This window comes from Ambystoma mexicanum, chromosome 10, assembly GCF_040938575.1.
Source record: "Ambystoma mexicanum isolate Mex_15411 chromosome 10, UKY_AmexF1_1, whole genome shotgun sequence".
In the NCBI taxonomy this organism is placed as follows: Eukaryota; Metazoa; Chordata; class Amphibia; order Caudata; family Ambystomatidae; genus Ambystoma; species Ambystoma mexicanum.
In genome coordinates, this window is record NC_090932.1 from 1,281,837,881 (window position 1) to 1,281,909,969 (window position 72,089).

Consider the following 72,089-nt stretch of genomic DNA (forward strand, 5'->3'; position numbering starts at 1 on the left):
TCCTTCCTTCTGTTTGGATACACTATCACTTTTAGTCAGTTTGAAGATTAGATGTGTATGCATAGACACTACATCAGATTAGATGTGCATGCATAGACACTACATCCTTCCTTCTGTTTGGATACACTATCACTTTTAGTCAGTTTGAAGATTAGATGTGCATGCATAGACACTACACCCTTCCTTCTGTTTGGATACACTATCACTTTTAGTCAGTTTGAAGATTAGATGTGTATGCATAGGCACTACATCAGATTAGATGTGCATGCATAGACACTACATCCTTCCTTCTGTTTGGATACACTATCACTTTTAGTCAGTTTGAAGATTAGATGTGCATGCATATACACTACATCCTTCCTTCTCTTTGGATATACTATCACTTTTAGTCAGTTTGAAGATTAGATGTGCATGCATAGACACTACATCCTTCCTTCTGTTTGGATACACTATCACTTTTAGTCAGTTTGAAGATTAGATGTGTATGCATAGGCACTACATGCTTCCTTCTGTTTGGATACACTATCACCGTTAGTCAGTTTGAAGATTAGATGTGTATGCATAGACATTAAATCAGATTAGATGTGCATGCATAGACACTACATCCTTCCTTCTGTTTGGATACACCATCCCTTTTAGTCAGTTTGAAGATTAGATGTGTATGCATAGACACTACATCAGATTAGATGTGCATGCATAGACACTACATCCTTCCTTCTGTTTGGATACACTATCACTTTTGGTCATTTTGAAGATTGGATGTGTATGCATAGACACTACATCAGATTAGATGTGTATGCATAGGCACTACATCCTACACTATCACTTTTAGTCATTTTGAAGATTAAATCTGTATGCATAGACACTACATCAGATTAGATGTGCATGCATAGACACTACATCCTTCCTTCTGTTTGGATACACTATCACTTTTAGTCAGTTTGAAGATTAGATGTGTATGCATAGACACTACATCAGATTAGATGTGTATGCATAGGCACTACATCCTACACTATCACTTTTAGTCATTTTGAAGATTAGATCTGTATGCATAGACACTACATCAGATTAGATGTGCATGCATAGACACTACATCCTTCCTTCTGTTTGGATACACCATCACTTTTAGTCAGTTTGAAGATTAGATGTGTATGCATAGGCACTTCATCAGATTAGATGTGCATGCATAGACACTACATCCTTCCTTCTGTTTGGATACACTATCACCTTTAGTCAGTTTGAAGATTAGATGTGCATGCATAGACACTACATCCTTCCTTCTGTTTGGATACACTATCACTTTTAGTCAGTTTGAAGATTAGATGTGTATGCATAGACACTACATCAGATTAGATGTGCATGCATAGACACTACATCCTTCCTTCTGTTTGGATACACTATCACTTTTAGTCAGTTTGAAGATTAGATGTGCATGCATAGACACTACATCCTTCCTTCTGTTTGGATACACTATCACTTTTAGTCAGTTTGAAGATTAGATGTGTATGCATAGGCACTACATCAGATTAGATGTGCATGCATAGACACTACATCCTTCCTTCTGTTTGGATACACTATCACTTTTAGTCAGTTTGAAGATTAGATGTGCATGCATATACACTACATCCTTCCTTCTGTTTGGATATACTATCACTTTTAGTCAGTTTGAAGATTAGATGTGCATGCATAGACACTACATCCTTCCTTCTGTTTGGATACACTATCACTTTTAGTCAGTTTGAAGATTAGATGTGTATGCATAGGCACTACATGCTTCCTTCTGTTTGGATACACTATCACCGTTAGTCAGTTTGAAGATTAGATGTGTATGCATAGACATTAAATCAGATTAGATGTGCATGCATAGACACTACATCCTTCCTTCTGTTTGGATACACTATCACTTTTAGTCAGTTTGAAGATTAGACGTGTATGCATAGGCACTTCATCAGATTAGATGTGCATGCATAGACACTACATCCTTCCTTCTGTTTGGATACACTATCACCTTTAGTCAGTTTGAAGATTAGATGTGCATGCATAGACACTACATCCTTCCTTCTGTTTGGAAACACTATCACTTTTAGTCAGTTTGAAGATTAGATGTGTATGCATAGACACTACATCAGATTAGATGTGCATGCATAGACACTACATCCTTCCTTCTGTTTGGATACACTATCACTTTTAGTCAGTTTGAAGATTAGATGTGCATGCATAGACACTACATCCTTCCTTCTGTTTGGATACACTATCACTTTTAGTCAGTTTGAAGATTAGATGTGTATGCATAGGCACTACATCAGATTAGATGTGCATGCATAGACACTACATCCTTCCTTCTGTTTGGATACACTATCACTTTTAGTCAGTTTGAAGATTAGATGTGCATGCATATACACTACATCCTTCCTTCTGTTTGGATATACTATCACTTTTAGTCAGTTTGAAGATTAGATGTGCATGCATAGACACTACATCCTTCCTTCTGTTTGGATACACTATCACTTTTAGTCAGTTTGAAGATTAGATGTGTATGCATAGGCACTACATGCTTCCTTCTGTTTGGATACACTATCACCGTTAGTCAGTTTGAAGATTAGATGTGTATGCATAGACATTAAATCAGATTAGATGTGCATGCATAGACACTACATCCTTCCTTCTGTTTGGATACACTATCACTTTTAGTCAGTTTGAATATTAGACGTGTATGCATAGGCACTACATCAGATTAGATGTGCATGCATAGACACTACATCCTTCCTTCTGTTTGGATACACTATCACTTTTAGTCAGTTTGAAGATTAGATGTGCATGCATAAACACTACATGCTTCCTTCTGTTTGGATACACTATCACTTTTAGTCAGTTTGAAGTTTAGATGTGTATGCATAGACACTAAATCAGATTAGATATGCATGCATAGACACTACATCCTTCCTTCTGTTTGGATACACTATCACTTTTAGTCAGTTTGAAGATTAGATGTGTATGCATAGGCACTACATCAGATTAGATGTGCATGCATAGACACTACATCCTTCCTTCTGTTTGGATACACTATCACCTTTAGTCAGTTTGAAGATTAGACGTGTATGCATAGGCACTACATCAGATTAGATGTGCATGCATAGACACTACATGCTTCCTTCTGTTTGGATACACTATCACCTTTAGTCAGTTTGAAGATTAGATGTGTATGCATAGACACTACATCCTTCCTTCTGTTTGGATACACTATCACTTTTAGTCAGTTTGAAGATTAGATGTGTATGCATAGGCACTACATCAGATTAGATGTGCATGCATAGACACTACATCCTTCCTTCTGTTTGGATACACTATCACCTTTAGTCAGTTTGAAGATTAGACGTGTATGCATAGGCACTACATCAGATTAGATGTGCATGCATAGACACTACATGCTTCCTTCTGTTTGGATACACTATCACCTTTAGTCAGTTTGAAGATTAGATGTGTATGCATAGGCACTACATCAGATTAGATGTGCATGCATAGACACTACATCCTTCCTTCTGTTTGGATACACTATCACTTTTAGTCAGTTTGAAGATTAGATGTGTATGCATAGGCACTACATCAGATTAGATGTGCATGCATAGACACTACATCCTTCCTTCTGTTTGGATACACTATCACCTTTAGTCAGTTTGAAGATTAGACGTGTATGCATAGGCACTACATCAGATTAGATGTGCATGCATAGACACTACATGCTTCCTTCTGTTTGGATACACTATCACCTTTAGTCAGTTTGAAGATTAGATGTGTATGCATAGGCACTACATCAGATTAGATGTGCATGCATAGACACTACATCCTTCCTTCTGTTTGGATACACTATCACTTTTAGTCAGTTTGAAGATTAGATGTGCATGCATAGACACTACATGCTTCCTTCTGTTTGGATACACTATCACCTTTAGTCAGTTTGAAGATTAGATGTGCATGCATAGACACTACATGCTTCCTTCTGTTTGGATACACTATCACTTTTAGTCAGTTTGAAGATTAGATGTGTATGCATCGGCACTACATCAGATTAGATGTGCATGCATAGACACTACATCCTTCCTTCTGTTTGGATACACTATCACTTTTAGTCAGTTTGAAGATTAGATGTGCATGCATAGACACTACATCCTTCCTTCTGTTTGGATACACTATCACCTTTAGTCAGTTTGAAGATTAGATGTGCATGCATAGACACTACATGCTTCCTTCTGTTTGGATACACTATCACCTTTAGTCAGTTTGAAGATTAGATGTGCATGCATAGACACTACATGCTTCCTTCTGTTTGGATACACTATCACTTTTAGTCAGTTTGAAGATTAGATGTGTATGCATCGGCACTACATCAGATTAGATGTGCATGCATAGACACTACATCCTTCCTTCTGTTTGGATACACTATCACTTTTAGTCAGTTTGAAGATTAGATGTGTATGCATAGGCACTACATCAGATTAGCTGTGCATGCATAGACACTACATCCTTCCTTCTGTTTGGATACACTATCACTTTTAGTCAGTTTGAAGATTATATGTGCATGCATAGACACTACATCCTTCCTTCTGTTTGGATACACTATCACCTTTAGTCAGTTTGAAGATTAGATGTGTATGCATAGGCACTACATCAGATTAGATGTGCATACATAGACACTACATGCTTCCTTCTGTTTGGATACACTATCACTTTTAGTCAGTTTGAAGATTAGATGTGTATGCATAGGCACTACATCAGATTAGATGTGCATGCATAGACACTACATGCTTCCTTCTGTTTGGATACACTATCACTTTTAGTCAGTTTGAAGATTAGATGTGCATGCATAAACACTACATCCTTCCTTCTGTTTGGATACACTATCACTTTTAGCCAGTTTGAAGATTAGATATGTATGCATAGGCACTACATCAGATTAGATGTGCATGCATAGACACTACATCCTTCCTTCTGTTTGGATACACTATCACTTTTAGTCAGTTTGAAGATTAGATGTGCATGCATAAACACTACATCCTTCCTTCTGTTTGGATACACTATCACTTTTAGCCAGTTTGAAGATTAGATATGTATGCATAGGCACTACATCAGATTAGATGTGCATGCATAGACACTACATGCTTCCTTCTGTTTGGATACACTATCACTTTTAGTCAGTTTGAAGATTAGATGTGTATGCATAGGCACTACATCAGATTAGATGTGCATGCATAGACACTACATCCTTCCTTCTGTTTGAATACACTATCACTTTTAGTCAGTTTGAAGATTAGATGAGCATGCATAGACACTACATGCTTCCTTCTATTTGGATACACTATCACTTTTAGTCAGTTTGAAGATTAGATGTTTATGCATAGGCACTACATCAGATTAGATGTGCATGCATAGACACTACATCCTTCCTTCTGTTTGGATACACTATCACTTTTAGTCAGTTTGAAGATTAGATGTGCATGCATAGACACTACATGCTTCCTTCTGTTTGGATACACTATCACTTTTAGTCAGTTTGAAGATTAGATGTGTATGCATAGGCACTACATCAGATTAGATGTGCATGCATAGACACTACATGCTTCCTTCTATTTGGATACACTATCACTTTTAGTCAGTTTGAAGATTAGATGTGTATGCATAGGCACTACATCAGATTAGATGTGCATGCATAGACACTACATCCTTCCTTCTGTTTGGATACACTATCACTTTTAGTCAGTTTGAAGATTCTCTTTGGATACACTATTTGATGAACAGAGAGGGAATTTGGGCTACTGCAGGAAGGCTAAAAGCTGTTTTTCTTCTAATGCATGCTTAAAGTCCAAGCATGTCATGAAAGCTCTCTGCTACTGCATAATTTAAAATTCAGCTGAAAGCGTCAGGGATCAGAAATAGAATTCAGGGAGGCTGAGCCTCAGCCCTTGCCCATGCAGGAAGGAAAGCCTAGGTCAAATAAATTATTCTTTGCAGAAAGCATCTGAAGGTGACCCGCCCCACCCCACCCGACCCCGCCCCCTCTCGACGTCGATGGATTCAGTTCCTTCTTGCTATGGTAATCCTCTGCCTGCTCGTAGTCACTCTGCGCCGAGCCAATCCCCGAAGCCAGTTTCTGTCACAAGAGGTATCCTGTGCAGTGGGCTCGCAGGAGGCGGTATCCCCTACAAAGTGGGAGAATGATGCAATAGCGTGACCATTGTAGAGTGGGCATCCTGAGCTGTGTGCGGGCTGAAGGGGGGTTCATTAGCAGTATGCAGGCTGGATTGGACCCCTCCTGGGCAGGAAGGGGCATCCTGAGCTGTGCCCGGGTTGGAGGGGGCATCCTGAGCTGTGTGCGGGCTGCAGGGGGCATTCCGAGCTGTGCCTGGCTGGAGGGGGCACCCTAAATTGTGCCTGGGCTGGAGGGGGCCTCCTGAGCTGTGTCCGGGCTGGAGGGGGCCTCTCCTGAGCTGTGTGCGGGCTGGAGAGGGCATCCAGAGCAGTGTGCTGGCTGGAGGGGGCATCCTGACCTGTGTCTGGGCTGGAGGGGGCATCCCGAGCTGTGTGTGAGCCAGAGGCGTAGCCAGGATTGTCTAACAAGTGGGGCCTCAAACTAATATAGTTGGACCCACCGCAGTTACATTAAAATCTGTAAATACCCACAAAGTGCTGCTGAGTGGGCATCGACAGATTTTGGGTGGGCCTTGCCCGCTCAGGCACTACCGTGTCAATGCTTCTGGTGTGGAGGGGGCATCCTAGACTGTGTGCCAGCTGTAGGCGGTATTCTGAGCTGTGTGCGGGCTGGAGGGGGCATTTCGACCTGCGTCTGGGCTGGAGGGGGCACATCCTGAGCTGTCTGCAGGCTGGAGGGCGTATCCTGAGCTGTGTGCGGGCTGGAGGGGCATCATGAGCTGTGTGCGGCCTGGAGGGGGCATTCTGGGCTGTGTGTTGGCTGGAGGGGGGCACTTCCTGAGAAGTGTGCAGGCTGGAGATGGGGTCATCAGGAGCAGTATGCAGGCTGAGGTGGGCCTCCGAAGCAGGGTACAGGCTGAAGGGGGGGTATCCCGAGCAGTGTGCAGACTGGAGGGGGTATTCCGAGCAGTGAGCAGGATGAAGGAGGGCATCAGCAGAGGACTGGCAACATTTGGCCTGGGGGCAAGTGTTCCTTTCTGGCCCATAGTGCAATGGACTAAGTCTATATTGCAGCAGCCCCAATTTGCAGAACAAGTAATCTCAATACCACCCCCCACCCCACACATTCTCAAGTAAATATAGTAGACATTATTGGCATTACTTTCCTTTTGTGCAACATATTTTTCAGTTAGATGTGTGGTTTCTTAGAGACCCGGACCATTGAAAATGTTCCCACTTACCAAACATAGGGCCTCATTACAAGTCCGGAGGTAACCCTGCCGGTGCCACCGACAGGTTGCTGCCGGACTTGCAGGATTTACCGGTGCCTGGCTGGGCGGTAACACCAGGGGCAACCCCGGAGTTCCGGGAAGTCAGGCGCTGGTAAATTGTAAATCCCCCATTTCCATTTGAGTCCCATGGGAATGGGGACCACGGAAGCACTGGCACCGTTAATAGCGGTGCTTCCGTGAAACTCTGCGGATGGGTGCCGTTCTACCCGCCAGATCTGACCCTGGGGGGTGGGACGGCACCCGCCCGCAGAGTCGTACTGGTAGGCTTACCAGCACCGTTTTTTCCAGACCGGCACAGTTGTAATGAGGCCCGTAGTAAACTTATTTCAACAGGATAAAATAATTGGTGGAATTGCAAAGCCGGGATTTTAGCCCAGTTTTCAATGTGTTACTTTGTAATTTGACTGCAGGCTACATCTCCTCCCATCCCATCTCATCTTTAGTTTTAGAAAAATGTAAAGATGTGGCAAAGCTAGAGAATTCATTGGTAGAGCAGAGACATGGCGCAAAACCCATATCTGCTCCCTGTGTAATCCCCCTCCCCTCACAAGAGAAGACTCTCATTTGTCATCCTGACTCCTCGCTAGTATGTTTAGCATAAATTGTTAGGATTGTTTATAGAGTAACACTATTGAGCATAAATCCATATGAGTGCGGGTTTCTATACAGCTGGTTAAGGAAAATAAAGCACAGTGATGAAAAGTGATTTGCTCAGCATCACCTAATGTATGAAGTGTGGGAGGTGGGAATTTGAGCCCCATCTTCCTGCTTCGACAGTTTCCCATTCAGAAAGCAGGGGAAACTTCATCTTCTCAAATTCCATTTTCAATATTAGAAAATAAATACTTTCTGCAAACTTGTTATTCATGGGCTAAACTAGTAAGCTGTTCAATAGATCTGGTTTTCAAAGCACCAGTGTATTTAAAGGGGGAAGCCTGTTAATTTTGTCCTGAGGTAAATACATCTGAAAAACAGACTAGGATTATAATTATAATGAAAACCTACTATAATGTTAATCTTGGTCTTTACATTTGTGTGTACTTTCAAAGCACCAAGTCACATGATAAAGCAACCTGAAAAATATAAGAGAAGTAGTAATTGAAACACATGTTCGTGAAGCAAGTCTGCATCACTTAGTCAGAAAAATGAAAGGAGATCAAACTAGTCCCACAATCGGGTGCAGTGGCATGCAGGTCAGGTATAGATCTCAGCAACAGTCGACCTGCTGAACTACCATTCCAGATGTGTACCACCATCCCATTTACGCTGCATTGTATTGTATTGTATTGTATTTGTAAAGCACAACATTTGCCCAGAGGCATCTTGGTGCTCTCTGTAGGACAGTGAAAGCAATAGCCTAAAAGAGAAGCATTTTAAGAGATTTGCGGGACGCACAGTGAACAGGGGTAGCTCTAAGTGATAGAGGGAGAGAATTCCAGAGAACTGCAGTGGCCACTGAAAAGGATTGGCCGCCAATACGGCTATACCTAACCAGAGGAACAGTCAGCAGACAAGCGTTAGCTGACCGCAAAGCTCAGCTCGGGATGTAGGGCAGGAATGTATCCCTAAAGTAGTCTGCCCCCTGCCATAGAAATCCCAGTGGACCAAACAGAGCGCCTTGAACTGAATATGTTTAGTCACCGGTAACCAGTGAAGTTTACGGAGGACAGGAGAAATATGGCAACCGTGTGGGGTGGAAGTTGCCAGCGGAGCTGCAGCGTTCTGAAGAACTTGCACGCGATGGAATACATAAGCAGGCTTGCTTAAATACAGGGAAATACAATAGTCCAACGAGGATGTAACCAAATCAAAGATAACAAAGTGAAAGAGGTGAGCCGGGTTGAAAGGAGTGACCGTTGCAGCAGCCTTAGCTAGAAGTGGCTCAGTTGACGGACAGAGCTTACCTCTGGCTCCATAGACAAGGCAGACGTGAGTTTAACCCCCAGGTCCTTGACTGTGGAGACAGGCTGAGGAAAAGGGCCCAGAAAGGCAGGCCAGAAGGCAGGCATCCAGAGAGAGGCAGCTGCAAGGGGTCCCACCACTAAGACCTCAGTCTTATCACTGTTCAGTTTAAGCCAATTATCAAGCATCTACTCCCCCACGGCCTCCAGACAGGCATGAAATCTGGCAGCTGACTCTGGGTTGGACAGATCCAGTCGAACCACGATTTGTGTCTCGTCAGCATATGAATGGCAGAGGAAGCCATGGGAGACTATCGACTTGGTCAGAGGCTGAACCTAGATGTTGAATATGACCAGAGAAATGGCGGACCCTTGGGGAACAGCACAAGTGAAAGCAATAGCTGTGGAAAAGAAAGGAGGAAGAGAGAGAATTTAGTAATGATCGGCAAGAAAAGAAGAGAACAAGGACAGAATGGTGCCCGAGAGGCCTGCCCCTGCCAGTTGACCCATCGATTGTGATTGATGGTATTAAAGGCGGCTTACATGTCCAGCAAAATCAGAGCACTGATGCCGCCCTGGTCACGAGTCCATGACAGAGACTAGGACACTCTCAGTCCCGCGGCCTGGACGGAAACTAGACAGTGAGGGGTGATAAAAAAGAAGATTCCTCAAGGAATGTGGTAGGGAGAGGGCAGACCAAATATTCAAGAAGTTTCATTAGGAAAGGAAGGAGAGAGATAGGCCGAAAACTGCAAGGAACCAGTAGATCCAGCGAAGGTTTCTTTAGAAGCGGGATAACCCTGGCCAACTTCAGAGGAGCAGGGATCACTCCAGTCGAAAGAGACGTCTTAACTGCTTCCAACAGCAGATGTACAAGATGGGGAAAGATGTCCTTAATAAGGGATAGGATCAAGAGGGGAGGACGACCTATGACTACTCACTGCTGTGGTGACCCCAGAAGCAGAAAAAGTATGGAACACAGACCACGATGCTGTATAAGAAGCTTCAGACAACCTTGGATCAGCACCAGAATGTGAATGAGTAGCCACAATGTGAGACCGAATAGAGCATGTCCATGAAAAATGAGTACAGGGAATTACAGAGGGCCTGAGATGTGGGAACCTCAGCCAGTGAGGTGATCGAAAGATTACGAACCACCTTAAACAATTCTCTGGGATGATTCACAGAGGTTGCAATTAGGGACGCAAAATATATATGTTTGCCGTTGATGATAGCAGGTGATACTTGGAGGCAGCCAGGGAATAAGCAAGCTTGTCCATTGGCACATAGGACCGCCTCCACTTCCGCTCCATCTGCCTGCTTTTCAGGCAAAGAGCCTGCAGCTCATCCGTAAACCAATGATGGGAGGGGCGTGAGGACACCCTAGATTTTTTATGAGGGGTCGAGTCTGTCAGCGGCTTTGACCAGAGTAGCCGTGAGTGAACACATGTCTACGGGAGACTGCACTGGGTGATGGGCATGTATAAGAGAAACCATGTCCATTTTGGAAACTGAATGCCACCCGTGCCGCAGGATAAAGGGCAAACTGTGTTCCAAGTAAAGGGGACCACAAAGTGATCTGACCACAGGACTCGAAAAGCTGGGAAGACAGCGACCCTGTACCTGATGTGAAGATGAGGTCTAAAGGTAGTACCTAAAGAGTGGGTCTGCTCAATGACCAGCTGATCGAGGGAGAGCTCTTTCATAGAAGTTAGGATGTTTTGAACCTTTGAGTTCTCTATCTTATTCACTTCAAGATTAAATCACCCAGCATGATGAGATGCGAATGCCTCAGCTGCAAATCAGCTGACAAATCAAGGTAGGCATCCAGGAATAGGGAGTCCCGAGCCGTAGGTCGGTAGACCACCCATAAGTGGACACAAAGTTTAGAAGGGAGATAAAACGTACCACCATAGCCTCCATGTTAACATGGCGATTAATATCATGAAGAGAGCCATTATAACAGGCCTTAAAAATAATGGCAATGCCCCTCCCCCTTTTGGGGGAGGGCTGGTCAACATGCAGTATACTGTACTCAAGCGGTAGTAGATGCCCAAGAACCGAGCCTGCTCTATCATCAAGCCACATTTCAGTGATGCACGCAAAGTCGTTTTCAAACCCTATTTTCCCAACCCATCATTGTCCAGTGTACTTCCCTTGCACCGCATTCTCAATGCCCCCTGTTTCTAACAATTAACTTTCAGACCTCCATTCCCCTTTTGCTCTATCCTTTAACAATTAATTCAATCCCCTTCCCTTGACTTGCATGCACCTCCTTCCCTTGCCGACATTACCCAGTCACCAATTGCTTGGCAATTACACCCTTTAAGTGCCCATCACACCAAGCCTTGTCCATCACCACTTTCTGTTGCCCTTGCTTACATTTAGACAGTAGACCACCTTGATTTACCAGTTGGTCTCTGCTAAACACAACAGAAGTCATGGACGTGGTCTTGCTGGTATTTGTGGCTATGGGGTTTGCACTTGGATAATGCAGAGCAAATGACATGGAGGGGAAGTGGCTTTTTTTTGCTCCCAAGTTGCACTTTCTTGGAAAGCTGGCTACATATTTCAAGTCACAGAAGCAAAGAGAACTGCAAGGGGAATATGCCTGGTGATGGAGAGGGAGCAAGAGCGGCCTATTATATTTATATGTGTTTTCAAATAAGGTGGAGTGTGTGTCTGTGTTTCAGTTTCTTGACAGGGTTCATGTGTTTTAGTGTATTTGCGATAGTGTAAATTATAGGTGAAGGATGTATCTGTGTTCAAGTGACTTTGAATCTGTATATCTGAATTTTGTGTTGATTCGTATGTGTGTCTATTGTTGGTCACATAAGAGAAGAGTGTTTTAGACAAGACAATGAAAAACGATCACAGGGGTAATGCAGAGTTGGGTTGTAACAGTAAAATAGTCAGTATTTGGCAAATACCATTGACTTTATCATCTACCCAATTCAGGGTTTGATCAAATACTATTGGTGGTATTCCATGGCAGTACCAGTGGTGGTATTTTAGGCAGTCTTTTTGCAGAAAATCCACCTGTTTAAAAAATCCAAAGTGGCCCCACATTTCTTTAAATCTATCGTTTACTGTACAGAACGGAAGCACAGGTACTTTCCTCTAATAGAGTGAAAAAAGGTTTTACAAATGGCCATGTTGAGGGGGCTAAAAGATGAGCATCCCTGATTGCCTCCTCCTATCACCTTACCCATATAATGCATACAATGGCCAGAATTGACCTTTTGTGCATAAATAAAATTAACAGTAGTGATATGAGCCACTACTGTATGTAATCGATTTCTCCCTTCACATTGATGCTGAAAATGGCTGAAAGAAATGTTTTAATTTTTTTTTTACATTACCGCCATCAAAGGTGGTATTAGTGAAATACCACCTCTGCTGGTGATACCTTTTAAGTAGGGTGAATTTCCAGAACTACCACAGTCGGAACTGGTAACTTTCTTCAGCAGTATTAAAAAATAATTCCAAATCTGAATGACCCTTTAGTTTGTTTCTTCTAATAATGAATACCTGAATATTACGTCTTTTTTCTATGTGTGTTTTTAGACTGCGTCCAAAAGTAAGTACCACAAACAGTCCAACAGCAGTTTCTATAACCACTATATAAGTAACATCTATGGGTGCTATTTGTGAGGCATTCCCACACAGGGGATTGTGCTTGCCTGGGCTTTTTGATTTTTTTTGATAAATGAAAATGAATGATGGGAGATCAACCTCCAAGGACTGTGTGAGGCCATTCCGGACACAGTCCATCTGCTTCCCACACAAAACGCATAGTCACATGTACTCTGGGAAGACACAGCCTACAGGCGCCGTCTTCCCCTGTCATATTCAGCTGGAACGTGACAGCCCCGGGTACATCAAAACATCTCGAGGAGGGGGAAGGCACACCTTCCTCCAGCAAGGGCAGCCTAATTTAAATATCAAAGGCACCATGGATCTCCTTCCTTTTACCCTCCGGCTGGTGGCAGTGCATACTAATGAGAGATAATTGAAGCCAACCTGAAGGGGCGTGATTGCCGGGAAGAGCCAACAGGAATGCAGGACTAACAGCCCTTTGGTATGCAATGTGTCAACCTGAAGCTAGTTCCCACCCCTCTGTATGAAAGGCAGTGAAATGCGTGTCTGGGCCCACTATTTACCGTAGGCAAACCCCAGCAGAGCTGATCCCTTTCAGCGGGGAGAAGTATGTGGCTTGGGGGAGACAGGAAGTCTGCTCCCAGCACAAACCTCAATGGAACCCTGCGCTTTAATGAAGAGTCACAGAGGGCTCAGTTAATCAGAGAGACACTTTGGTCTACAACAGACAGGGAGATGGGGGCGTGGCCTGGAACTATGGAGTAAGGACGTGTTGAACCGGAGCTCCTGTCCTGATCCTCTCAATGATCCTTTAGCCTGAGACACTGGCTGAATAACGCAAAACCACTTGATCCTACGGCCCGGTGAGACGATTCAATAACCACCTGGAGAAAAAACAGGGAGAATTGGAGCTGATAAACGGTGCAGAGAGGCCGGGAATCGTAATCCCCCTGTCCCGGCAAGATGGCGGACAGCCTCGAGGGAAGATAGTGCCGGAGGGGGAAGGGCGCAACCTCGTGCTGATCTGTGGTGCACAACTAATGAACGCAAGCCCAAATCCCTCCGACCGACACTGCGCCATCGATAAGCAGCTTCTTGGTGTTGGCAAGGATCGACAATACGAAACTGAAAACATACCGATCAAAATTGCTGCAGGGGCTTGAGCGGAGCAGCACACGTGAAACGGGACAGACTGGAGAGCAGCTTCCAGTGGCCTGGTGCGGAGCTGCGTAAGACCGGGGAAAGCAGATCGCTCCACCCGGAGAGCGAGAAAGGTAAAAGCTACACCTGTGAACAGCGCAGCCTAGTAAAGGACCTGACCACTGGCCCTGCACACCTGAATGCCCACAATATAGTAAGCACAATACACACTACTGGTTGCCACCATACAAAACAGCACGCTGCAGCCACGCCGTAAGTGCTTGATAAGTGGGTCCATGTTAGTGCGACTGCAATGCACATAATGGTGGCACCGTAAACCGACTGAATACAGGCTGAAGGGTAGCATAGCCTGTGGGCGCGTCTCGCCAGAAGCAACAAGGAACACAAGAGTAAGACTTGGCAAGGAGACGAAACCTAAATCAATCAAGAAGGATCCGGGCCTCTGGAGTGTCGGCGGTGCCGTGTTGTCCCGAACTCTACATAAAGCACACCATACACGTGTTAGGGGTCTGCAGCGCGGTCAGCCGTGCAGAGAAAAGGCAGCATCTGGCCCATACTCACTTGCCAATGCCACAGAAACCTAATAAGTGGCACGCTGTGTGCTATACCCCATACTGACTCGAATCTACTGAATGTCTTAAATCTGTCAGACCAGTGACCTGGCGGGGTAAGTGGGGCCCGGGGTCTGGTTACCACAAACCTCTGCGACACGTTGGCCGGAGGCTGTGCACCTGTTCCCCCCTACAATTAACGGAATATTAGTGAGGCTGTAACTGGACACTGATTGCGTGCCACCCGTGGTATGAGTAGCACAGTGTGGGTGGTGCTTTACACAGGAGCAATGCCTATCTGGGGGCGCTGAGGCTCACTGGCCACACTGAAAACTCACTGAGGGTGCTTCAAAGGCCTGCTAGACCCAACGCGGTGGGGGACCCCCCAACAACGACTGACCCGCACAAGAGGTACAGAAGCAGTGAACCAGCATACAACGACCCAAAATAAAAACCCAGACCTATACATAACCCCTGCAGGCGACCATATATCATCACACGGCCTAGGGGGCGACCGAGGTGCACAGCGACCTCTAGGCGCTTTGGTCACTACAGAACGGTATGTTCCCATCCAAAAACAAGAACAAATCGGCGATAATGCCCATCCAAAAACAAGAACAAATCGGTGATAATGGAGGCGTTCGGTGCAGCTAAACACAAAGAACAGAGGCAGCACACCAGTGGGGCCTGCTCTGATCAAACTGCCCCGGAATCCCCCAATAGAGATAGCCACGTCCTGGAGGCCATCGCGGGCCTGCGCTCCTTTATAGATACTAAAATAGAAAGAGTTAAATCATACATGCTGCTGATCGTTCAAGATATGCGCAATCTCTCTGAATGTGTGTCCACTGCAGAAACAGAACAAAAGGAAACATTGGCTGCATTGAAGGATATACAGGTCAAGGTGCAGGAACTTGAAAGAAGAAACAGAATACTTGAGGACAGAGCAGAGGACACTGAAGGTTGATCTAGACGCAACAGTGTGTGCCTACTAGGAATTCGTGAAGGGATGGAGGGGTCCAACCCCACAAACTTTATAGAAACCCTACTGCAACAAGAAGTAGGAGCTGCTAGGCTCTCACTGGGGTTTGCTAAGGAGAGAGCCCATAGGACTCTACAAAAGAGATCGCTGCCTGGCTCACACCCTCGACCAAAAATAGCAAGGATCCTGAACTTCCAAGATAGGGAGATTATCTTGCGACACTCAAGGGGAGGGGGTGAAATAACAAGGGACAATGCTAAAATTACAATATACCCAGATTACACCCCGACGGTACAAAAGGCGAGGAACTCCTTTGCCCCTATCAAGGCCAGACTGCGGCAGCTGAACCACAAGTACATGCTGATGTACCCATCAAGGCTTAACGTGCTATACAAAGGATGTGCTATCTTCCTAGAGACCCCTGCAGTGGCCACTATGTGGCTAGAACACAATAACATGGTGTTAGGGGAGGAACTGGGAACGGAGTCGGACAAGACGAGTTAGAAATTCTAAACTCAGGGAAAATGATGCCTGGAAACTCACCAAAAGGCATGTTTCTATACCTATCTGCACTTGCCGTGCACTGGACACAACACACCAAATGGACAGGGGCCCTGAAGGGTCACAGAACCGAAAACAATGGGCGCCTCCTTGTGAAAAGACTAGTGCCGGATGTTTTCTGGCACACCACTACCTGCACTGGATGTCGCGGAGGGGTCAAGAGGGTGCAGGAGCACCTGAGCGGTGCCCGACTTGTGCAGCTGCTGGGTGCAGTTGGAAATGTTTGTTTTGTTGTTGGTTACAATGTTTCATAGTCATCACAATGCTACATGTATTAATGAGATGGACTAGAAGAGGTAGGGGCGAATCTAGAAAGTGGAGGGAGCAAGGATTGATTGCGCTGAGACAGAGGGGGGGCACTGGGAGGAAAGAAACTAAATAATGATGGCAACTGACATAAAAGTGTTGACGTGGAATGTTTGTAGAATGGGTACCTATATGCGTAGGAATAGGATCAAGTCCTTCCAAAACAGGAAAAGAGTCTCCATAGCATTGTTGCAAGAGACTCACCTTATGGCAGAAGACAATGCTAAAATGGAGAAACACTGTGGGGGGACAGGGTTTTGGAGAAGGATACTCTAAATATGCATGGTGTGTGGACACTTTTATAGACGCATCTGTGCCTTTCCGCCTGCTCTCGAAAGAAGCCGACGAAGAGGGGCGATACTTAATAATTAGGGGTAGCATTGAACAGCAGGAGTCTGTATAGTGAACTCCTATCTCCCTAACCATGGGACCCTGGCATATTTGAATGGGCTCAGCAAGAAACTGGCCCCCTATCGCGATTGCTTTTTCATTGGGGGGGGTTAAATTGTGTACATGATTGCAATCTGGATAGATCCATCCCGCCACAAAGGGTATGGGGAACGTATTATATCGCCACTCAGATTGGTCATACAGAATCTAGATTTATCAGAGGTGTATAGAGAACTGCACCCAGGAAGTAGAGAATTCTCCTATTACTCACCCCCTCATGGGCTATATACAAAAATAGACTATCTTCTGGTGGATAGAGTACACCTTCCCCACATAGAATCCGCAGCTTACTTGGGTAGGTCGATATTGGATCACTCGCAGCTGCAACTAGTCTTGTCAATGAAGGGTCCCAGATCCCCCATCCCACTGTGGCGGATGCCGGCCGATGCTCTGTCAGACAGCGCTTTCCGGGAGGAACTCCGCAACAAACTGACAGAGTTTATAGACATCAATGTGGGAAGCGTAGACAGATGGAGCACCATTTGGGATACGTTGAAGGTGGTAGTGAGAAGGGAAACCATTGCAAGCGTGGGAGGTATCAGACGGTCACTCAGAAGAGAACTAGAGACAAGTGAGGAAAGGATAAAGCAACTAGAAGCCCACGCCCAGAGGTCAAGGGAAGGCAGGAGGAACTGGCAACGATCAGAGGTAGCTGCTAGGGAGCTTGGGGCAGACTATCAAAATTTGACTACATCGAGAAAACTACTAGAGCACACTCTGAAGGAGACAAGCCAGGCAGGCTCCTGTCGTGGCTATGCAAAAGGAAAAACCCAAGACACATAACTACAGCACTCAAAGACGAGTGGGCGAGGTGCATACGAAGCAACTGTCTATAAATGACATTTTCCCGAAATTCTACTCCCATCTATACTGCCACGACAAGCGAGTGCCACAACAAGATATATTGGACACACTAGAGGAGATAGGGTTGCCCAAGCTGGATAACACGCACCGAAAAATGCTAGACAGCGAACTTACTGCTGAGGACATAAGTGAAGCAATCAAGTCGTTGGCTACCAGTAAGACCCCTGGAAGCGATGGGTTGTTCCCTGAATTTTACAAAACGCACTCCACAGAGCTAACCCCAATCCTACATGAGGTATTTAAGGAGGCACTTGAGAACAAAGTGCTCCCGAACACCATGAGAGAGACACTGGTGGTCCCAATTCCCAAACCTGGTAAACCCACAGATGAGTGTGATTCCTACAGGCCCTTGTGAATGCTGAATTACGATGTAAAAATCCTGAAGACTATACTGGCTAATCGCCTCTCTAAGGTGATAGGGAATTTAATACATGGGGACCAATGCGGGTTTGTCCCAAACCGCAATAATACATGGAGGTCAAGCCAACGGAAAGGTAAAGGAGTTCACTCAAAGGACATCATTCAACCATGTAGACAAGGTAAAGACCCCCCTAACTGCCCCACAGATCATCATACATAAAACAAACAATTGATTTATAACAATATATTTATTAGTTGCAAATAAAGTCTTAAAAAAGTATTAAATTGTCTAAAGCTCTAGTACAATATACAGAAATATATTTAACAATTAGCTAAAAAGGTGCATACTGTTTAAAGTGCTAGTATCAAATAATGACTGCTGTAATAGGTCACCAGGCAATCAATTGCATGAAACCTAAGAGTTAATCTGGGCATGCCGTGGGTGGAGCCCCAAGCGAGTGAAGGGAATCACTCAAGTGGGGGACCCCCAGTCGCTATGAGCAGACTAAATATATAAACAATGAAATGATTATCAAAAAACACAGTCCAAATAATATTAAATCCAGAAAACCGAACAGAGAAAGTTTCATTTCAGTAATCAAATCAGGAACACAAAACAAAAACTAGAGAAAGAAATATATCGAATTCCAAAATAAACAGTCAAGCACACACACTAAAATCTAACTATGGGATGCTGTGCATCAACTACTAAGGTGTCATGGAAAAAGAAAAAACAAATAATAAATCTGAATGACATGGCACCGTTATAAAATAGTAGTTTCGATGGAAGTAACACATCTAACAAGACATGCAGGTGATGTCCATCTTCGTCAGGACATAGCATTCCCTTGAATTTCATAGATTCTGGATCGTTCATCTGTGTTTTTCTGAACATGCCCAGATGTAATTAAAAAACCTTTTTACCTTCTATATGTTTACACATATTTAACAGTAAACACATTTTTCACCATAATCTCAACCCTATATGGGGGCTTGTTTCGCAATCCTGTCAATAAGTCCAGGAGATAACTGTGCAGCCACACTAAAAGGAGATCTCAAGCAAATTGGATCTGAATGTCCCAATGTGTGTGTTCAAAACTTTGGGAACTTAGCGTGGAAAAAGACATCGCGAATGAGATTCAAATTCCAATATAGTTGTAATCTTAGTAGGAGCAATGAATCTCAAACCGCAACACGGCGATAAACCTGAGGCGTCTACAGAATATTGTGGAACAAACAGCAGGCTGATGGGAACATTACGCTATAGTCTCGCTTGATGCCATAAAGGCATTTGACTCCATATATTGGGAATGGCTGGTTGCGGTACTGAGAGAGTTCGGGCTGGGTGAGCACTTTATCAGCAGGGTTGAGCTACATTATGCAGAACCAGTGGCCAGAGTGAAAACTGGAAGGATAGTGTCAGCCCCCCGGGACATTCAAAGAGGGACTAGACAGGGATGCCCGCTGTTGCCATGCTCTACATACTGGGCCTGGAGCCAGCAGCAATATACTTAAGGAAGCAATTCTTCGATGCTGGAATCACGGTTGGCGGAGTGCACCATGTGGTGTCTCTGTACACTGATGACGTACTATTATACCTACGGATCTGCACTTGAACGTCCCGGTGGTGCTAGACGTACTGGCAAATTTTGCACGAATATCAGGGATATCTTTCTGTAGGCAGAAATCCTGCATATTCCCATTAGCTGGACTAGTTGAGAAACCAGAGGCTGGGCTCCCAGAAGTCAGGCTTAACTGGCAGCTGAAAACATTCAGATACCTGGGGCTGAACATCTGGCATACTCCAGACTTGATGCACGAAGACAACACCAATCTGGAGGTAAGGGGGCTCAGAAAATCTATTGGGTTTTGGGCAAAGCTCCCACTATCAGTGATGGGAAGGGTCACTATAGCTAAAATAATAGTTCTCCCAAGATTCCTGTATTTCTTTCATAATGTCCTCAACTACATTCCGGCCTCTTTCTTCCACATGCTAGAGAAACTGCTGAGAGAGCTTCTATGGGGCACTGCCAGACACAAGCTGCCACTATCTGTGCTGACGCTACCTTACAGAGAGGGCGGGGTTCAACTACCAGATCTTGAGAGGTACTACCTGGCAGCGCAGCTCAGTCACATGGCCAAATGGCTTGCAGATGAGGCCACCTCAGAAAAGAGACTGATAAAACAACTTGTAGCCCCTGCACATCTAAAATAAATACTCTGGGTCTCGTTGAAGTGCCTGGGTACAACCCCAATGATTGTGACACTGGGCAGGAAGATCTGAGAAACTGCTGAATTGTGATCGCCCATACTCCCCTGAGACCCCGATAGCAGCAGAGGTTTGTGTAGTCCGAGAGGACCTAGTGAACATGAGGGTATGGGAGGGATTTGGTGTCTACACATGGGGGGATGTTTATGAGGAGGGGGCCTTCAGGGAATTTGAGTCCATGGCAGAAAAAGAAGGTATACCCAGTGGCCAATTCCTATGGTATCACAGGATCAGAAAGTCAGCTAAGGGGATCTGGAAGGACTGGCCGGAGGAACCGGAAATAGACTCAATGTTGGCAGTACTCCACAACCTTGGGGATGGGTGGAGGCCAGTGTCCAGGATTTACAATCAACTGATGGATATGCCTAACCCCAAAAGTGCAGCACTAAAACAAAGCTGGGAGACTGACTTGGATATTAGTGTAACAGATAAGGAATGGGCGAGGGCTCTGATGTACCCCGGGAGGTTTCTAGAAACACCAGATTCAGGTTAATCCAACTGAATGTCCTGGTTAGGACATATATGACCCCGGGCAGAATCGCTAAATTTAATAGTAAAATAAAACCATTTTGCCCTTGGTGTGGCTCAGAGGGAGCGGGGGTGTTACACATGTTTTGGGAGTGCCCGAAGACACTATGTTTTTGGAACAAGATAGAGCAGGCCTGCAAGAAGGCGGGGTGGCGAGATATGAGTGGACACCTAAAGAATGCCTTCTAGGGTCCTATCCGAGGATTAGCAAGTACAGACACATAATTAAACTCATCGATATGACTTGTATATTAGCAAAAAGGTCCATTGCAATGGCATGGAAGTCTCTGAGTGGGCCACAATATGATAGGTGGTACAGTGAGTTGGAGCACTGGCCTAGTGCTGAGACGAGAGTGTGGGGCGAAGGGGTCTCCAAAGCCGGAGATGAAATGAGCCCAACATACAAAGCCTGGAAGTCATTGATCTGGGACATGTTTCACCCATCTGATGAAAAACCCCCATGAACATATAGAGTCAAGATTTGGAATGTAACACAGGAACGATACTGGCAAATTAATATCAGACAGATATGCCCCGTCAGCTTTCCGGTGCAATTGACATTGCCCCACGCTTAACACCATACTAAAGCACTTGTAGAGAACACTACCTAGTAAGCTGGAATGTGAAGACTACTATTTGGCTTTAAAAGAGGGCGAACCCTCACTTAGCAGATCATCTGATGACTTCGAAAGGAGTAAGAAGGACTCATTTGGACCCGAGCTGAAGGTACAGTCTACCTTGCATCTTCCGCCAGGGAAGTGAAGGAAGGCCAGGAGTTCCAAGAGTGAAGCAAGATCCCTCCCCTAACATCTCCCAGGGAACAGAAGGAGATACCAGACTCAGAGGACCCATCCAGCAGCTCCAGAACCGGTACCAAGCCAGCTCACAGAGTGCCCTGCTAGGTTCTGCCAGCAAACTTCCTAGGTGAGAAGTGCTGGAGAGTCTCTGGACAAAGGACAAGGCCGTTTCCTACAATCACTCTCCTGAGATTTGGCCCGTCTGCCTTGAAAAGGACATGAGCTTTGCGAATAAGCTAGGAGGAGTGCCACACAAGCATCGTCCAGCGTCCATTTTTGAAAGAAATTTTCGGGACAGTCCAATCCTCGAACCGCATCTGGCTGCACTGCTGACTGTTGTCAAAAGGGATGTGACCTAGCAGTTCGGGCTGGACTACCCCTTTGGGGGTGGGACCAAGCCTGATTTGCATATGGTTTTTCCCCTTTTGTAATGGCTTGGCAGGCGAAGAACGATGGTCTGGAGGGTTGCCCAGAGCAATGCCAGAGGTCAAGATTTATTCTAAACCTTCCAGCCATCAACTCTTTTGTTTTGCTATTGTCACCCCGAGTGGGAAGGGTATGCCCAGACGTGGGTCCCTTGCCTGCTGGGCCTAGAGACCCAAGCTACTCCTCACTGATGACGCCCAACAAGGCTGAAACATGTCTGGGGATGCTTGTGGTCTCGTGCAAAAGGGATGTGACCTAGCAGTTCGGGCTGGACTACCCCTTTGGGGGTGGGACCAAGCCTGATTTGCATATGGTTTTTCCCCTTTTGTAATGGCTTGGCAGGCGAAGAACGATGGTCTGGAGGGTTGCCCAGAGCAATGCCAGAGGTCAAGATTTATTCTAAACCTTCCAGCCATCAACTCTTTTGTTTTGCTATTGTCACCCCGAGTGGGAAGGGTATGCCCAGACGTGGGTCCCTTGCCTGCTGGGCCTAGAGACCCAAGCTACTCCTCACTGATGACGCCCAACAAGGCTGAAACATGTCTGGGGATGCTTGTGGTCTCGTGCAAAAGGGATGTGACCTAGCAGTTCGGGCTGGACTACCCCTTTGGGGGTGGGACCAAGCCTGATTTGCATATGGTTTTTCCCCTTTTGTAATGGCTTGGCAGGCGAAGAACGATGGTCTGGAGGGTTGCCCAGAGCAATGCCAGAGGTCAAGATTTATTCTAAACCTTCCAGCCATCAACTCTTTTGTTTTGCGTCATGCCGCAGCCACCAGAGCCGTCCCAGATGCCTCGACCAGCATTCCAGATCCGCCAACCAGCACAGAGACAGTGATTATTGGCCCAGAGCCGCTGCACCGGACAGCCTGCCGATGTTCGGCCAGCCTCGCTTTCCGAACTGCATGCTACCTGGAACCCGCAGCCATCTCCCACCACTAACTCTGTCTCATGGGCTGCGAAGCACCCTGGAACTGCCTTGACACTGTCGAGCTCCAAGAACTCCTCCAGCACCAGGTACATTGTGGTTCTGCCCCCCTGGTCCTTCTCCGAAGGCCCCTAGAGACAGTTATGACCCTTTGCCCCCTTGGTACTGAAACCAAATAACCTTGAACTGTATGACTGATTACTTTACCAACTACCCTCCTGTCAGTATCCAGAGTGCATCCCTTTTCCTTCGTGAAACTGTCTGCCCTCTGTATTCCTTTACAGGGTGGTCGTATTTGTAGTGTGCTAGAACTGTCTGTTGTAGTAATAATAAAGTAGATATTTGTATACAACCTTGACTGGACAGTCCCTTTTATCATTGGGTAATAATTGTATTTTCACTGTGTTGCAACTAACCAACGATCAACGACCTTGCGGAGATAAGACTACCATTCCGTCCACGTTACCAAAATTGGACAAGGAGGTTTTTTAATTCACTTGTATTCCCATCTGTTCGGATCTCTTCAGGTGTACTTGAGGTGTGTGGTTCATTGATGGATTAGAAACTGATATTCATCCCTGGACCACTGGTGAAGTTTATTTGTCACACTATTCAGGACGCTATCAAACTCTTTTTGTATGAACACACCAGTGATCAAGGAATTCACCAGAACATAGGGACGCATTCGTACAGCATCAAACCGACGGCAAACTTTAATAGGATATAGGGGGTCATCACAGGTTGGGCGGTAAGGAGACCGGTGCCGGTAATCCCTTACCACCGAATTCCGAGGTCCCTTAGTGGGAACGGTAAAGGATGTGTGATCTGACCACACGTCCTTTACGGGTCCCGCTAAGGGACCAGGGCGCTAATAACTGGCTTGCTATTCGCGAGCCCGTTATTAGCGCCCTCCCCATTCCCATTTGAGCCCTATGGAAGCTCAAATGGGAATGGGGAATGGTGGTTCAATGGGGACTTACCGGTCCCTCCAGGGTCGGAATGCACCGGTAAGTCCCCATTGAACCAGACCGGTGCCGGACCCGGTATTGGAGGCAGTCATGGCGCAAATAGCGCCATGGCTACCTCCAATCTCGGAATGAGGCCCATAGACTTTTACTTCCTTGGCAAGTAGGAGCTGTGATAAGCTGCTGTGGATTGTAACATACCAATGGTGTGTGGGAAGCAATGGTACCAACATTACCATCTAGAGTCAAAGTGGTCCTTATTACGGGTTCGGCAGTAACCCTGCCGGTGCTACCGGCGGGTTGCTGCCGGACCTGTAACAAATTACTGGCCACTCACTTCCTGGTGCCATCAGGCTATTCCAAGTCCAGCGGCCGGGAAGTCAGGCGCCGGTAATTTCGTCTGGGAGTGCACCCACCGGCAGCGTTGTAGTGTGCCGGTCTGGAAACAACGTTGCCAGTGAGGTACCGGCACTGTTGTTTCCAGACCGGCACACTTAGAATGAGGTCCAGTATCTATTATTTAAATTCATAAATTGCCACTGGGTGGTATGAATATGCCCCTACAGCTTGAGTCCTCTCCCTCACTGTGGAGGCCCATGTGTGGGGGCTACCCAGGCACCTCAAAGACATTGAGACATCAAAAGAAATACCTGCCCTATTTACAAAGAAACTAAGCAGGCTTTGCAGCACTCGGTTCCTTTGTGGCAGGCAAGATTCTGAAGGATTTTGTCTTTTTTCGATTATTATTTTTACATTTTGGAGCTCTGGCTCATGGGACAGCAGCCCAGCCAGCCTGGGGGGCACCCTGTGAATGATGCATGTGGCATCTCGATCTGGTTTCAAGACGGATGATCAGAGTGTAGGATTATGGATGAGCCATTCTGACTCGTGTGCAGAATGCGTGAGGCACATTTTGCAAGATGCAGCAACTTGGCAGAGTGCCGGGTGGATAGCACATCCCCAGTGCATCTTGAGCAAGGTGCAAGATGGTGAGGGTAGTATCATTATGCGCAGGGTGGGCGAGGCATCCTGAGCAGTGTGCAAGAAGGATGGGGCATATGGAGAAGGAACCCAGCGTGCAGCCTCTATAAGTCATCTGACACAGTGCAGAGCGAAGGACGGATGAAGCATTCTGGGCAGTGTGCAAGCTGCGTGGGGCACGAATGAAGACCAGTGTACAAGACCAATGAGGTATTCTGGGCAGTGTGCAAGCTGCGTGGGGCATGAATGAAGAGCAGTGTGCAGGACCAATGAGGTATTCTGGGCATGTGTGGCAGATAACGTAATCTGAGCTGCCTCCAAGATGCACGAGGCATTCCGATGAGTGTTCAGGGCAGAGCAGGCATCCCAGGCAGTGCGCTGGGTGGGCGAGGGCCTCTGAGCAGTGTATGCAGGCCTTAAGAGATGTATTGAGCAGTGTGAAGGATGGATGATGAATACTAAACAGTGAGCAGGTTTGATAAGGCCTCCTGAGCAGTGGGCAGGATGGATAGGTTTTTCAAGCAGCACAGTGTGCAGGATGGGGAAGGTATTCTGAGCAATATTCAAGATGTATGAACAATCCAGAGTACTGTCCAGGATGAGGATGGGAGAAGCATCCTGAGTAGTGGATAGGCGGTTTTAGGCCCCCTGTATAATGTGCAGGATGGATTATGGATCATGTGCAGTCTATATGAAAGAGGGGACAAAGCAAAGCCTGTGAGTTTCAAGCTACCCCTCCCTCTTGTGTCATAACCTTTAGCCACCTGTGGAAATAATGCAGGTGTGTTCTGATTACCGCAATGTACCTCAACTCTTGATTCGAATAAAAAATGTGTTCCTTTATTTCTAATCAAACATCTAATACACATACATAAAGTGTTGTCATGCATCATGTCCCCACACCTGCTAGAATCCCTGCAGCACGTCCAACCACTTCCACTTCTGGTTCATATGCAGGACAAGGGCAGTGTGGGGTCCGCTGCCCCCGCGTGTGGTATGGTACCAATCACTACGGAAGAAGTCATCATCGGGCCCGATTGCATCCTTACCTGTATTGGCAGCTTCCTTGGCGCATTGGGTCAGGCAGAGCCAGGCGTCCTGATACCCGGCAGTCACGTTCATTTCCGGACCACATGACAAGAAAGGCCCGCTCACGTGACCGTTCCATGGGTCATGTGACATAGAAACAGTGCTCACGTGACAAGGTTCCCGTGTCAACGGGATAAAAGCTGAGTTCTCGTGCTTACACAGTGCTTCACAGCCGCTCCTTACCGGCACTGTTTGGCGCGTTCTACTCAACCTTGATTACCGGCATATCTTGATCACGGACTACGACCCACGGACTTCCTTTTGTCTTCTCCTTCTGTTTTTGCGCCTCTCGAACGGATCTCTGGCTGTTTTGATCCACGGACTGTTATACCGGACCTCTTTTGCTTCATTCCTTGGATTTGGTGTTTGTTTTTCCTCTCACGAACTTACTTGGATTTACGAGTAAGCCCGGAACATTCCTCTTGTTGCAAACGCTTCCTGCTTTTGTCTCGCCACGCACCAGGCAATCATCTACAGGAGGGCCCAGTGACTGGTACTTCAAGCACACGGCGGTGACCCTCCTCTGTTACTCTTCCGAGGTCACCACTACCATTCACTGAGGGTGCTTCCCCCCACGCAAGTGTGTACAAGGTCCCAGTGTGGTTAGCATTGACTCTACTACTACACTTAGGTAAGCCATTCCTCTGACACTATCAGTTAATTATCACAGACCGTTACCATGATTGTTTGTGCTAATAATTGTTTGCTTTACAGCGGCCTTGGGGTTTCCAGTGTTCCGTGGTTCCGGCGACCCAGTATCTAACACCTGTGGCCTCAAGGATTGAACAGAGAGTTATATTACCTCTCCCTGTGTGATACTTGGGGACAGAGGCCTCTTTAATCTACACGACAATCAAGTCTTGACAAGTGTACAGAATTATAAAACATAATTCTAAGTAGCACATAATTCACAAAATACAATAGTCACAACATTTTCACATACATTTCACATTCACAAAACATTATTTATCGAACCCGGCTGCCAAAATACTAATTCATGCCCGTCGCTAAAGTGTGTGAGTGCAGTGAGGGGTTAGTGCTTAAAGTGTCTTATATGCTATCAGCATTTCTCAAGAAAAAGTTCTTCATACTGGTCCATATGGATATGGGAACGCTACAGGGACATCATGTCACCAAAATGCCAGGGGTAGCGGAAGTGACATCACACGCCGCTTGCCCTCTGATGACATCACAGGAAGTGATGTCATCTGACACCCACCCAGAAGTGACATCACAGGAAGTGATGTAACACAACCTTTCACTCCTTGACAAAACAGGACGTGGCATCACATAGCATTGTTTCTAAGTACACTACGAAAACTGTGGTTACGGTATCACTGTAGAGTGAAATACGTTGCATGCAAGAATGGATCACCATATGCATCGTTAATATCAGTGCGTATAGGTCCATATTACCAAATTACTGTGAATGCAAGCAGACGTCCAAGATAATGATGTGTTATTATACAGCACTTACGCTTAAGTGCTTCATATAGAACAAATATACATACAATATCACCCAACCTGTGTTGGTACTCATCGTACAAAACCCAAGGTGGGAACCTCAACAGTCACTGGCACCTTGAGGTAAGAACATACAATGAAATACAAGGTGGTGCCAGGAGAGCAAGACTAACTAAGAGACGGAAGGCAGAAGGCTAAGGGAATCAAGTCATTATTTCATTTTATTTTGATTTGAATATAAAAAAATCATTAAACATTTTAATCAATTTAGTTATAAACGCACCCTATAAAACATGCATCCATACATTCATTCAATCTAAATAAATCTCTATAACTTTCAGTTATTTTGAGATTCAGAAGAGGAATGTACAATTAATTTCCAAATCTCTTCACATATACAAGTAACAGTAGTTCATTCCAGATAAAGTATCGACTATTGGTGCCCAAAAATACAGGAATACTTGAAGAGCCCTCGGCTCCGTGTTCTGCTGATCATTGCAGACATAAAGGCAGGCATGGCTAACTGCAATTTAAAATGCATTTAAAGTCACGTGTACTGAGGCAACACCAACGTCAGCAATAGTAGCGTGACTACTGGAATAAATCCAGTCTTGTTTCTTGGTATTTCCTTGAAACTTCCTTGAAACTTTGTGAAATTCCCTTGAGTCAGATTTAATGGGCCTGACGAGTTTGAGCACATGACATTGGGAGTCAGTGGTAATACTGTATGAAGTGGTCCTCCTGATGAAGACGTTATTCCATTCATATTTTTCAAAACGTCGAAACCGGTAGAGAAGAAGATCCAGGGATGGGATTTATCATTTTTTGTTAAATGTACCCACTCCGTGGAATAGAGCACATTTTTGGTCAATGGTTGTGCTGACACACATTTGATGTGGACAAGATGAAGTATTCAAGACTATGTGGGGCTAATTTATGTGCTACCACATATGGATTGTACTAAAAGGTTTTAGTCAAATAAAAGTTTTTACTGTGAGTGAATGAGGTTGATTGATTTGAGTTGTAAATGATGGATTGACTGTTGGCGAATGATGGTTGTGTTAGGTTTTTATCACCTGGTGTTTTGTGCTCCTTTGCAATGTTAATGTAATTTAATGTGTGTGTATTAATTAATTATTAACTCATTTTTGAAAATAATGTATCTTAATAAATACATTTTTGATACCTTTAAAAATAAAATAACCTCTGGACAATTTTTCAGTAGATTGTGTTACACTAATACCCTAGTCCAGGGTGTGGGGTTTTCCTGCGCCTTTCAGTGTGCCCAAAAATACAGATATTCTTTAGAACATGGGCTTTCCAGTTGATAAATAGATTTGACTTGACAAAATATATAAGTCTTCATCAGGATGGGATGAACATTAATAGATTCTAAAAATAAAACAAATAGACATATTGTTAAAAGTAATTAAAATAGTTTACTGTCTCCCCTCGCTCAGTAGTACTCGCAATTGTATCAAGAGAGATATCAATCTAATCTATATCTCTACCCTTCAAATATATCTGGTACCCCATAATTTTGGTCCATATATTAGCTGAATACCTCAATGTAGGCAGATATATCATAAGCATGCCTCAAAAATGTAGGCAAACTATCAGCAATCCATATGCGCCCTTTGTTTAATGGTCAAAGGTATACGGTACAGAATCCTAAATTCCTTTCGTTCACTGCCATAGTTCAAACTTTCTACTCATCCCTTTTTCAAATATGTCGTGACTCAATAAAATAAAAAAAGTTATAGGCATACCTGCAAACCCCATTTGGGTTTGCCTAGTAATTTGTGTACCAGTGGCGTGGTAACTTGTGCTACAGTGACCTCTAGTATATATCACAGTTGCTCACTCTTCAGAATGTGGGCTAATCTAATGGAAATACAAACGTTGGTTTCAATGATATGGAACTACCCACAAATGTCTTACAAGGCAAACGGCATAGGGTTAGAGAAAGGCAAACGAATACCTTCATTGAGAACCACTGATTAATCCGCACGGCGAGGCTCATACGAATCAATGGGTCTCTGTTTAATGAGACAAACCGCCTCCTGTGAAATGCAAACAATGGCTTCAATGATATGAAACTACCACCAAAAGTCTTACAAGGCAAACGGCATAGGGTTAGTGAAAGGCAAACAGATACCTTTGTTTGATGCCACTGATTAATCCGCACGGCAAAGCTCATACAAATCAATGGGTCACTGTTTGATGAGACAAACCGTATCCTGTGCGTCCATCTACAAGACGTGAAGCTGTTTGTGCTGAGCAGAACTGAAGTACTGTACTCTGCCCGAGTCGTCGCGCATGTGCATTCTGTTCAAAATCTATGTAAACATAAAAAGTTGGAAAAGCTAACGTAAGTACGCTACACTCTCTCTTAGAGGCCGTACCAGCCCGCCTAGTCTAGAAAGGCTTATCTTTCAGTTGGAATCCCGTATTAGATTGCGAATTCGATCGCGGTGGCGTCAGCATTCGAATGATGGCAGCCAACGAATTCTGGGAAGCCAAGGCCGTCTTTTATTTCACTTAAAAGAAAAGTGAACCTAAAGGACGGACACCTAAACTGCTCGCTTAGTAGCTCTGTGCAGGTCCAAAGACTAGGAGAGCCAAATGGTAGAAGTAAACAACGGACTAATTACGGTAAATGTTAGAGAAAGAAGAGCTGGTTACAGTGGAAGCTGAAAAAAGAAGAAGGAAATTGGACGAAAACAAAGCCCCATGTCCAACTGGGACTGTACACCCAAACAGGGGGAAAAAAACTTACATGACTTCAGCAATCATTTCCACTCCTCCTGTTGGTTCAGTCCTTTGTCTAAACTGTTAGTGTGGGACCAAAATTATGGGGTACCAGATATATTTGAAGGGTAGAGATATAGATTAGATTGATCTCTCTCTTGATACAATTGCGAGTACTAATGAGCGAGGGGAGACAGTAAGCTATTTTAATTAATTTTAACAATATGTCTATTTGTTTTATTTTTAGAATCTGTTAATGTTCATCCCATCCTGATGAAGACTTATATATTTTGTCAAGTCAAAACTATTTAGCAACTGGAAAGCCCACGTTCTAAAGAAGATCTGTATTTTTGGGCACCAATAGTCGATACTTTATCTGGAATGAACTACTGTTAGTTGTATATGTGAAGAGATTTGGAAATGAATTCTACATTCCTCTTCTGTATCTCAAAATAACTGAAAGTTTTAGAGATTTATTTAGATTGAATGAATGTATGGATGCATGTTTTATAGGGTGCTTTTATAACTAAATTGATTAAAATGTTTAATGATTTTTTTATATTCAAATCAAAATAAAATGAAATAATGATTTGATTCCCTTAGCCTTCTGCCTTCTGTCTCTTAGTTAGTCTCGCTCTCCTGGCACCACCTTGTATTTCATTGTGGGTACTCATTTATCAACCTCAGCAGGATGAAAGGCTGAGTTGACCTTCCCCAGAGTCGAACCTGCAACCTGCAGATCACACACACATTGGAGCAGTGAGCGCTCAACCTACTGAGCTATCTTACCAGCTAGAGTGACCAGAACACCAGCCACTCCAGAAACAAAGAGCCACATGCTGCTGGGGTTGCAAGGGAGACCACAGGGGTAGCAAGGGATACGTCAGCGGTCGCAGTTGCGACCCCTAAATGACGTCCCTGGAACGTTACCAATGGCCTAAATTTTGCAGAGATAATTCATTCTGATTGATATACATAAGTGATAACCAATGCGTTTAGAGTGCACAAAAACAAAGTCAAATGAAACATCGTTTCCTTTTCCTTTCAACATTGGTTTGTGTGTTGAAACATTGCCCATGGGGTAAGCCCTAATACTCGTTCTTTCCGCTTTTTACGAGGATTTGTTTTGCTTTGTCTATGATCCCCCACGATTTGAGTGAAGCCCCTCTTAAACAGGGTCAGACTGAGCCATAGAATTGTCTCGGGCACCAATGGAAAAGTGGCCCACAGTTGCAAATGGCAATTCATTCATTTTGTGACTGTGTTTGAATAGTACATAAGGGGGAGTTTTTTTTGCTAAAATGTGATGCAAATTGTGCATTTTAAAGAATATTTCTTCAACAACACTGGTCAAAACTACTAGCCACAGAATGAATGAATTAATCAAACTGGTCCAAATTGGGCAAAAAAGTGGCCAACTTTGACCAACAAAAAAAAACTGGCCCACACCAACATTTTGTGTTTTTGGTTCGGCCATGGGCCTATTGCTGTATAGGCTATTCCGAGCCTGCCTGTAACAAAAAATAGGGGTCGACCCGTATGCTAGAAGATGAAAGAAGAGGCATCCCGAAGATTTGGTGGGGTATCCTGAGCAGTCTGCAAGATAGATGAGAAATCCAAGATGTGCGAGGGGCCTCGTGCAGTGTGAACGATGAAGTGAAGTTATTCTTAGAAGGGAAGGCATGACATTTTGAGGGCCACATATCGCATGGATAGGAGCAGTGTGCCAGAGGCCTGGGGCTAGCAGCAGGGCTTAATGTGTGCCCTGAATGTCCCTGCTCGGCCACGGGACTTACTTTGACACCATGGATGTGCACCAGCATTCTTGGCAGTGCTGTTTACTATGCTTCCACTGTTGATTCCATTCCAACTTGCTCTTGCAAAAGCTGCCACCTACCGCTAACAGGAGAGTGTCTGGCGGTAGTCAGGTCGGTGGTTCCACCTGGTACAGCCCCAATATTACCCACTGTAATGGATCATCCTCAGAAGGATGCTGGGTGATTTGATAGCATTTTTGAGAGGGGATGCCAACTTCCTAGAATGGACACCATAGTTTGATGTGAAATGGTGCATGCTTAATTTAGGGCCAGCTACCCTGTTACATTTCTGCTGTCGTTGCTCAGCTGATTTAGCTTCGCCTATGCTCACAGTGCTCAGTGGGACACTGGGATTGACAGTTGGGTACCGAGAGCTCAAGGGCGGGACACACAGACAACTACACATAGTTTGAGCTGAAGAGTAGGACGCACAGTCACACAAAGTTAAACCTGCTCAACATGTCTCTCCATTTTGTTTTTGCACGAACGTGGGGAGAGCCGCAACCCTGAGTACCGTCCTAAAATCTCCCGATTTCGTCATAAACAGGAGTAACTGGTCAGCAAGTGTGAGAAGCGGTTACAGAGACAGTCTGAAATGAAAAAGGGGCCATGCCACCCTTCCATAACTATGTACACAACCTCGAAGCATCCTGACACCATACAGAGCCCTACAACCTTTTACAGATAGGATTGTTCTCTCTATGTAGCAGCATACACGGAAATGGATAGCACTGTACATACAAGCATATGTAGATATTAACAGGGTCATGTAGCTCACGGGGGCCGCCACTTGTTCTGATGACCAACTCCGAGATGACGCAGGGGACCAACACACCCCTTTTCTCCTTCCATCCTGGATTAACAGAGTTTCGCTGAAATGGCTGCTTGTACTTCCTGCAATTTAGCACTGTGTAAAGTATGTCTAATTCTTCTTCCATTATTGCCGTTTAATAGGACAGTAGTCAAATCAAATAATAGTGTATTTCAGTTTCAAGGCTCATTACACCATTGTAGAGGAGGTCCCAGACATGGCCTGAACCCCAGCCCCCCATTTTGAGGTACGAGGAACATACTCGCCAAGGTATGTGACGTATGAGAATCAAATAAACCAACAGAGAGCAGCGCTGGGCCTCTGCCCAGTGCCCATCAGAAGAGCCATACCTGTTGAAGTGCCTATAACCAGACAACCATGGGCAGCTCGGTACCCACTGAGACAACTGTACCAGCAGCTGGCACGAAGTGAAGACTACTTACAGACCGTCCCCGAAGAGACCCAAAGACCCTTAATGGAAGGCAAATGGTGACGACATAAGAGCCCAGACAGTCGTACAGATGAACATTAACGGCAAGCGAAAAGGATGACACACAAGTCGAAAAGTTATGAATAATGGTGCAACAGACTTAAAAGAAGAAACAATGTTGCAGCACGAAGAAACGTAACCATGAAGTGAGATGAAAATGAGCAACTACCAAATGCCTGTAAATAGGTTTGGAACGCAAGAAGTCAAGAAAACGGTACTGCTTGCAATGCTTAGTAGAAGAATAGAGTGGCATGCGCCAATTATATATCTACCTCAAGAAGCACATTATACAAGTGCGACTCCATTTTGTAAAAGCAGAATCAAGCCCAGGCTGCAAGGGGCCAACCAGGTCAAGATTCATATTCCAGCTAAAGCCAGACGGAAGAGCGGAATCGAAACTCAGTAAGAAGCAGCTCATGCCTGGGAATTCGCGGTCAACCTAAGGAAGGGAGGAGAGCGGCAACTCCGGAGAATCAAAACTTCAGAGCATAGCAACCTGCCCCGTGAAGGTCACGATAAGGAGGCCCAGGCAGGTGATGAGGCTAAGGAAGAATTAAATACACTAAAAGAAGGAAAATGAAGCAGATTCACGGTGAACAGACACGTGACCAGCCAGGCGCGAAGAGGTACCAATGTCTGATGTCACCCAGAACCAAGGATGCCATAACTTTTCCCGATAAGAGACTACAGTTTCAAAGCCATCCTCAGCCAACTAATTGACACATAGCCCTAAAAGTACTGATTGATGGAAGGGAGGCAGGGTGAATCTTGGGGCACTCCGCATCTGGGTGCCCATTCTGCATGCTGCTAATTAAAGTGGAGATTTATGCTTAGGGGTGCAACCTACTCAATCACAATGGACCAAATAATCTAGGGTTTTATAGATTGTAGAACCAATTAGATGTCGTACTTGTAGTGACGTCTATTACGAGTGATGTAGAGGGATGGGTGTAGACGCCCACCCGATAAGAATTATCCAATCCTCATGCTCTGTTACCATATACAGATATAGTACCTATAGTAAAGTTACCTTTTCCAACCAATAGAAGTGCATGACAAACTTTGAGTGTTACACGTCAATGATGACGAGTTTTTGGTATAAATGTTACTGTTTGTAAGAAGTTCCGGGAGTTGAAGCGAGGCAGGCGATCGCAACACTGCTTATTTCCATTTGTTTCCCCGTTTCTTGTACTTGTCATTAAACGGACTTCCCTTTGCCAAACCATTGAGTTGTCCTTATTGATTCGTGTTGGAGTAAGTGAATCCTGCACCCCATCCTCCACAAGGTGCAGCTATTTTGTCTTAAAAGTACCTGAGGGTGAGCTCTGACCTATGGGCCCGTCACAGGACGCTCCGCCCTCTTGAACACCATCATAACACGCATTAAGGAAATATTTAGCATCAATCTACAATAATCCAAAAATAATTCTCATTTCACCAATATGTCTATCAAAACGAACATGTTAAGTGCGCTGTGTATTTTAATGTTTGAACAGACAACTTCTAACTGAGAAGGAAGGCTGTCTTCCTGGATGCAAGTGGAAGTCTGTCCACACTGTCTTTTATCTGCTGGAGGATGGGCTTTAAAAACACATCCCTATACGAAAGCGCGCAGCATGCGCCGTGTGTTTTCGTGTTTGAACAGTGAACTGTGAGCTGAGATGGAACGCTGTCTTCCTGGATGCAACTAGAAGTCGGTCCACACTGTCTATTGTCTGCTGGAGGCTGGGTTTTAAAAACACATACGTACGCGGAGTGTGTGGTGTGCACCGTGTGTTTTTGTGTTATTGCGGCATCAGGGTCTCGCCGGTCCAAGTGAAGAACGGAAGTTTGGGTCTACAGACCTGGTCCGGCCTCCACTCTCTTACAGCTTATTCCTCAGTTCTCCAGGAACAGCGCTTCTATTTAAACAGAAATTCATCTCAATCATAACTGTCCACACAGAGTTACACGTTCGTTTGATTGGAGTGTATTACTGCAAGCCCATTTTTCACTACTAGACAGCAATTATATATAAGCGAGCTATCATCTCTTTAAGATCCATGGTGGCAGCGGCAGGAGTGTGGTAGCTACGCATCATAGCCCATCTTTACGACTAGAGCACTATCAGCATCTAGGGAGTGTGGTGGGCAACCTTTTAACACCATAGCCTGCACGCCCTACTATGGTATTGCATCGTTGTTCGACACCTGGCCTTTTTGAGTTAATATACACTTTGAATCTCCCGCCTCTGTCCCAAAAAAAGTGGGGGGCCGGTGGTCGCAATGAATATACCCAGGCTACGACTAACAGATCTGAGAAGGGGAAGGATGGAGGTAAAGATGCTACCACTCGCCTGAGGGGGACCATACCCTCATTTTTCCAAAGTGATCAGCCATCAACCAACCCCTGGGTTGTCCCCGAAATAACTGAATACCCCGTACAGGAGGGGTGTACATCTAATGACTCACTGAACTTTGAGGACATTAACAATAATTCCTTACTAGACCTCTGTCTCACCATTCAGCAAAAAATGGCTGCAGTAACCGAGAATCAGCCACTGGCAAGTGACGATCCTCTGGTTGTGAGTGCCCAGGTTATCAGAGAAGTTGTGAGGCCCGACTCTAACATGGCCACTGCTCGCTCGACCTCTCCAAACCTTGTCATAGATTCAACCGGGGCTGTGCAAATAAAAGATTCAATACAGCTGAAAATATCCATTAATAGCGAGACAGCCTTTGCGTAACTGCTATCAATCATGACTTCCATACAGTTCGCCATCAAAATTCTCCTAAAACGTGGTCGCATTCATGAAAATCTTCAGCCGTCTTTCAATCGGGCTAATCAGCTGACTTTCATGGAAGCAGTGCAGCTACCAAACGCACCTATTTCCACAACACTTAACACCCATCGTGAATTATGACATTTCTGACTCCTCGGCTATCTTTTTCTCACGTAAGCAACACCGCCTAGCAAGACGGGCGGCAGCCCGTAAAATACCTTGTGAAGTGGCTGCCTCATTCTGACTCATGGACATTCCAGCTAAAAAAATGTAGAAAGCATGCAACTAAGTGGCACCTAGTAGAAACCGCCAGGAAATAAGTCTGGGCAACCTAACACTCTGGGTCATTGCGGGCAAGTCTGTAGATATGTCCAATGCCTCACTGGAACACCACGACATAAGTTTAGACTCAACGGCCTCACATCCTGCTTCCAAGGTACCTGCCAACAACTCTACCCCCAATGCGCCTCAAAGGAGACCACACCCTAGTTCCAACATCAAGAAGGGTGTGTGTCTTGAAAATGAACCTTGCACTGCCATAGTTCCAGAGAGCAAGGTGTGCACAATTAAGAACATTAACCAAAAATCCCACGACAAATGGTTATCCGGGACTGCCTTTCTGGCGCCCCTACACTTATTACCACAACTGCGAGTGCTGGTATCTGACGATTTCGAGTTCTCCGAACCACTGGTAACAAACCATTCTGCTAACCGTATAGAATTGTCAGAGAATAATATCACTGGAGCTAAGCTTGCAACCTTACACATGAACTCCTTAGATCTCCATGTCTTCCATGATATGGACATGTTCGACATTGAGAGATGGATCTCATCCTTTGCTGGCCTCCACGCTACCTCTAAAAAGTGTTTGACTATTAGAGAGCACAAACCACACTTGATCTATGCCAAAACCTTCAGGGATGCCAAAGGTAAGCTGCAGGGGGACCTGCACATGGCAAAACATGCAGCTTTGTCCCATGGGGCTTATCTACAAGAGATAAAACACCTAAAAAACACCTATCGCAATTGGCTACGCTAGTGGTGCAGCTCTAACAGAGATGCCCTATGGCAACACATGGTGGCTGCCCTCTTCAGTGGAGATTCCCGTAGCATTTGGTCCCTCTTAGGGGAGGCTAAAGGGTGTAAGAAACAGTGCATGATTAACCCCATAAATGAGCACACATGGGTGGCCTTCTTGACTAAGCGTAACACCTCTCTTATCGCCCTCCCCCTTTGCAGATTGACATTAAACCCCCTGACTCGCCTTTTGGGGTAAATGCGGAGGGCATCTATCTAAATATCAAGATGCTGAAATCATCAGAGGCGCCGGAGCCTGATGGACTGGCCAATGTGGTCATGAGGCACAATCCCAAATTCTGGTCCACGCTACTAAAGATCTTATTTGATAAGGTAATAGAAGAAGGAAAGATCCCCACAACTTGGCAAACAGCTATCCTCATTCCGGTTTTAAAAAGAGGTCATCCCAGAGACACTGGCACCTCTCGTCAGTTTTCAATGCTAGATTGCACAGGGAATCTGTGTGCTTCATTCCTCCAGTGTGGATCATGCCCTGATCACTCCACCACCCACAACCTGTGGCTCATGGTCTCCTTGGTCACAAAAGCACATGGCAAAAATATACACTTTATTTATAGGCTTTAAAGCAGCCTTCGACACAGTCAGTAGGGAACTACTATGGCACAAACTTGAACTCTTGGGCTGCCCGCCGAGTATACTGTATAACCTTAAATTATTCTATAAGAATAATACAGTGTGTCTGAGACTCGATGCCAGGGGATCCATGACCATGCCAATTGCCCAAAGCAGCGGGGTTAAACACGGATGTGTCACAACCCCCCATTATGTAACCTTTATGTCTCAGACCTTCCTCCTGATGCACAACAGAGACTGCCCCCCTAAAATCGCCAGCACGCACTGTACGGTACTGGCCTACGCAGATGATCTGGTTCTCCTAGATTATACTTTCGGTGGCACACAACGCATAGCCAACGCTCTCCGATCATATTCAGATAAAAACCGTCTAATTATCAACAGGGATAAGACGCACATTATGTTATTCTCTGCAAAGTGGTTGTCCTGGACATTCAAATCACATACACCGTGCTGTATAAATACTTGGGGTTGGAATTTGATGCAAGAATGGGCTATAAAACCCTCATGAGATGATATGATATGGCATTTATAACGCGCCTAAACACAAGTGTTTCAAGGCGCAAAGAGGCAAGGGAGGGGGAACAGAGGGAAGACAGAGCCAACGATCTTACAAGGACAGTAGACATTGAGATCGCACAAGTTGCAGGGGAGGGAGGAAGGGGAAAAGTGCGGGGTAAAGGGGACGGGAGCAGTGTAGTGCATAGGATAAACAGTGAAATAATAAAGCAATAAATAAAAAGTGCGGCCAGCTGGTGGCAAGTGCAAGGGTAAGTGAAAACATCAGATGTCAAGTGCTGGAGAGGAGGGGCTGTAGGGATACAGAAACAGTCCCCGAGTGCAAGGGCTGCCAGGGGGGCAGTGCAGGTGTGCAACTGGCAGGGAGGGGACCTGGGCCCGAGATCAGAGGGTAGCCAGGTAACCACTGCAGTTTTGGTTTCAGCCAGGATATCAGCATGGGAGAGGAGGAGAGAAGGCAGAAGCAAAGAGGTGCTTCCGGACCCGGAGATGGTTCTCCTCAAGTTTCAGAGAGGCCGGGAGGCCCCCGCAGAAGAAAGAGATCTACCACCAACTTGTTGCTTGGAGAAGCAGCTGACCCTAAGGGAGTTGGATGCGGATGAGCAAAGAGCTCGAGAAGGAAGATATTTAGGAAGAGAGAGTTGAATGTATTGAGGCCCCAGGCCCCAGAAGGCCTTGTGGACAATGCAGAGGTTTTTTAACTTAATCCTCACCGCCACTGGGAGCCAGTGCAGAGATTTCAGTCCTGGAGAGATACGATCCGTGGACTTCAGGCCAAGGACAAGTCTTGCAGTCTTGTTTTGGATGATTTTCAGAGAGAGAAAGTATTGGTAGGTAAATTTAGAAACTGGCTGTTGCAGTAGTCCAGCCTAGAGAGAACCAGAGCTCTGGAGACAGTGAGCTTCTGGGGTAAGGAGAGGAAAGGAAGAATACCTCTGAGGAGGTGCAGCTGGTAGTGTGACTTCTTAGAGACGTCAGATATGTGAGGAGAGAAGGAGAGTGTGGAGTCAAAGATGACCCCTAGGTTTTTAGCCTCACAGGTGGGAGCAGGAACAGGGCCAAGAGAGGCCGGCCAGAAAGCGACAGGAAAGAAGGGAGCAGGTGCGCCGATGAGGAGAATTTCAGTCTTACTGGCATTAAGGCAGAGATCATTGGCGGCACAGCACTCCTGGATAGCAGACAGACAGTCAGAGATGCAAGAAGGAGAAGAGGTGGTGGGGGGGAGCCTGAAAATGGTGTCATCCGCATTGCACTGAAAGTTGGGGCAGAGAGCGGCAATGCAGTGGGCAAGAAGTGCCAGGTATTGGTTGAACAGCCACGGAGAGAGGTTAGACCCCTGGGGAGCACCACAGGTAGAGATAGAGGAGAGGAATGATCCAAGTTGGACCTTGGAGGGTCGATCGGAGAGGAAAGCAGTCACACATGGAGGTCCGCATCAGGAAGGCAATCCAACTGCCATCGTTAATAGTGCAATTTAACAAAAGAGGAGCAAGACAACTATGCTTACATTGCTTGGTCCCGGCGGTTATTTATGGCTTGGAGAGTCTAGTAGACCTCGATTTGAAATGGCTCAAGTTGGTTGAAGGCAGATTTTGGAGGAAACTACTGGTATTGCCGAACTGCGTCCCAATGGCGATAATGCAACTAGAACTTGGTATTATGTCACTCAAATCCTTGGTTCTGAAAAAAAGAGCAATTATGTACATCAAAATGCTCAGTGGGCCCTCCAACCCTCTCCTTCAGAGCTTAGGTAACGCTGAGCGGCGGCTCGAAGCAAAGTCTAGTTTCAGTTAAAACATGAATATTCTATTTAAAAACATAGGGTGGACCCCGAACTGGGGGGATAATTTCTCTGACCTCAGGTGCCTATTTGAAAAACGTTTAGCTCTGTGGGATTGGAATGAAAATGAATGAAAATGATATGCACCTGAGCTCTTTAAAAAGCTATGCCTTTGTGTCCGACGTGCTGTATACATTCAAGAAGGCCCAGTCGTACCTGGATATATGTCCCACAATACACCTGAGATGTATCCTACTGCATATTAACTGCCTGCCCTTTCTGAGTGTAATGGGCCCTTCATTGTCACTCCCAGAACAGGAACGCGATTGCTGTATTTGCCTTAACAAAGCGAAAGAGGAGACGGCTATGCACGTCTTGACAGAATTTCCTAATCTGGGTACGGTGCATATGCATTAGCCAATTTGACTTCACGCCAATTCATTCTTTTGTAAATTCGGGGTAGGATGATGGCCAGGATGAATTGTGCACTTTGACATTAGTGGCATGACATGAAGCTGGTCTGTACTGCTTATTTCTCTATTTTTCTGTTTCCCTGATTTTTACCTTAATGCTTACCTCTACCTCTATTTTAAGAGTATCAAATAGTTTTTAATGACTTTGATTAATTGTTTGGAAATTGTGATTTTCTGAGTGTAATTTGATGATGTAATGAAGTTTATGATATTTATTGTATATGTGTAAAGTTTTATGCTAAAACTATATCACATTAAATAAATAAAATTAATAAGTAATATAGAAATTCATTTAAGCATACAGATCAATAATACCTATTTTAAATGGAGCAATTTATAGTAAAAGGTTAAAAAAGACCAAAAAATGCAAAGTGCCCTAACATCTCATAGCAATTTATAATGTGCAAAATATAAACAAAAGTTGAAAGGACTGGGACTCACCAAAGGATATGGCAACTCTGGATGGAAATGGCTTAATGTAAAGATATTGCCATTATCAAAATGCAGATACCATACATTTGGACCAATAGGCTCAAGCCCTTTTTAAAAAGAGGCCAAAACAAAAATGACAAGTCTGTGTAAGCTTCCCTTACAGATGGTATCCTACTTGCCCTCAGAGAAGGCTTTCTTTAACCAGCAAGATCTGATAGCCTGTGGAGGGGGGCAAAAGTGGAATCTTTCTTGACCTTCTTTCCAAGATCCTTTGTTCCATAGGGAGAAGGTTTCTAGACAGAAGATGCAGACTCGAGGCCAAACACAGCAAAATAATTGACACATAGCCACTAGAGTGATGATGGATTGGAGGAAGGCTGGGTGAGTTGAGGGGCACCCTGCACCTGGCCGACCATTCTGCGTGCTGCTAAGCAAAATGAGAAAGTATGCATGGGGTTGGTGCCAACCCAATCACAGTGGACCAAGTAATGTAGGGTCCTATAGTTAGTAGAACCAATGAGACGTCATACTTTTAGTGACGTCTACAGTAGTCATTTTTGAAGGAAGGGCTTAGATGCCCACCTGACAGTGTTTACCCAATCCCCTCACTCTGTTACCATATACAGATATAGTACCTATAGAAAAGTTACCTTTTCTAAACCAATAGAATTGCATGTCAACTTTTGGGTGTTACACGTCAATGATGACGTGTTTTCAGTATAAATGTTAGGATTTTTATGAAGTTCATTGGAGTTGAAGCGAGAAGGAAGATCGCATCATTGCTGATATTCATGACCCGTTTTTTGTACTTGTCATTAAATGGACTCCCTTTTCCAAACCGTTGAGTTGTCCTTATTGATTGGTGTTGAAGTATATATCTGCACCCCCATCCATCTCACAGGTGCTGCTATCTTGTCTTAAAGTGCTTCTGAGCAAACTCCAACTCTATGTGCCGGTCGGGGGTCTTGGAGTACACTTGGTAGCAGAGATTGATGGTTATCGATTATTGATTAGACAAAGACACCCACTGACCGTTGAAATAAAGTAACTCTAGGTCCTCAGCAATATCACGAGTCCTTTGCCATTCGGCTGATTAGACCATGAAGCTCCCCGTAGACAGTGGTAGAGTAAAAATAAAATCTGCAGAACGAGGTCTGAAGGGACCCCTGTTCCCCACATAACCCCTTCCCACTCCTATGGGTAGCTGAGCAGGAGAAAAGCCGGAGAAGGCAGTGATGAAGGCGGTGATCCCGAGGATCCAGAGAGGAAACATGCGAATGGTGAGTGAAAAAGACTAATGCTTTGGCAAAAGTGCATGCCTTAGAACAAGTGAGGGAAAAGGTAAGGGAGCGAGGCGGGAAAACCAAAATATAGTCAGAAGTAGAGAAGGATGAATATATATAAGTGGAAGGAAATAATGACTCAAGAATAATTAAGTAGACAGAGGGAAGATACCGGGGAGGACACCCGAGAAGAGAGAGGTTACCGGGGAAGACACCCGAGAAGTGAGAGGATTTGCTTAATTCCTACGCTTTTAATACAAGCGGCTAGAAGAAACTTGTATCCAGAATCCCAAATAAAGAGGAACGAATAGGCTACCACAGCGATTAAAGGCGCCGTGAAAGGGATAAGTTTAAACTCCATGTCGGGGTAATTTTAGAGGCAGAGAAATATGTGACCAGCTGGAGTTCGTCAAGTCTGTTAACGTCTGTCTTATGTGTTGATTGTTGTGACGTCATAGGACTGAAAGTTTTCCTTCGAGGAACTAGCATAAAAACTGCGCGATTGGATATTTGGCATGTTGGAGAAGGTAACCTGATGTTTATTGAGTAAAATAGAAGATATAAAATTTTGTGGAAAATTTGGGATTGGAGCTTGCAGTGATTGGTGTTCGCTCATATTGTTGGAAATTGTTTAAGCCACGTAAAGCATTGACCAGTTATATGTATAAGGGAAAGGGAACAGATTTAAGTATGGAAGACATAACTCCATTAGCACACGTGCAAACAGTTGCCGAAACATGCACCTATGCTGAAAAAGTACAGTGCAGAATGGGTTAAAGGAACCGCCCACAAAAAGTTTATGCCTTGGCCACAGGGCGGGTCATTATCTACAGCAGTTTTGCAACATATGATGACATACTTGCACGCCACATACACAGGGAAAATGTTAGACAAACGCCTAGCTAGTCTAGAGTTGTGGAAAATGTATCAACAAGACAAGGAAGAGGAACTGCCATCAGACTGGATACTTAACATAGGCACAGAGGCGGGTGAGATGCCCACAGCACCACCTGCCCCATCTGAAACAAAGATTGAGAACAGTAAGGATGAAGGGTTTTACCCACTGAGAGAATTGAAAGCAGCCACGGGGTATAGCAACCCAGCATATCAGTCGCCTACGCAAAGTAGTGATGAAAATCTGGATAAAGATAGAGATAGAGGTATCACCTCCAAAGTCCCGAGGGATAAGGAGATACGCGATGACGAGAGGAAACAACAGACACAAGCAAGAACGTCTTGCGATACAGAAGGAGAAGGCAAAAGATGGAAAGGAAGCAAGGATAGAACTGATGAGATAGCACTCGCACAGAACGAATGGATAGGAGGACAGATTTTATTGAAACTCGATGGCAAGGGCATTGATGACACGAAACAAAAGGAGAAGTTAGACGATGTACAGCGGATAGAGAGGGAAAAGAAAAAGGATTGAGAGACGAAAGAATAAAGAAAAGAGATAGACAGAGACGAGAACAGTTATATCACGAAGAGCAAGAAAGGCAACGCGATCCCAAATAGATAGCAACCACTGAACAAGACAGACAGGAGCAGCGAAGGTTAGAGGAAGAACAAAGGATACGAGAGAAAAGAATAAAGAGAAGAAGGGATGAGGAGATCCGAAGGGCAACTGAACGTAGGGACGAAACGAAAAAGGAAGAAGATAGGGTCAGAGAAGAAGTGAGGAAGCGCAGAGAGTTCTATGATATAGAACGTAAGCGAAGACAGAGAGCATGAGATCTTGAATATCTGGAAAGAGAGATTAAAAAACCTGAGCCAGTAGTAGACTGGGAAGACATAGAAGAATTATTTCCTGAGTATGATTCAGTACCAGGCACATCTAGAACAAATATTGAGGATGAATTTGACACCAGGAGCATCAGAGAAACGATCGATAGGATATATGATGAAATGGGGCTAGAACAAGTACCCCAAGGGGAGGGGGGAAATGAGCACCTGGAGAGCACTCAGCTTTATGACACTGGGGATGTCTCCCAAAGCAGTGGGAATAGAGAACTTGCCTTAGATAGATTAGAAATAAACAGGAGCAAAGAGGATGCAAGAAGTTGCACAAGTTGGGGTCAGACAATGTCTGACACCGAAAGAGAGGAGCATGAAGAAACAGAGAAGGAGAGAAGACACGAAAAGAGAGTCTCAGGAGGGAAAGGGATAAGATGGTCAGACTCTAAGGGATCTACACTGAGGGCATCAGAATTTGCCACACAGTCAGATCGGCACAAAGATGTATCTCACGGTCAGAGGGGGATGTTGCCACCATCTTACATGAGCCGACTAAAGTCATTGCCTGGTAAACGGCGATGCAGGAATATTACGCCTGCAATAGACAGAAGAGCAATGAGAGAGGAGGGAGAGGACTACGTGTCCCAATTTTTGTTGCTTAAGAAAGGTGGAGCAAGACCACAATATATTCCATGGCCACACATGGATCGCAAAAACCTGAAAAATAAGCTTCCAATGTTAACATCGGGAGCCGGGAAATGGATACGCGAGCTTGAAAAATGACGGGAAGGAACATGTTAGCTATCGGGGATATCAAAGGTCTCTTAATCACCATACTTGGTGATAGAGCAGACGATGTGTGGACACGGGCGGGTTACCCTGGTGTGACCAGAGTTAATACCGCGCATGACGGACCTCTATTTAACAATTGCAAAACCGCGGTATGGAAAGCACTACGAGTGCTATACTCAGATACTTCTGACATGGGAGCTATCATGACACGTAAAATGAAGGAGTCGAAGACCCATTAATTTACATACAGAATTTTCAAGACGCCTGGGTACTCGAGACTCGGGAATCTTGGGGGAAATCTATACCCGTGTTCTACCATATATTGTGCCAAGGGCTGCCAGAACCAGTACAGAAACAACTCAAGAAATTGGTGGGAATTGAGGCCAAGCCATGGTCTGTAATACAGTTGCCCATTGCACATTATTGCAGACTGCTGCAAGAAAAGAATCGCAAAAAGGAAGCTGCACGATAGGGTGAGGAGGCAAAATGAGTGCAGAAGAAATTGTCAAAATATGCTCTTGAAGGTGCAATGATAACTAACACAGCTGAGTCGAGCATGCCACAAGTTAATAATCCACAGCAGAATAATCAGGGCAATACTGGGTTTTACCCCAGGGGAAGAGGATTTGGAGGGAGAGGATGGCAGAGCAATCAGGGAGGTTTCCAGAATAATCAAGGGGGTTTTCAAAATATGCAAAATGGCAATCAAGATATATCCAATGGGCACGTGATCAGACCACCGCCAGTATGTTACTTGTGTGGGATGACAGGGCATTTAGCGCACACATGCAGGAATCAAGGCATGATGTAGAATAGCCAAGGGATAGGAGCAGGTTCGGCGAATCCACCTTCATTCTTACAGCAGGGAGTTGCACAAAATCACACAGTGCAACAACAAACGCCAGGAGCACAACAAGGCTTACAGCCTCAGAATTTGGTGAGTTTTCCACAAGGACAGTTCCAACAGTCACCGATGCAACTGTCACAGACAGTGAGCACAGGGTAGACAGTGAACCCTGGTATGAGGAGAAATACCGTCGATGGGAGAAGTCCATTCGCTCAAGGAGGGAAAAAATGATATATGGACTAGAACAGCTCACTGGGAAACATGATGTGTTCTATCCTATCAGTGACACCAGACACTCACCGGGAACCAAGGATGGATGTCGTTATAGGAGATAAAGAATATTCCTTCTTAGTTGACACAGGTGCAACAAGTTCGTGTATACGTGAAGGCAGGTTTTCCTTGTCCGGCGTTGCTATAAATACTCAGAGTTTCACAGGAGCTACAAGTCGTGTTCCCTTTACAAACGCACTTCCAGTCTCTATAGGAGAATGTGAGATGAATGTGCCTCTATTATAATCACAACAAACCCCAGTAAACATTTTGGGTCGAGATCTAATGACAAAACTAAATATGACAATCTTGTTCACGGAGGAGGGCATAGTATGCTCAACTCCAGGAATGCACTATTTAAATGTATGCGAAATGATTAGAGCATACGCAGGACACACAGCCATGAGAGCCATTCCATTAGAGCCAGAACTATTCGCGTATGGAATGCGCGTGCTAATGGCAGGGCTGCCAGGTCTTGCTGAAAAAACTATGAGGGCCCTAGATGAATGTTTGTTCAGGCCAAAAATACCTATGCACGAGGAAAGGCGACAAGTATTTCCCTTGGTGATACACACAGCTGCAATGCGAGGAAAAGTGGTTTTGATCGATGGTCATGATGATGAAGGCCGACAATGGTGCACAGTAATCGCCATTGAAGAGGGGTATAGATTGACTGATGTTACTGATGACGATCTGTTTGATGGACAAGCCGACGAAGGAGAAACAACAGCGGAGGTGAGCCTCACCTTTTGGGTAAAAATGATCAAAAGAGAAGTGCCTCACAGAATGTTGTTAACACAAAACCGCCCTGAATATTTCGAGAATGACATGGCCAAGGTGCCTGTCTCCGTGTGGACCACAGCACCCTATGACGTAGGCCTAATGAAAGGAGTCAGAGAAGTGAAGATTAAACTGAAGCAAGGAGCAATTTTACCGAAAGCACGACAATATCCCATGTCCAGGGAGGCAGATGAAGGGATTTATAAGACAATTTTGGCTATGATGGAGCAAGGCATCTTAGTGACGTCAGAGTCGTCATGCAATACCGTGGTTTACCCTATCAAAAAATCAAAGGGGTGTCTTGGAGGCCTGTTGAGGCAAAATATTTCACGGTGATTGACTTGAAAAATGAATTTTTCTCAATCCCGTTGCACCATGACTCACAAGATCTGACATCATTCACGTTCAGACAGATGCGTCTGAAAAGCACGAGGCTACCCCAGGGGTACTGTGAGTCTCCTTCTATCTTTAACAGAGTCCAGCAGATGGACCTAAGCAATATTACATTAGAGAGTGTTGTCTTGCAATATGTGGACGATATATTAATTTGTAGCACGACAAAGGGGCAATGCAGACACGATTCTGTCCAGCGATTGACTACATTGGCTGAGAAAGGATATAAGGTTGACAAAGAGAAGTTACAGTATGGTCAACGAGAAGTACTCTACATAGGTCAGCTGATCTCTCATGAAGGGAAAAGAGTTACCCCAGAAAAAGCTGAAGCCATACTAAACACAGCCAAGCCACTCACGGTAAAGAAGATGACAAGCTTTTTAGGCTTTTGAAATTATGTTTGAGCATGGGCCTTCGTCTACAGCTCCTACACCAAGCCATTGCTTCAGGCCCTAAAGAAGGCACAAGTGACGAAAGAAAAAATGTAATGCTCTGGGACCATGGAAGGATTTGCTGAGCTCAAAAGAGCCATTTGCATGGCACCAGTTTTAGGGATCCCCAATTATGCAGAGGAATTTTACCTGTTCTCACACACGAATGGCAGCGTTATGACGCCAGTACTCACGCAGATAACCACATTGGGCTACAAGTCCCTGGCATGCTACAGTGGAAATCTGGACCCAGTGATAAGAGGCCATTTCCCGCGTGAACAAAATTTAGCTGCTGCAGCATTCGCCATCGAGAAGGCTACAACCATTGTAATGGGATGCTCAATGACATTATATGTTGAGCACTCACTATTTGTTATTCGAGAGAAACCAAAAGGTACACTGACATCTCAGAGAGCTTCTGCTTATGAAGTGATCATATCGAATCACTCAATCAAGATAGTTTGATGCAGAATAGTGAACCCAGCTATGTACATAGCAGAGCCAGTCACTGAAGGAGAGCCAATACATGACTGTGCTAATTATGAAGAATTCTATGATGAAATCCCCAGAGTGAAAGAAAATGCATTAGCAGGAGGAGAAATTATTTTCATTGACGGTTCTTTGAGAATCGATTAAAACGATGGACAAAGATATACAGGCGTTGCTGTGATGAAGCACACAGCAAATAGAGAGTTCCGAGTGCTTCTCAGTGCACGGATACCGTCTCATTATTCAGCACAAGCTGCATAATTATTGGCATTGATACTCGCGATTGAGAATCACACGGACCACGAAGTAACGGTGTACAGTGACTCCGCCTATGTGACATCAACAGTGCACACAGGCTTAGCGTGCTGGAAAAGGAGGGGCTACCTCCGAGCGGACGGCATGCCAGTACAGCATGCAGCCTTGTTAGACAGACTGATTAAGGCACTACAGCTCCCAGTGGGCATAGCGGTCGTGAAATGCGCCGCAACACGAAGGGGACAGATTTTATCTCACGAGGAAATCAAGCAGCAGACATGGAAGCCAAGTGTATGGCATCCAAGAATGAGACGATCATGGATATGGAAGTTAGTAACACTAATGAGAGAATGAGTGTCGCACGAAGTACACCTGAAGGCTACAACTATATGGGACAAACACAGTTAATGGAACTCCAAGGGGAGGCACCACAGGAGGAGAACAATTTATGGAAGCGGCAAGGGTGTTCTTTAAACCCCTCTGACAGCTTGTGGCGACAAGACAGCACTGGTAAACCAGTAATGCCTATAGCCCTGTTAAAATGAGCACTGGAGCAGTTACACTACCCAGCACACATGACAAAAGAGAATCTAGCGGCAATGCTCGCGGAAGACTGGTTCATACCGAACTTAGCGTAGCATGTTGCACTTTTTCTGGTCAACTGTATAATTTGCCAGGGGCGTGGCCAGGCAGCCATGGTGTAAAACGTGCTTCTGACCGTCTCCTGCCGATCCGGAATGATCCTTGGGTGCATGGGCACCTTAATCCTGAATATTCGCTACCTGACATAGACCAGAGTCGGTGGGAATGCGAGCTGCATTGAATGATGGCACTCCGCTCAAAATTCATCAAGTATTAGAGCGGGTACTGCAGAAATTGTGCTGGCGGTGGAGGACGGCACTCGGAATCAAAGATGGCGGCCATGCGAGCTCGCCGAACAAAGGAACGGGAAGACTGAGAAGGAGGGCTCGCTGTGCGCCTTGAGGGGAAGCATCCCTTGTCAGCCGGGAAAGCGGCCCAAATGACCACATGAAGATCCCGAGCTGTGCTGCTGCGGAACCCAGAGGAGTGGCCGCCCCAGTTGTTGATACAGCGGCCAGCAAAAATGGGAGTGCACGTGCACTCCACAGACCCGGCAGCACACAAGCGCTCTGTGGACCCGACGCAGTAGACACAGGATACTGCCGAGGGGCCCTGGAAGTGGCTGTAAATAAGGCGGTAGTATCCGCCTGAGATTGGAAGGCAACAGCGGCCAACAGCGGGCCCCCAATATACGGCTAGCCCGGCGGCTGGTTAGTGAGATTGAGGGCCTTTCTGATCTACGGCACCGTGGCTGGGGGCCAGCAGGCCTCGCCTTAAAGTGGGGGAATGCCAGATGGCAGGATGACATCCAAACTTCCCAAATCCAAGGGGAAGCAGCCCACAATGGAAGACTTCACCAAGACCGTGCAACAGGTGGAGGGGGCGAGACCTAAGGACAAGATTCCACCTGAGGACACCACTCCTACACGCGTCGACCGGCATATCCTAGAAGCAATTGCAGACCTTAAGGCAGCATGGAAAAGCAAGCTAGAGGCAGCCACTGCCGAACTTAAGGCAGCGCTGGAGCTCAAAATTGGCGCAGTGCAAGAGGAGGTCAACTTGCTCAGATTGGACGTGCGGAAAATGGCGGAACGCACAGATGAGTTGGAGAAAGAAGTGACAATAAACACGACAGCCCGGACCTCCCACGCCTCGGAGATCCATATCCTGAAGCAGCAGGTGAGCAATCTGGAGAACGGAGCAGAGGAGGCCGAAGGGCGCGCTCGAAGGAACAATGTGCGCATAGTGGGCCTTCCGGAGGGCGAAGAAGGCCCTAACCCTACGGACTATGTCGAAAACATGTTGTTGCAGGAGATAGGAGCTGGGGTCTTCACGCAAGGCTTCGCGGTAGAGCGAGCACACAGAGCGCTCACGAGGAAAACCCCCCCGGTACACCCCAGAGGCCGATCATCGCCAAGATTTTGAACTATCGGGACAGGGAGAAGATACTGGAATATTTCAGGAAGGGGGGCACCATACAAAGGGCTTCTGTGACCATCTCGACATATCCCAACTATACACTTCAAGTGCAGAGGCGGTGGATGACCTATGGGACAGTGAAGAGGAGATTGTGAGAGGCGGGGATGCGATAAATGTTGATGTATCCAACTAAGCTGAAAGTGATCCACAATGCCAAAGCTCTGTTTTTTGAGAGTCCGGAGGATGCGACAGAATGGTTGGATGGCCAAAATTGCCCGGAGGGAGCGGACGGCCGGAAGAAGGATGATACGGACAAGTGATGCCCAATCACGGGACCGAGGTGCTGTACATATTGTGACTCTGGGACTTGATTATAATACAGTGTAGAGATATGTTGATTCTCAGGGGCGACACATTTTATTGTGATATGGAGGATGCACAACGTATCATGGTAATTAACAGGAGACAAGTAGGAAGCACTCTTAACCCCAACAGTTAGGACATTAGTTAGGTCACCAAATATTGGTGACACCCTGCCGGGTTCCCGACCTCGGCATTTCGAGGTGGGACCAAACGCAGGGGAGCCTGAGATCCAGGGATGGAGCTGGGCATTAGTTTGGGCGTGGTTGGGGGGTGGGAGGGAAGGATAAGTGTGCAGTGGGGAATAGTTGAGTGGGGGGACGGGGGCGGGCTAGTTGGGGAGCCCAAGTTGAGGGAGGGAGGGGAACAAGCCCAATTTCATGCTGACTGGGACTGGAACGGTGATCCGGGGAGGGGGGAGGCGGTACATACTTCGCATGGCTATGGATAGTCTCAGGATTGTAACTTGGAATGTAAGAGGTCTCCACAGCTACCTGAAAAGGAATAAAGTGATGATTTACCTGAGAAGGTTGAAAGTTGACATAGCATTACTACAGGAGACCCACCTTACCAGGGATAAACTAGAGTTAGTCAAGAGAAAGTGGAGGGGGACCACCACAGGAGCTGCATACTCAGCGTATGCAAGGGGGGTGGTCACGTGGGTAGCACCTCATGTACCATTCAAGCTGCTTCAATCCACGCCAGACCCAGATGGGAGAATGCTAGTGGTGCGGGGGATGCTGGAGAATAGGGAGGTGAGCATCGTGAACACATATGCCCCCAACCAAGATACAGCGGCCTATTACAGGGCCCTATATGATAAAATTAGCCCCCTAATGGGCAGCGCTACTATCTGGAGAGGTGACTTCAACTGAACAATAGACCCCAGGATGGACAGGTCTGATAAGAAACTTGAGAGACCCATGCCTGCGGCGAAGACACTATTGGCCCTCCTGCGGGATTTTGATCTAGAAGACATATGGAGGCTGCTGCTACTCGCACTACTCGGCCCCCCACAACTTATACACTAGACTGGACTATATGTTTGTGTCCTCATGGATAGCTGGGGAGATCACAGGTTCGGAGTACAAGGCCAGAGTGCTTTCAGACCACTCCCCCTTGGTGGCGGAGTGGAGGCATCGGCCCCCCAGGGCGAGAATCCTGATGTGGAAACTCAGAGTTGAGGCTTTGCAGGACTCGGGATTCCGAGAGGACCTAAGGGAGGCCATTACCGAGTATTTTGACATCAACACTGGTAGTGTGCAGTCGGAGGGTACCCTATGGGAAGCGTTCAAAGTGGTAGTACAGGGCGCGGACATATCTAAGTCTAGAGGGCTCCAAGGGGGCATAGAAGGGGAGCTACAGGAGACATATAGGGAACTCGAAGAAATGACACAGAAGGGGGGTACCTCACAGGAAGATACAGCAAGGGTAGCCCTACTCCAGCAGGCTAGCAGTGGGCACTGGGACAGGCTCTGCAAGTTAAACTACAAAAAGTACATTGAAAGGCAACATGCAGGGGGAGATAAACCGGGCAGGCTGCTGGCATGGCTATACAAGAATGAAAAGCTGCGCTCAGTGATCAGGGAGATAAAGGATGAAGATGGCCAGATCTGGGATACCCAAGAAGGAGTCAATGAGGGATTTCTTAGATTCTACAGGCGCTTATATGAGGATACGGGGGAGGAGACAGGGCAAGAGACTCAGGAAACCCTGGAGGACATAGGACTGCCTAAGCTTAGTGACCAGGAGTGGGAGGACCTAGATTCCCCAATCACTCTTGAAGAACTAGAGACGGTGGTACAGCACCTACCCACGTGTAAGGCCCCTGGGTGAGATGTGCTCCAGAGTGAATTTTACAAGACGTATGTCATGACCCTCCAAGGAGTCAGGTTTAGCCCAACTGCCTCGGAAGCTGGGTCACAACTTCATTTCCAGGCACCCATCGGCTCCCATAGGGGCCTTATGGACCTTGTCCTGGCGCCAGTGGCGCCAGGCTCATAAGGGGACCCAGTCCCGGCACAGGACGTGCCGGGCTCATGATGTAAGGAATGGTGCTTGGGTGGACCTACCTGCTGCAGACCATGCTGCTCACTCACCTGCAGGAGGAAATCCTCATCCATCCATGGCTGGAACTACTTTACCTTCTGGGTGTGGCCAGCACCACTCCCTGGGACTGGATACTGGAACTATTCTGGAAGCTGGGACTTCTTACCTGGGCGAGGCTGCTGTGGAAGGAGACACCTAAGCACTCCAGTAAGCTATTTAAACCACGCCCGATCAGAGCAACGTGCTTCGCGTTATTCTGCAATAGCAGCAGGACGCTCACCGTGTCAGCTCCAGAGAATCTTCAACTTCTGCATCTGGGGAAGAGAAATCCGCAATCTTACCTTCTGAAATACCATCTTCGTCTTCAGCAGTATCTGAAAAGGGAAAAGAACACCAGGTTAGCACGAGATAAAAACCAGCGCAGCACTTACCCAGTCCATCGGTGCATCTCAAGCCACGGGCTGCAGCTTTCCATTTTTCCGGCACCCTGTGGAAGCAAAGACATTGGTTAGTAAACCTCCGTGAAACTTTCCTTACCTGCGCTGCATTCTTCTCGCCTCCACCGACGCTGCTACTCGCATCTGCAAAACAAAAGGACATCATTAAGAAATACAAAACTCCATCTATACGCACGTGTTTTGGGCAGCGCTCATCTTTCTAACTCCTCGGCGCATTTCTCGACATCCATTTTTCTACCCAGCTGCTTCTGCGACCTGAAAAAGGAAAAGAGACATTAAGAAGTGCTTTTAACTTCGAATTGACATTTTCTACTTACTTGCCTGCAATACCTTCACCATTCCATCGCTCTCCGGACCTCCATATTCAAGCAACCGCCGTTCGTGCTGCTAACAACGGCCTAGCTCCAAATCTTCATCCTCTGCAACCAAGAGGCTGGACAATTAACCAGTGAAGTAACTGGCTTCGGCGCCCCTGCACAGACGCAGGATGGAGAGCTCCGCTTTCACCTACATAAGGTGAGCACATTTAGCCTACGAACTACTTGGGAGTACCAGGAAGGGGAGGCAGCTTACCCAGTCAGGCTTATATATCCATATTAACCCCTTGCTCTCATAATTGCAGACACCTCACCCTTCAGATCAAGATCTCAGTGAGGAAAGGGCCTTTCCAGGGTGGCATTCGAGGCCTGCGCGTGACCCTAGAAGACTCCGAGAACCCCCAGCCCAGACCTGCGCCTCCGAGGGATTCAGGTGAGCGTTACAGAACGCGAAGCCTACCGCAATTTTCCCACCCAGGCGCAATGGAAACCTCGGACACAGATCAACTGGCTCAATTGCTTGGGGAACTAAGGGCAGAAGTACACGCATCTCGCCAAGAAACAAACGCTTTACGAAGGGAGTTGATCATTGCCAAGGAACGGACGGATGATCTGGCCAGACAGTTGCTACAGGCTCAAGCGGTACAGACGCCACTGCCTCCCTATGGAGGGGGCGGCATTCCTACAACCTTAAGTAATCCGGTGCAAATTAATCTGCCAGGGAATGTGCCTTTGGCCCCGCCCGAACGTTTTTCCGGTGATCCAAAGCGATATGCGGTATTCATCAATCAATGCCGCTTGCACTTTCTGTGTAGACCCGCCGCATTCCCAACGGACCAAGCCAAGGTAGCGTTTGTACTTTCCTATCTTAGCGGTAGTGCTGCAGATTGGTCCATTCCTCTCGTGACACAGGATGACCCGCTCCTCTATAACTTTCAAGACTTTCAGACCAGTATGGAAAAGTTGTTCGCAAGACATTCACAGGGGCAGGCCTTGGACAATGAACTCCTGTCACTCAGACAAGGTAATCAGGATCTCCTGGCTTACATAGCGTCCTTTAATAGACTGGTAGTTGAGACCAGGTGGCCTGAAGATAAGAGAATCACGCTCTTCTACAGAGGTCTGCGTGGGGAACTTAAAGACGTTTTAGCACAGGTGGTTAATCCGCCGCAAGACTGTTCAGATTATATCGACCTAGTAGTCCAATTAGATCATCGGCTACAGAACAGGAAGACCGATTGATCCAGATTTGAAACCCGGGTACTTTCAAGACCTCAGAGCTCCGCTAAAGGGAATGACTCCGTGGAACCAATGCAAATAGGAGTAGTAAAAGGACCATTAACTCAGAAAGAACGGGAAAGAAGAAGGCAATTACAGCTGTGCCTATACTGTGGGAATTCTGGACATTTCCTTCGTGATTGTTCAGTGAAACCGGTCAAGAAGACCGTAGGAGTTTCTGATAAAAATGCTGAGAAACTGGAATCGGGAAACGACCTCGCCCGACAAGCGTAGAGGTCCGCTTGCCGAGCGTTAAAACCAGTTCCTTGACCTCGCATTTGGTAATGCCTATGGTCCTCATAAGTCCCAATAGACCAGATCGCATGCATGCTATCAAAGTATACATTGATAGCGGAGCAATCGGTAATTATGTGGACCAAGACTTGGCTACCAGGATGGATCTTCCCCTACGTCCCAAGATGGCAAAGGACGTAATCACTACAGTGGATGGTACTGAAATAGCTTCCGGACCAGTTTCTCTTACCACCATGGAGGTAACGTTGTTATGTCAAGACGGACATCGGGAGAAGATCGTGTTTGATGTAATCAAGGCCCCGCAGTTTCAGGTGATTCTGGGAATGCCTTGGTTGGAAAAGCACAATCCTCAGATAGACTGGCGAGCCAAGGTAATTCGGTTTCCAGAATGCGCTTCAACCTGTTATCCTCAGCCCGAAATCAAGCTAGCAGCCATCACTTCCGAGGACCCCCGATTACCTCTGGCATACCAAGAGTTCAGCGACGTCTTTCGGAAAGATCAAGCCAACACCCTGCCTCCGCATCGGTCATACGACTGCCAGATAGACCTAATACCTGGGTCCACCCCTCCGTGCAGTAGAATATATGCCCTCACTGAACCAGAAAACCTCCATCTCAGGCAATACTTGGACCAGTACTTAGCTAACGGATTCATCCGCCCCTTGAAATCCCCGGCTTCCTCAGCTTTGTTCTTCGTCCCGAAAAAGGAAGGTGACCTAAGAACTTGTGTCGATTATCGCGCCCTGAACCAAATTACAGTCAAAAACCGATACCCGTTGCCCTTGATTCCTGAATTATTGGACCAGGTAAAAGGCGCCTGCATATACACAAAGTTAGACCTCAGAGGAGCTTACCATTTGGTACGCATTAAGGAGGGCGACGAATGGAAGACGGCCTTTCGCACTAAATATGGATTATTTGAGTATCAAGTAATGCCCTTCGGACTATGTAACGCACCGGCCGCTTTCCAGTTTTTCATGAATGATGTCCTCAGAGAACTTATTGATGTGTGCGTAGTCGTTTATATTGACGACATCCTGGTATACTCAGCCTCAGAAACTGATCATCGCAGACACGTCACAGCGGTTTTACAGAGACTTTGCCAACACCGCTTGTTTGCTAAACTGGAGAAGTGCACCTTTCACGCAAAGGAAGTGGAATTTTTAGGGTTCATCTTATCACCCAACGGAGTTCACATGGACTCAAGAAAAGTGGATGCTATCACCAAATGGCCTTCCCCAACTTCCGTGAAAGGTGTACAGAGCATGCTGGGCTTTGCTAATTTTTACCGAAGGTTAATTCCTGAATTCTCTCAGGTAGTCCAACCTATCACGGCTCTTCTGAAAAAGAATAAAAAATTCGAGTGGACTCCAGAAGCCGAACAAGCCTTCCAAGAATTAAAAGCCAAATTTATCTCTGCCCCAGTCTTAAGGCATCCCCGTCCAGAACTTCCCTACATCGTCGAGACAGACGCTTCCAGTCTTGCAATGGGGGCGGTGCTGTCACAAAGAGACCCCGAAACGCACCAGTTACACCCTGTAGCCTTTTGGTCTCGCAAATTTTCGGCTCCTGAGATCAACTACACAATTACGGACAAAGAACTCTTGGCAATTAAGTCCGCCTTTAAGGCCTGGCGGCATTATCTTTTGGGAGCCCGGCACACAGTAACTGTAATCACGGATCACCGTAACCTCCAGTACCTGAAGTCAGCTAAAGCTCAATCTTCGAGGCAACTACGCTGGGCTTTATTCTTCGCAGAATTCGATTTTTATAATCACATATCGACCAGGCGTTAGGAACGGAAAAGCAGACGCCCTTTCCCGGATAGGGGTAGACGAACTTACAGCTAATCCGGAGCCGGTGCCAATAATTCCTGAACAAAAGATACTAGGAGCAATCAACACACTATCCCTCGAAGAGATTAAAGCAAGGGTCAATCAACTCATAACTCCCGAAGATTCATCGAATTGGCAATTGAAAGGAAAGGATTTTACAATAGATCAGAACCTATTGTATTTCCAAGGAAGACTATTCTTACCCTGCGCTGACTTACAAAGACAGGTCATCACCTGCTACCATGATTCTCTAATGGAAGGACATCCTGGAGTTGCCAAAACCTCGGAGAAGATTAAAAGGCATTTTTGGTGGCCATCTTGGAGGAAAGATGTTAAAGAGTTTGTGGCTTCTTGTGGTATCTGCGCACAAAACAAGAGTCAGAAGGAAAAACCAGCAGGATTACTACGTCCAATAGACATTCCACCAGGCCCTTGGCACACGCTCTCGATGGATTTTATCACGGATTTACCCCCTTGCTCCGGATACAACACAATTCTAGTGATCGTGGACCTTTTTTCAAAAATGGCTCATTTTATCCCACTGAAGGGTTTACCTACAGCTTCCATTCTAGCCCGAGAATTTATTGAAAACATTGTCCGGTTGCACGGTTTCCCTTCAGTACTAATCTCTGACCGAGGGAGCCAATTTATTTCCCATTTTTGGCAGAGTTGTTGTCGTTTAGCACAAATTGATGTACGACTTTCCACCAGCCATCACCCTCAAACCGACGGGCAGACTGAGAGAACTAACCAAACTTTAGAACAATATCTGCGCTGCATGTTGCATCAATCCGAGGGTACTTGGAAGGATGTCCTTTGGATTGCTGAATACGCTTACAATAATTCAATCCATTCTGGGACGGGAAAAACCCCTTTTTTCCTGCTGTATGGAAGTCATCCTCGAACCTCAAATCTGGACCCACCTCAAGCTCTCGGAACACCTGCTGTTGACCATCTGCATTCGACGATAACTCAAGCATTTAAAGAAGCCACAGCTCATCTTCAACGAGCTAAAGAATCATACAAAAAAGGAGCAGACCAACATCGAAAAGAGGCTCCTCAATATCAAAAAGGAGATCAAGTCTGGCTGTCCACTAAACATTTATCTTTAAAAGGGCCACGCACCTTCAACCCAAGATATTTAGGACCCTACTCGATCACGGCCGTGATTAACCCAGTGGCTGTCAAACTAGAATTACCTACTCGAATGAAGATACATCCTGTCTTCCATGTTTCTCTCCTGAAACCTGTGCAACCCGGAACCCGTTTGACTAAACCTCCTGAGCCAATCCAAGTTGACGGAGAATCCGAATTTGAAATTCGAGACATCTTGGACTCCAAAATTTCCAAATCAAAACTATACTACCTGATTGATTGGAAGGGATATGGACCCCAGGAGAGATCTTGGGAACCCTCAGAATATGTACATGCACCTCGTCTAGTCCGAAAATTTCATCGGGCTTTTCCCAACAAGCCAAAACCTCCGGAAAAGACAAGCTTGGGAGGGGCCTTGAGGGGGGGTGCTGTCATGACCGCAGCCTCCAAGGAGTCAGGTTTAGCCCAACTGCCTCGGAAGCTGGGTCACAACTTCATTTCCAGGCACCCATCGGCTCCCATAGGGGCCTTATGGACCTTGTCCTGGTGCCAGTGGCGCCAGGCTCATAAGGGGACCCAGTCCCGGCACAGGACGTGCCGGGCTCATGATGTAAGGAATGGTGCTTGGGTGGACCTACCTGCTGCAGACCATGCTGCTCACTCACCTGCAGGAGGAAATCCTCATCCATCCATGGCTGGAACTACTTTACCTTCTGGGTGTGGCCAGCACCACTCCCTGGGACTGGATACTGGAACTATTCTGGAAGCTGGGACTTCTTACCTGGGCGAGGCTGCAGTGGAAGGAGACACCTAAGCACTCCAGTAAGCTATTTAAACCACGCCCGATCAGAGCAACGTGCTTCGCGTTATTCTGCAATAGCAGCAGGACGCTCACCGTGTCAGCTCCAGAGAATCTTCAACTTCTGCATCTGGGGAAGAGAAATCCGCAATCTTACCTTCTGAAATACCATCTTCGTCTTCAGCAGCATCTGAAAAGGGAAAAGAACACCAGGTTAGCACGAGATAAAAACCAGCACAGCACTTACCCAGTCCATCGGTGCATCTCAAGCCACGGGCTGCAGCTTTCCATTTTTCCGGCACCCTGTGGAAGCAAAGACATTGGTTAGTAAACCTCTGTGAAACTTTCCTTACCTGCGCTGCATTCTTCTCGCCTCCGCCGACGCTGCTACTCGCATCTGCAAAACAAAAGGACATCATTAAGAAATACAAAACTCCATCTATACGCACGTGTTTTGGGCAGCGCTCATCTTTCTCACTCCTCGGCGCATTCCTCGACATCCATTTTTCTACCCAGCTGTTTCTGCGACCTGAAAAAGGAAAAGAGACATTAAGAAGTGCTTTTAACTTCGAATTGACATTTTCTACTTAATTGCCTGCAATACCTTCGCCATTCCATCGCTCTCCGGACCTCCATATTCAAGCAACCGCCGTTCGTGCTGCTAACAACGGCCTAGCTCCAAATCTTCATCCTCTGCAACCAAGAGGCTGGACAATTAACCAGTGAAGTAACTGGCTTCGGCGCCCCTGCACAGACGCAGGATGGAGAGCTCCGCTTTCACCTACATAAGGTGAGCACATTTAGCCTACGAACTACTTGGGAGTACCAGGAAGTTGAGGCAGCTTACCCAGTCAGGCTTATATATCCATATTAACCCCTTGCTCTCATAATTGCAGACACCTCACCCTTCAGATCAAGATCTCAGTGAGGAAAGGGCCTTTCCAGGGTGGCATTCGAGGCCTGCGCGTGACCCTAGAAGACTCCGAGAACCCCCAGCCCAGACCTGCGCCTCCGAGGGATTCAGGTGAGCGTTACAACGTACAAGCAGGAGGTGCTCCCCCTGCTGCTTGCCATGTTGAACAAGGGAGGCTGCCGGAGTCTCTTAGGGAGGCGGTAATAATCCCGCTCTTAAAACCAGGCAAACCAAGCTCGGACTGCGGATCCTACCGACCCTTGTCCATGCTCAACCAAGGTAGCAAGAGCCTTACTGCCGCATTAGCAAACAGGCTTAAACGCGTCATAGGGAAACTGGTCCACTCCGATCAGACAGGATACGTACCAGGCAGGAATATAACGGACAATCACAGGAGATTCCACCACATAATTGAGCAAACAGAAAAATACCCAGGCGAAATGGCGATAGTCTTGTTGGATCCCATTAAGGCCTTCGACTCAGTGAGGTGGCCATGGCTGCTGGCGGCTCTGAGGGAATATGGCATGGGGCCAGGGTACCTGAGATGGGTTAGAATGATTTATAGCTCCCCAATCGCCAGGGTTAAAACCGGCGCCATGATCTCGGACAAATGGCAGCTCAGTAGGGGCACGAGACATGGCTGCCCCTGGTCGCCCATGTTGTATATCCTTGCTCTGGAGCCGCTTGCAATCTGCCTCAGACAACAGTATGGGGATATCAGCATCCCCACAAAGGGAGGGACGCACCTCACTTCGCTGTATGCAGACGATATCCTGCTATACCTGCGCTTCCCAGAGGAAAACTTGCAATATGTCTTGGAGGTGATGGATCATTATGCCACCCTCTCGGGCATAGCGGTGAACCCCAGGAAATTGAGCATGTTCCCCTTGGGGAGATACAGAAGGGTCCCAGTGAAACACTTGCCGGTCTTGCCGATACCCTGGCAGACTAGGACTTTTAGGTATCGATATATACCACTCGGCCGAGGACGAACACAAACACAACACGGAGCGGGCAGTGGCAGGCATTAAGAAGATCATGGGGTTCTGGTCTAGGCTCCCTCTAGCCATGATGAAGTAGGGTGGCACTGATCAAGATGGTGGTCCTGCTGAGACTGCTGCACTTCTTTGTGAATATTCCATATATGCTCCCTAGACGGTTCTTCGGGAAACTCCACAGCTTATGTAGGGGTTTCATCTGGCACAACACCAGAAATAGGTTGGCCTTTTGGAAGTTACAAAACCCGAGTGACAAAGGGGGCATAAACTTACTGAATTTCAGCTATACTATCTGGCAGGGCAGCTTCAGTACGTGACCAGATGGCTGTCCGAGGAAGAGTCCACTGAAACCAGGCTTTTGTACAAGGACTCTGCCCCTTATTACTTGAGGGAGTTGGTGTGGTTGCCAAAAACTAAGTTGCAGGGAAGGGCAAGACTCTTAACACTGGGCTGGGAAATCTGGAACAAAACGTGGCAGCTGGTGGGAATCCCAACCCCATGCTCCCCGCAGGTGCCGTTGGTAGCGGTATGCAGGGAGGACCCGCAATTGACAATAGAGATCCGTAAATATTGGGAATCAACAGGACTTGTGACCCTTGGGGATGTATGGCAAGAGGGTGAGGCACTAGACTTCAGTAAGCTGATGGAAGATACCAGGGTGCACGTAGGCCAACACTTTACCTATACTAGAGTCTCAAACGGGTGCTGGACAGATGGTCTGCGGGAGTGCTAACCGAGCAACCAGATATGGCTATCGAGACAATGTACGATATTTCGGAGGGTGGGCATGAAGTGTCTCGCATATACGAGTTACTGATGTCCAGGGTGGGTAAGGAGGTGCTGCAACTGAGACGAGATTGGGAGGAGGAGGTGGGAGAACCCCTGCTAGATGGACAATGGGACAGAGTTCAAAGGTACCACAAGAAGTTGTCTTGCAACGCAAGGCTTCAGCAGATACAGCTATATGTCACCCATAGGGCATATATGACTCCCGGTAGGATCGCCAAGTTTGGGAACCCAGCGGCGCAAAAGTGCCCATGGTGTGGGGAGGCGGAAGCTGGGCTGATACATATGTTCTGGGCTTGGTGGGTAGATTCTGGACAGAGATCAAGCTATGCTTGGCGGAGAAGGGGATTGTATTGGAGGTGGAATCAGTATGGGCATGTTTGCTGGGGGTGTTCGCCAGACCGCGTAACCTGAAGCACGTTAGTAAAATGAAGGACCTGGCCTACATTATGGCCAAACGGAGAATTGCAATGTGCTGGAAGGCCGGCCAGCGCCCCAGAATAGAGGCGTGGTGGGCGGACCTCCTAAAATGGGTGGACGCAGAAACAACAGTTTGGTATGAAGCAATCAGCAGGGGTGGGGAAGAAGAAGTGGGACCCTTGATAGAATGGAGGAAACTGGTGACCACATTGGCAGGCACCCCCCAGGCAGGTCCCAGTGAGGACACTGCACAGGAGATGAGAGAGTAAAAAGAGATACTCTGGCGGGCGGCACGGAAATAGGGGCTTGATTTAAAGGGGTGAGGGGAGGAAGACCGCAGTGTTTGATGTATGACTATATTGCAGTAGACTTGAATGCAAATGTCCTCTAAATTGTAATGTTTGGTGTGTTGGTAACAAAAATAAAAAACTTTAAACAAATAAAAAACTGTATAATTTGCCAACAGTTCACAGCTGGGCACACATTGAAGGTAATTAAAGGAGTCATCCGAAGGCCTAATGGACCTTTTCAACACTTGCATGTCGATATGATTCAAGTATGTAAGGGGAACAGGTATTTAATTGTTGTGGTGTGTCCATTCTCTAGATGGATAGACTCAGGTCCATGTACAAACCCAGACTCTGCCTGTGCGGCCACATTTCTAGTGAGGGAGGTATTTCCCTGGCGAGGGGTATGCGAAGTCATGAGATCAGATAATGGGACCCACTTTGTAAATGAAGTGTTCGAGCAGATTAGCTTGTTGCTTGGTATAAAGCACAAGTTCTTGTCGGCGTTTCATCCACAAGGTAACAGAATATGCGAGAAGCTCAACGGCTTATTAAAGGAAAGGATAGCCAAGTTGAAGCTTACTCTAAGAAAGGGAAGGTTGCACTGCCTTCCTTTGGCATTGTATGCACTCCGGAATCAACATGTTTCCGACCATCATCTTATGCAGCACAAAATAGCCACAGGAAGAAGAATGCGCACTCCACTGATACCCCGAGACAGAGCTAGATGTGATGCCCAGTCAACAGGAGAAATCTGAGGGTCTGAAATGCAAAATTACTTGAATTGCATGACATCTTGTCTTACTGTAATTTCAGTCCAGCTGCAGCAACGACGAAAAGGGTGCAGGGCAGCACGGAACACAGAAGGAGATATTACTGAAAGCACAGCTCAGTTTTCCCTGGAGACACCGTATTGGTAAAAAACCATATGAGGAAAAGGTGGGACGCGCCAAGGTTTAACCGTCCCTTTACAGTGGAAGACTGCACGCCATCTGCAGTAAAACTACAAGGAAGAAGAGCTTGGATCTTTTTGGGTGACATCAAGCCATACATCGAAGAAGGCCCCCTGCCTGTACCCCAGCACAGAGAGACTACAGACGACGGGGAAGAACCACAGCACGTGCAGACGAGATCCATGACGAGGAAGAAGGACGCATGAGCAGCAGCAAAGCAAAGACAAAGAGTTTTTGTGCAAAAGTTGTGGATTTACTTTGGACATTCCTCTGAGCAAAAGGAGGATAAGGACATACAAATGGACACTCTGTGCATCCTAGTTGCAGGGTGAAGAAGAAAATTGCATTTATAAACCACAACATAGCCTGCCGAATTTGAACTTTGGACTGAGGCACACTGAAGCCTTAATAAGGAAAAGAGAACATGCAAAATTCTGATCGAGGACACATAAGCTGGAAGAAAAACCAATATCCTGACTCTTTCCGCACGATAACCTTGTTCGGAATCACTTATGGTGTCCCACAGTAGCCACATCACCAAGGATGTTGTGACATACTTCGATCTAGTGCTAAGATCGTACCCGTCATTGGTGGGGAGGCTCACCAGTGTCACTGACTTTCTTCAGGATCCTGAAAACGAAAGACTATAAGGAGATTGCTCACTGTGATTGCCGAGCAGTTCTTCCGACTTCCTGAGTACAACGAGGAAAAGCCAAATGTCCCAAGCGGAGAAGGAAGCGAATGAGCTTATCAACGTATTGTTCTTTCGCCTAATCGAAGAGTGTCCAGAACTTGTCGGGAGAATGACAGATGTTTTAACTTTTATTCGAGATCCAGCAAATACAGAACCTCTGAGCATCATCCTAAATAGCATAGTTATACAAGTGGCTCTCCACGCAAACAGAAATTGCAGACACTGTTCACAGTGAAGTGAAAAGCAAACAGTCCCAAATTCCAGCAATGACAGGACAAATGTCCCTGTCACCAGAAGACAGCAGGTTGGCAAGCAATGTGTTCTTCTGCCAAATCCAGGATTTTCCATCTCGTGGGAAGACCGACCGATGTTGACGTCCAGACATACATCAGAGACCCAGCAAATTCCGCACAGATGGGCATGCTCCTGCTTGGTATTGTGATGCAAATAGAACTTTCTAACCATCAGCAGAACTATTTGAGAAGATTTTAAACTTTCTGCCGAGGGACAGATCAAGAGAGCAGTGCCAAAGATTTCATTTATTTTATTTTTTATTTTTGTACTGACAAGGATACATGATTGTCTTCGGGAATGAAGCAGATCAGAGGCGTAGATTGGGAGCTGACACATTTTGAACATGCACAGTAAAGAGACTTGTTGAATTATTGCTTGATTTTGACGCTCCCTATAGCCTAAACAAGAAAACTGTATCCAGAACGAATAGACAAATCCAGTGGTCTAACAAGGAGAGACAATTGTTTAAGTTCTATAGCTCACAAATAGAACAAACAGGATCCAGAGACAATATTATTTAGAATTTGTATTAAAAGTTAACACATTTTACAGATGATCAAGATGGGGGTCCAGAACAGTACTCTAGTGCTCCCGCAGGAGGAGAGACAGTCACAGTTCCCTGGACGTAAATGCTGCCGCCTAACCTACAGGGGCATAATGTATTTGTGTATTATAGTCACCATCATTTTACTGTCATTAACGATCAGAACTGCATTTTCTATTGGTGTACAAAGCGTTCCAATCACAGTACAGCCACCTAATGATGTGCGTATGAGACCCACAAAAGCACCCATACCCTTTATAGTAATTCCAGTCCCTAGGAGATCTGATAATGGAGTGAGTGAACTTGAGATGGATGTGATTAGCAATGAAACACACACACACTTGTGGTAATAAGCCAATCGAAAAGCCGGAGACAGGGTCGGCAGAATATGAATGAAAAAAGGTTACTGACAACCACACGCATGCAAACAGTGAATGCACATACACCAGGCCTAGTGTCAATGACTGCAGAGCCACAATCCAAAGCAGCAGAGAAGAAGAGACTACCTACTGTGAGAAGTTCCACGATAAGTGAAGTGTAAAGACAAATGGACAAAACTGAACTCCGGAAGAAACAAAAGGAGCTGAAGAATAAACCCACAGAGACAACATTGCCAAGCATATATGTTCCATTAAAAGGGACAAGTACAAGTTCTACAGTACAGCCATATACTGAAACCAAACCAGAGTGGATTCAGAAATTTCTAACCAGAAAAAAAAGACACATGAGGACAAGGAAAGACCTGCCAGACTTCCGTCTACTCAAATGGCACAGATGAGGAGACCCGCACCATGGACCAGGATACCTGAGAATCCTCCAGCAAGAAAGAGCCATATAGATGCATTCAGGGATGTAGTTATAGCGAACTACATGAAAACTTTAAGAATCAAGAGAAGCATACACGGAGACAACAATGAACTAAACGATTACTTGGACAGCAAAGCACATCTGGGAAACAACATTTGGTACCAGCACATGAAGGAAGTTGGAAGACGTAGTTCAGAAGGGGAATGCTTTGTCTGTGCACTCCTACCGTACAGCATGGGAAAGTCCAAGATCTTCGTAGCTGTAGAAATCGATGTCCAGACAGCACACTGGGCCTCATTAGAAGGTTGGAGGTAACCATGCCGCTTTTAGCAGCATGATTGCCTCCATACCGCAATCCGGGCCCGGTTCCTCGAATGAGGAATTACCGGGCCATCGCAACCTTGGCGGACCCGGTAATTCCCCGTCTGAGGAACCCGGACCCGGTCCATCCCCATTCCCATTCGAGCCCCCATAGGGCTCAATGGGATTGGGGATGGAGCTAACAATGGGCCCGTTAATGACGGGCCCGTTGTTAGCTCCCTGGTCCCCTCGCGGGACCCGGTAAGGACGCCTGGTTTTTCCAGGCGCCCATTGCGGGTCCCACGAGGAGATCTCGTAATAAGACGGAACGGGTTTACCGGCATCGGCACCTTTACTGGTGCCGGTAAACCCATTCCGCAACCTTATAGTGAGGCTCACTGTCTTTCACATGTAGCAATGTGCAAACCTAGAGGCTAGTTCATGGAGAGTGATGCCTCACTGAAATGGGCAACTGTAAAAACTGATCCTGATGAAGATGATTATGTTCAAGACATAAAGACAAGAGACAGAGCTCATACTAGTAATCATGTGATCAGGTACGAGAAACCTGGAGTGAAAGGAGCGGAAATCAGATGGGAAGTGAACAAGAAGCTAAATGTCCAAGGGAAAACTCAAGAATAGGCTCAAAGTTGGAAGAACAGAGGCCAAATGCAGTTTTGGGGAACATTGCTTCACCAGACAGATCGGAGAAAGGAGTAGTAATTTGCAGGGCATGGATGGTCCTCGGAGCCTGCAAGGAAGCAATTGAAAATTAACAAAGGATATGCAAGCCACCATGGCCAAGGGTTGCAAAACTGCTGACGTGGGTCGAAGACAGAGGAGGACCCTTGCGTTTCAGGAATAATGGCACAAGGAAGATGGGAGAGAATCAGAACTGTGGACGAATGTTTGATGCTCCAGGAATGATGCATGGAACTGCAGTGATTATGGATCATTATTGGGCATGTGGATCCAAAGCATATATCAGACTGCCGAGAAACTGGGGAGGTATTTGCACAATAGTGAATGTCCATGTTCCAGCATTGGTGATCCCGAAGAGTGACTTGAACATTGACAGTTTCCCGAAAGCAGATGCTCACCTGAGGAAGAAGAGATCTGTGGAACTGTTGACCCGAATGAATAGGGAGAATTACTTTTCAGCCAAATCAGAAGAAGCTTTTCATGCAATCCCATATGAACACAGGCTATTTAGCCTCACCTCATCAGTGTTCACAACAATTTTCATGCCAAGATTTCAAGTTGGAGCAAATACTAAATGGTTGAAGATAACCAGATGGGAGTTACTGCAGACCATCAACACAACCATAAAAGGATTCAACGCGATCAAGGAGGAGTTAAGAGCAGTCCGACTGATGACTCTCCAGAATAGATATGTGCTTGACATGATCACAGCCACGGATGGAGGAGTTTGTGCAAAAATCAGAGAATCATGTTGCACATTTATACCTTCTCACAATGAGGAAAATTGAACTCTAACAGAAGCCATAGGTATGCTGACAAAACTACAGAACCAGATGATTGATGAGACGGATGAAGTTGATGATGACAGTTGGTTTGGATCACTATTCTCATGCTTTCCACAATGGATGGCAGATGCATTCAAGTTTCTAGGAGCCCTGTTAGTGATGATACTGCTAGGATTCAGTGTTATCAATATAATAATCTCCCAGTGCCATAAAACTGTGAAAAAAGCCATAGGGATGAAGATCATGATTGATGTCGAACCAGGATGGAAACCCAAAGACTTGACTGACAAAGAAATAAGAGATTTTGTGAAAGCCAGCATTCATGCATCAGAAGGAACAAGGTTTCTATATCCCAAGAAGCATAGAAATTATGTGGGAAGATGGGTTTACTGCAGCCCAAATGGACAGTGTCAACTGATGACATGGAATAAACACGAACACGTGAGAACAGCTGGAATCCTAAAAGGAGTCATAAAAATATGGACTCCAAAGAGACATTTCTTCAGACCATCATGTATAGACCCAGAAGATGAAGAAAGAATGGACCCAGGTGATGAAGTGAAGGTGAATACAGAGGAACCAAAGAAGATGGATCCAAAGAAGGAGGTGAAAGTGGTCGATGAATCACCCAGAGGGGGGAGTGTAGAGGAGGTCCCAAAGAAAGCCTGCACTCCAACCATCCATTTTGAAGTACCAAGAACGTTCACACCGAGATATGTGACGTATGATGAGCAAATAAACCAGCAGAGAGCTGCAGTGGGGCTCTGTCCAGTGCCTATCAGAAGAACGATGCCTATCGAAGTACCAGTATCCAGGAAACCAGGGACAGTAAGGTATCCATTGAGGAAACCCTATCAACAAATGAAGAGAAATGAAGGTCGCCTGAGTACAGTCCCTGAAGAAACCAAAAAGGTCCTAATGGAAGACGAATGGTGGCGTCGCGAGAACCCGGACTGACTCACATGTAGAAGAAATGTCGACCAGAAATGATGCAAAGAGATGAAACGCCATGAACAAGGATATCGTGAACTTAGAGTGTGAAGGCGATGTCAAATGTAAGAAGCTTAAACTGTAAGCATGGCAAAGATATTTGACCAGTTTACACGTGTACATATGCTTGGAACAGCAAGAAAGCTAAGAGAATCGTGCGGCTTGCTATGCTTAGTAGAGGGATAGTGCGGCAAGCACCATATACATATCTACCTCAAATAAAGCACTTTATATGAAGTATACTTCCACTTTGCACAAATAGCAGAATCAACAAAAATTACTAAGGCCATTTAAGAAAGGTTTCAAATTCAACAAAATCAGGAGCTGAGCGGCAGAAACGAAACTCAGCAGAGGCAACTGGTGCCTAGGGAACCAAGGTCATATCCATCAAAATGAATGAGCAGTCGCTACAATTAACTCAAGCAAGGACCAGAATATGCTGCTTTGAAGGGGCAAGATAAGAAGGCAAAAGCAGGTGGTGGGTGAACATAAAATCAAATACACGAAGTGTTGAAGAAAAGGCAAACCCATGGTGTCTGAATCACGTGACCAGCCGAATGAACAGAGCAAGAGCCCACACCTAAGCATGGCTGTGAGCCAGGAGAAGATATCTAGACAAAAGATTGATTGGTGTTGAAGTATATATCTGCACCCACATCCATCTCACGGGTGCTGTTATTTTGTCTTAAAGTGCTTCTGAGTAAACTCTGACTCTATGGGCCAGTCGGGGGTCTCGGAGCACACATTGCATCATCGTTCAGTGAAAAGAAGGAGCCAAAGCGATTGCAGTTGAGCTTAGGTCTTTCTGTGTTTTGGAATGCTATCTTCAAAGTTATTTCATTGATTAAAAAAGAAAAACACAGTGGGGAAAGCATGCATCCCTCATAAACTCACGTCCCTGCAGCCCCCGTGCAAATTGAAATTGCTGCAATTGGGAGGTGGATGGCTGAGAACTGGCTAAAACTCAATGGGGTGAAACTGAGGTTTTGGTGATTGGAGCTCCCAGCCTCACTACCAAGTGGAGTGCAGGGTTCTGGCCAGATACTCTGGGGCCATGTCCTGCTCCCAGTAGCTTAGTCAAACGCTTGGGGGTTAAGCTCTAGCCTTCAGGTTCAAGAAAGGGACAGATCACAGCTATCTGCGGTGCCGGCTACGCCAAGCTTAAAACTTTACGGATGATTCTTCCTTTTTTGCCTGCTAACTGTAGAGTGCAGGTGGTGACATCTTCTATCATGGGGTTGCTGGATTATTGTAATGGCATCTATCTTCGTCAAACGGCCTTTCTGATCAAGAGACGGCTGGTTCTGCAGAACTCTGCAGCTCATTTAGCACTTGAGACCCATCGTCTTACTTCATTACAGACTATGCTACATCAGCTTCACTGGCATCCTCTGTGTATTACATATCATGTAATCCATGCCATCGGCACAGAATACATACAGAACAAGTTGACTCGTTACCAGCCTACCAGGTGCTTAGGCTCGACTTCACAGAACCCTTTAAGGATACCCCATTTTCACAAAGTGCGGTCAGGTGGTCGCTCTTTTTGAGTCCTGGCCCCTACTTTATGGAATGCCCTGCCCCGATGCTGATTGATTGATCAATCTCAGTTCTGTAAGGCTTTGAAAACGCACCTGCTTTAGCCATTTTAGGGTAGACTTACCAGTTTTCCTTGTTTAGCTCCTTGATGCCTCCGGGCGTAGCGCTCTCTATGAATAGCATAAATAAATAAACCCCCTTCTGTACAGGGAAAAATGTGGGTGTCCCACTTCCTGAATCCTGCATTACTAAAGCTGAATTGCTCATATACAGATCTTTGATGGCATCCAGAAATGGTTGCAGCATTTCTTTGGAGCTCAACAAATGCCCTAATCACTGTCAACAACTGCCCTAATCACTGGACGCTGGACGCATTAAAAGGATGTTGTGTGGTCAGCAAATAGAATACATTGAGTTCTTTTTCAGTCATAACAAATATTTGCAAGACAAAATAGTGTAAATGCCTGACCTATTGCATCAACCCCTCTGTGAAACCCTGCCAGAAGGTAGGAAAGGTCTTGATTGGGTATACAGTAGGCATTTAAGCACTGAAGTAACACCTTCTTGTAGACCTTTTTCAAACAGCCTATCAATGAAATTGAGCGACAGTTTGGCACCTCTTGCATGTCCTCTTTTATTGAAAATGGGGGTCACTTCACTACCCCAGGTGGGGTTATTCATTGCGTTAAAGAGTTTGTCCAAAGAGGAGACCCACTCCAATGGTTTACTTTCAAATAGGTCCAGAGGAAGTCTGTTGGGGCCTGGACCTTAGCCATCATCTGTGTCTCCACAGTTACGCGAGTATCAGCCTCACTGAAAATAAAAATGTTGTCGTCAACACAACTCCAGGGCTGAGAGACCGAGGAAGTTTCAGGACCAACAAAAGCCCTCTCCAACTAGTATAACTTAGTCAATGGCTAAAGCTGCCCTCCTCTGTAATAGTTGTTTCTAAACACTGGAAATAGACCACAAGCCCTTGTGTAACAATGCTCCAAAACATGTGTATTATTTTTTATTTTTTTTATTTTCTTGAATTTTAATCAAAAAGAATTTTTTAATTTTTACAAGGGTTTTCGAAATGTAAAGATTCACGTAGCAAAAACATGTTTTTCTGAGTCCTGAGTCCTTACTTCTCTGTCACCTTTCTAGTTTCAATGGAACCAACGTCCCCCTCTTCGACTACAGGATCGAGGTCAGACTTTTCTCCAACTTTGAGTGGCCCTCTAACTGTGCCTGGATGGTTTATCGTTGAAAAAGCTGATTCTATTAGCTTCACCATTGTCAGAGTCCAACGTGTTGTCTCTCCTGAGATTCATCTAGCGTTATCATCCCTTGCAGACGAGGTTGAAGATATGTGAAGATACGTAAATATTGGTTGGCGTAGCATTGGATACTCATATCATTTCCATTATAATGTTCTTTTTGGAATTTTGTCTATACTCACGCAACCTTGGTTATATACACTTTATGATTATGTAAGGAATGTATTTATCCCTGTTTTGAGGAAGGCCGTCCGGGCCGAAACATGTGTCACACTAAGGGCCATTGTGTTAAGAAAATATATAATTAAAAAACCTTTCTTGCACCTGATTGGGTGCTCCATCCTGGATTCTTTCCCTTTTTGTTTAGTCATTATACGAAATGCCCCCCCACCCCCACCCCTACCTTATCTAAATCACAGAACTGTTTGAAGGAGGAGGGTCCTTAAGTTAATTGGGAGAAGCCCTTGGGCGAAATAGATGTCACAGAGCGCCTGCTTGATTACATCACATCGAGGGTCCACAAGCGCTTTGCATGTCTTCGCAAATTAGAGAACACAGGCCTTGGTAAAGGCAACATATCCCCCAGATTGGGTATTTCTCCAGTTGGGGCTAAATGTCGCTCGAAGAGCCCTCCTCCTCTCATTTCAGCAGTAATAATGAGGAAGAGGAGCACATGTGGGTGCTTCAAGGTGTTAGCCAATCTCCGCTCCTTATTTTAGCAACGTGGGTACCTCCAGGAGATTGCATAGCAATGCTTATAGATGTTCGTGATACGCCTCTAGGTGTGCTTAGCAATACGCAGGGGATTACTAGGCGCATTGATCTTCCCTGGGGTGCTAGAGGGGCTACCCCCATTGCTAGGATGGCTAACCAGCAGGGGTGCAGAATTATGGGCAACCTGGCCATGGGGCCCCTTCCCTGAGGCATTGGGGTGCATACGATTAATAAATAAGGAGGCACTTGCCACCATC